General features: G+C 44.8%; 3 protein-coding genes across 3 annotated transcripts; all 3 read right to left on the reverse strand.

Annotated features, from left to right (window-relative positions):
• Nucleotides 1-26,326: 26,326 nt before the first annotated feature.
• On the reverse strand, nt 26,327-26,985 carry LOC123412040 (cortical cell-delineating protein-like). The gene has a single exon (XM_045104997.1). It carries the CDS (start codon nt 26,905-26,907, stop codon nt 26,509-26,511), a length of 399 nt encoding a protein of 132 aa, XP_044960932.1. The 5' UTR covers nt 26,908-26,985; the 3' UTR covers nt 26,327-26,508.
• Nucleotides 26,986-35,612: 8,627 nt separating this feature from the next.
• On the reverse strand, nt 35,613-36,302 carry LOC123413064 (cortical cell-delineating protein-like). The gene has a single exon (XM_045106011.1). It carries the CDS (start codon nt 36,223-36,225, stop codon nt 35,851-35,853), a length of 375 nt encoding a protein of 124 aa, XP_044961946.1. The 5' UTR covers nt 36,226-36,302; the 3' UTR covers nt 35,613-35,850.
• Nucleotides 36,303-62,396: 26,094 nt separating this feature from the next.
• Nucleotides 62,397-63,055, reverse strand: LOC123413065 (cortical cell-delineating protein-like). The gene has a single exon (XM_045106012.1). It carries the CDS (start codon nt 62,975-62,977, stop codon nt 62,579-62,581), a length of 399 nt encoding a protein of 132 aa, XP_044961947.1. The 5' UTR covers nt 62,978-63,055; the 3' UTR covers nt 62,397-62,578.
• Between the last annotated feature and the right edge of the window lie 9,034 nt (nt 63,056-72,089).

Below are 72,089 nucleotides of genomic sequence, written 5' to 3' on the forward strand. Positions count from 1 at the left end.
ACGGGCCTTTGGCCTGTACCCTTTAGTCCCGGCCTGCCTCTGGGCCGGAACTAAAGGCCCGGCCACGTCGCCCCAATTCTCATATCCTCCCTCGAGGCTTTAGTCCCGGCCCGTAAGGAGCCTTTAGTCCCGGTTCGTGTCCCAAGCCGGGAGTAAAGGGCTACGCGGTGGGCAGCCCGCATGTGCGCCACCTTTAGTCCCGGTTTGTGTCTCAAACCGGGACTAAAGTCCTCTGCCTATATATAGCACAGCCCCCCTCTCCCCTCTTCGTTGCATTTTTCTTGGATGGAGGATTGTGGGTGGGTGCTTGATCTCCACTTTTTTTTATGCACTAGAGGTGTTTGTTGAAATGTGTGTTAGAGCGATGCCGCTTCAGTTCACCGAACACAACTACGATATGAGATGCCCGAGCCACGCTTAAACCTCTTCCTCTTTATTTCTACTTATTCTAAAAGGTTAGCAACTATATTTCCTCGTTTAGACCGTGCGGTACTAATTTTTAGGATCGTGATTGTATTTGATATACTGTCGTATAACGCAGAGATGAGCCATCCATGGATGTACGGTGATCGACGCACAGCCGCTTACAGAGAAGGCGTGCATTCTTTTCGAGATGCAGCCGATGCGAACAAGCATGGTGGTGGCTATATGTTTTGTCCATGTGTTGAATGTCGAAATGAGAAGGATTACACTTCCTCAAGAGTCATTCAGAGCCACCTGCTTCGGTCCGGTTTTATGTCGGGCTATAATGTTTGGACCAAGCACGGAGAAAGAGGGGTTATGATGGAAGGCGACGATGAAGAAGAAGAGAAGGATGATGACAACTACCGATCTTTGTTCCCTGAGTATGCTGATACCGCAATGGAAGACAATGAAGAAGAAGATCAGGATGAAGAACGGGAACCAGATGAGCCCGCTGATGATCTTGGCCGGGTCATTTCTGATGCACGGCGAGGTTGCGACACAGAAAAGGAGAGGTTGCAGTTCGAGCAGATGTTACAGGACCACAACAAATTGTTGTACCCAACTTGTGAAGATGGCCAGAAGAAGCTGGGTAGCACACTGGAATTGCTGAAGTGGAAGGCAGAGACCGGTGTGACTGACTCGTCATTCGAAAAGTTGCTGGTACTGATGAAGAAGATGCTTCCAAGAAAGAACGAATTGCCCGCCAGCACGTACGAAGCAAAGAAGCTTGTCTGCCCTCTAGGATTAGACGTGCAGAAGATACATGCATGCCCTAATGACTGCATCCTCTACCGCGGTGAGAAGTACGAGAATATGGATAAATGCCCGGTATGCACTGCATTGCGGTATAAGATCAGAAAAGATGACCCTGGTGATATTGAGGACGAGCCACCCAGGAAGAGGGTTCCTGCCAAGGTGATGTGGTATGCTCCTATAATACCACGGTTGAAACGTCTGTTCAGAAATAAAGATCATGGGAAGTTGTTGCGATGGCACATGGAAGATCGTATGAAAGACGATAAGTTGAGGCACACCGCTGATGGTCGGCAGTGGAGAAAAATCGAGAGAGAGTTCCCGAGATTTGCAGCTGACGCAAGGAACTTATGGTTAGGTCTGAGTACATATGGCATGAATCCTTTTGGGGAGCAGAGTTGCAGTCACAGCACCTGGCCCATTACTCTATGTATCTACAACCTTCCTCCTTGGTTATGCATGAAGCGGAAGTTCATTATGATGCCAGTGCTTATACAAGGTCCAAAGCAACCCGGCAACGATATTGATGTGTACCTAAGGCCATTAGTTGATGAACTTTTACAGCTGTGGGCCGAACCAGGTGTACGTGTGTGGGACGAGCACAAACAAGAGGAATTTGACCTTCGAGCGTTGCTTTTCGTAACCATCAATGATTGGCCTGCTCTTAGTAACATTTCAGGACAGTCAAACAAGGGATACAATGCATGCACGCACTGTTTGGATCAGACAGAAAGTATATATCTCGACAACTGTAGGAAGAATGTGTATCCATACAATCGTTGTTTTCTTCCGCCCAAGCATCCCTTAAAGAAAAAAGGCAAGCATTTCAATGGCAAGGCAGAACCCCGGGGGAAGCCTGTCATCCGTACTGGTGCTGAAGTATTTGATATGGTCAAAGATTTAAAAGTAATCTTTGGAAAGGGTCCTGGCAGCCAACCTGTTCCTAACGGCCCTGATAAGCGCGTACCCATGTGGAAGAAGAAATCTATATTTTGGGAGCTACCCTACTGGGAAGTCCGTGAGGTCCGCTCGGCAATCGACGTGATGCACCTGACGAAGAATCTCTGCGTGAATATTCTAGGCTTCCTGGGCTTGTATGGGAAGTCAAAAGATACACCGGAAGCACGGGAGGACGAGGAACGTCATAAAGGAAGAGATGGCATGCATCCAGGACAGTTTCAAGGGCGTGCCAGCTACGCTCTTACTAAGGAAGAGAAGGAAATCTTCTTTGAAGTCCTTTTCAGTATCAAGGTCCTGACTGGCTTCTCGTCGAATATAAAGGGAATCGTAAATATGAAAGACAAAAAATTCCAAAACCTAAAGTCTCATGACTGCCACATGCTTATGACGCAATTTCTTCCGGTTGCATTGAGGGGAATTCTACCGGAAAATGTTCGCCTGGCAATTGTGAAGGTATGTGCATTCCTCAATGCAATTTCTCAGAAAGTAATCGATCGAGAAAGTCTATCAGGGTTACAGATTGATGTGGTCCATGTTGGGGAACGTCGCATGGGAAACAAAAAAATTCCTATGCGCACGAAGACCTATCATGGTGATGTCCATCTACGAGAGGAGATGAGTGATCTACGTACCCTTGTAGACCGTACAGCAGAAGCGTTAGTGAACGCGGTTGATGTAGTGGAACGTCCTCACGTCCCTCGATCCGCCCCGCGAACAATCCCGCGATCAGTCCCACGATCTAGTACCGAACGGACGGCACCTCCGCGTTCAGCACACGTACAACTCGACGATGATCTCGGCCTTCTTGATCCAGCAAGAGAGACGGAGAGGTAGAAGAGTTCTCCGGCAGCGTGACGGCGCTCCGGAGGTTGGTGATGACCTTGTCTCAGCAGGGCTCCGCCCGAGCTCCGCAGAAACGCGATCTAGAGGAAAAACCGTGGAGGTATGTGGTCGGTCTGCCGTGAAAAGTCGTCTCAAATCAGCCCTAAAACCTCCGTATATATAGGTGGGAGGGAGGGGACCTTGCCTTTGGGCTCAAGGAGCCCCAAGGGGGTCGGCCGAGCCAAGGGGGGAAGGCTCCCCCCCAAACCGAATTGGACTTGGTTTGGTGGGTGGGAGTCCTTTCCTTCCTTCCCACCTCCCTTTTTTTTCTCTTTCTCTTTGATTTTTATCTCTATGGCCCATAGGGCCCTTTTGGGCTGTCCCACCAGCCCACTAAGGGCTGGTGCGGCACCCTTATAGCCTATGGGCTTCCCCGGGGTGGGTTGCCCCCCCCCCCCCGGTGAACTCCCGGAACCCATTCGTCATTCCTGGTACATTCCCGGTAACTCCGAAAACCTTCCGGTAATCAAATGAGGTCATCCTATATATCAATCTTCGTTTCCGGACCATTCCGGAAACCCTCGTGACGTCCGTGATCTCATCCGGGACTCCGAACAACATTCGGTAACCAACCATATAACTCAAATACGTATAAAACAACGTCTAACCTTAAGTGTGCAGACCCTGCGGGTTCGAGAACTATGTAGACTTGACCCGAGAGACTCCTCGGTCAATATCCAATAGCGGGACCTGGATGCCCATATTGGATCCTACATATTCTACGAAGATCTTATCGTTTGAACCTCAGTGCCAAGGATTCATATAATCCCGTATGTCATTCCCTTTGTCCTTCGGTATGTTACTTGCCCGACATTCGATCGTCAGTATCCGCATACCTATTTCAATCTCGTTTATCGGCAAGTCTCTTTACTCGTTCCGTAATACAAGATCCCGTAACTTACACTAAGTCACATTGCTTGCAAGGCTTGTGTGTGATGTTGTATTACCGAGTGGGCTCCGAGATACCTCTCCGTTACACGGAGTGACAAATCCCAGTCTCGATCCATACTAACTCAACGAACACCTTCGGAGATACCTGTAGAGCATCTTTATAGTCAGCCAGTTACGTTGCGACGTTTGATACACACAAAGCATTCCTCCGGTGTCCGTGAGTTATATGATCTCATGGTCATAGGAACAAATACTTGACACGCAGAAAACAGTAGCAACAAAATGACACGATCAACATGCTACGTCTATTAGTTTGGGTCTAGTCCATCACATGATTCTCCTAATGATGTGATCCCGTTATCAAGTGACAACACTTGCTTATGGCCAGGAAACCTTGACCATCTTTGATCAACGAACTAGTCAACTAGAGGCTTACTAGGGACAGTGTTTTGTCTATGTATCCACACAAGTATTGTGTTTCCAATCAATACAATTATAGCATGGATAATAAACGATTATCATGAACTAAGAAATATAATAATAACTAATTTATTATTGCCTCTAGGGCATATTTCTAACAGTCCAATGTCTGGTCAGCTTTGAGTTGTTGTTCCCGCCATCCTTCTTCAATATAATGACACACCTCCTAGTTCACCTAGTCGAAGAGATTAGAATTCTCGGTCCTGTGTTTCTACACAATATGTTCCCCTTCGAGAGGTTCATGGGAGTCTTAAAGAAATATGTTCGTAACCGTGCTAGGCCAGAAGGAAGCATCTCCAAGGGCTATGGAACAGAGGAGGTCATTGAGTTTTGTGTGGACTTTCTTCCTGACCTTAAGCTGATTGGTGTTCCTGAATCTCGGTATGAGGGTAGGCTAACAGGAAAAGGCACACTAGGAAGGAAAGCAAAAGTATGTATGGACGGGCATTCTTTCTCTCAAGTACACTACACAGTTCTACACAATTCCACCGCGGTAGCTCCGTATATCGTGAGACACAAGAATATTCTACGCTCCGAAAACCCGGGGAAGGCTGACTCTTGGATTAAAGGGGAACACGAGAAGACTTTCGGCAGTTGGTTGCAGACACATCTCCTGAATGACGACACCGTTGGAGATGAGCTGTACTGTTTGGCCAGGCCACCATCTTCGACTATATGTACTTTCCAAGGGTATGAGATAAATGGGAATACATTTTACACGGTTGCCCAAGATAAAAAGAGCACCAACCAAAATAGTGGTGTCCGCTTTGATGCAACAGACGAGAATGGGCACTGTTTGGAAACATATTACGGGTACATAGAGGAGATATGGGAACTTGACTATGGACCTACTTTTATGATCCCTTTATTTCGGTGCAAATGGGTGAAGCTGACAGGAGGCGGGTTAGTTGTAGACCAAAAGTACGGCATGACAACAGTGGATCTTAACAATCTTGCGTACATGGACGAACCATTTGTCCTAGCCAATGATGTCGCTCAGGTTTTCTATGTGAAGGACATGTCTACATTAACGAGAAAAAGAAATCAGCAAAAGAGGATATCATCCGATGAGCCAAAACGCCACATGGTTCTTTCAGGGAAAAGAAACATCGTGGGAGTAGATGACAAGACAGACATGTCAGAAGATTATAATAAGTTTCATGAAATTCCGCCCTTCAAAGTGAAAACTGACCCAAGCATCCTACTGAATGATGAAGATTCTCCATGGCTACGACCCAGAAGAAAACAAAAATAATAGATAGAAATATTGGTGCAATAATGTAATAATGTATTAAACCTTTTATGTAATGCATGTATGGAACGTACTAAATTTCAAACACTTTTTATTTTCATATTATCCATGTAAGAGATGAGTTCTCGTTCGAAACCCTGATACTTCGAGAGAGATTGTCCGTTTTGTACACGAAGTGCATCCAGTTTTTGTCGTAGCCCTCTCAACTTTTTAGCACATGCTATGTGGGTGAAATGATGATAGCATGCCAACTTTCAACATTTTCAGAGTTCATTTGTAGTGCTTTTCAATTTCAGGGTCAACTAGCTCAAAACAAATAAGTAAATCCACGAAATATACCAAATGAAGTCAGAAATTGTTGAAATTTTGTGTTGTGCCTTTGAATGGTGCATTTTGAACACACAAAAAGTATGGAGTTCAAATAAGTTCACAAAAATGAAATCCCTTTGTAAGAGATGAGTTCTCGTTCGAAACCCTGATACTTCGAGAGAGATTGTTCGTTTTGTACACGAAGTGCATCCAGTTTTTGTCGTAGCCCTCTCAACTTTTTATGGAGTTCAAAAAACCATAGTATGAAATTAAATATTATGATTGGCGATTCATCTCTATTATGAAATCAAATATATCAAAAAATCATTGCAAAACATATGACCAAATTAATACAAGTTCATCATCACATTAAAGCCAAAGAACAGTAGTGATCAAATGTTATTATTGCAAAAAATAAATACATAAAGTTCTCTCATAAAACAACATACAACTATGTAAAACATTTAAATGCAACAACAAACGCGATCAAAATCGCAACTAAGATAAGAATTGACCCAACAACATAATGATACCAAGCCTGTTTATCAATGGCATATTTTCTAATATTCCTAATCTTCAAGCGCATTTCATCCATCTTCAAGCGCATTCCATCCATCTTCAACTGCATCGCATCGATCTTCATCTTGCGATCATCGATGACATCGGCGACATGCAGCTCCAGTTCCATATTCTTATCCTCAATTATTTTCAATTTTTTCTTCAAGTATTTGTTTTCTTTTTCAACCAAATTTAACTTCTCGACAAGAATTTTTATGTGGGTTGGAATTTCCGGTTCACATACCTACTAGATTAAAAAAATATATGTCATAATTGTCATAAACACTAAATAAAACAAATAGTTATAAAAGATAATATATACCACATCCGAATCATAGACAGGACCAGGGCCGACGGAGGCGGATACCAAAACCATCGCACTATATAATAACCAAAAATAATGAAAGTGAGTAATTTATACAAGTATGTATATAAATCATACAAGTAAGATTTTTTTAATTTTAAAAAGAAGATAAGAACAAGAGGCTCACTGCGGTGGTGCTCGCAGTTGGTGCACGGCCAAACCTAGACAAATATTAAGGAAAATGGAGCTTGGAGGTCGAGCTTGGAGAGGAGAAAGCTTAAGTAGAGTGGCTCGGACATTTCATCGAACACGTCATGTGCATCAACTAGAGTGGCAAGAGCATGGCATGGTCACACTTCAACAACCAAAAAACAGGGGATATGGTGGGCAGGGGCGAGGGTTTATATAGGCAAAACTTTAGTCCCGGTTCTTTCCACGCCCCGGGACTAAAGGCCCCTGCTTCCCGCCTTCTGGTCAGCCGAAAAAGGGCCTTTGGTCCCGGGTCGTGGCTCCACCCGGGACTAAAGGGGTCTTTAGTCCCGGTTCGAGCCACGCCCCGGGACTAAAGGCCCCTGCTTCCCGCCTTCTGGTCAGCCGAAAAAGGGCCTTTAGTCCCGGTTCGTGGCTCCATCGGGGACTAAAGGGTCTTTAGTCCCGGATCGAGCCACGAATCGGGACTAAAGACCCTGCCGTCCTCCTTGCCGTCGCCGTCGTCCTGCTCGCCGCCGCCGTCCTGCTCGCCGCGCGCTGCCCTCCTCACCGCGCGCCGCCCCGTCCTCCTTGCCGCGCGCCGCCGTCCTCCTCGCCGCTCGCCGCCGTCCTCCTCGCCGCGCACCGTCGACACCTCCGGCTGGTAAGCCCCACGCCCCCTCCTCCCCAACACTCCGGCCAGCACAAGCAAAGAAGAAAAAGGAGAAGAAAGGAAGAAAAAGGAGAAGAAAGGAATAAAAAAGAGAAGAAAAGAAGAAACAGGAGAAGAAAGGAAGGAAAAGGAGAAGAAAAGAAGAAAAAGGAGAAGAAAGGAAGAAAAAGGAGAAGAAAAGAAGAAAAAGGAGAAGAAAGGAAGAAAAAGGAGAAGAAAGGAAGAAAAATAGAAGAAAGGAAGAAAAAGGAGAAGAAAGGAAGAAAAAGGAGAATAAGAAGAGGAGGAGAAGAAAAGAAGAAAAAGGAGAATAAGAAGAGGAGGAGAGGAGAAGAAGAGGAAAAATAGAAGAAGAGGAGAGGAGAAGTAGTAGAAGAAGAGGAGAAGTAGAAGTAGAAGAAGAAGTAGAAGAAGAGGACAAATAGAAGAAGAGGAAAAATTAGTTTAGGGTTACAAGAAGAAGAACTATTTTTTTTGTCATTTAATTTTGCTATTGTATAGTGTATATGCTTAAGTGTTAATAGTGTTTCTTAGATTATTGCTTAATTTTGCTATTGTATATGCTTAATTGTTAATAGTTTAATTTTTCTATTGTATATGCTTAAGTGTTAATAGTTTATTTTTAGCAAGAAAATTAATAGAACTAGTTTAATTTTGCTATTGTATATGCTTAAGTGTCCGGGACTGGGCTCCGCCCGGCTGGTATTTTAGAGTTTAGGTTCTAGCCAAGACCCGGGACTAAAGGTCCTCCTATATAAAACGAGCCTTCGAAGTTTCCAACCCCTCTTATATAGTTTGTTAGTTTATTAGTTAATCAAATGTCCGTTTTTTGCAGAACTATGGATCCACATATCAGGAACCTCGAAGAGGAAGAACTTCTCGAAGATATAATCAAAGACGGCCCCGACGTTGAACCAGCTGAATCTCCGACGTCATATCTAAACGACTCCGGATATGGAATGGAGGTCGAGCGACACGAAGATGAAGCCGATGGGGCAGGAGATAGGTCCAATGATGGAGAAGGTGATAGCTCCACTGATGAAGAAGCCGGTGGATAAGCCGGTGAAGAAATAATAAAGTCCGGCGAGGTATACATATGAAGTTCGACAATCACTTGTAATATGTGAAAACTATTGGAGATAGCTCTATATTCTATACATATACATTCATTTGACGAATGTTTCTCCCTCTTAGGCCTCCACATCGAGCAAATCTACGAAACGAGGCCCGACTATAAAGTTGGATGCACGGACGCATTACACCTTTGAGGTGATAATGCCTACGGGTGAACCCAAGCTTCCTAAGAATGATGCTGACACATTCAAGAAGCAATGCGGAGTTCTCGTTAGGGATCACGTCCCGATCAGCGTTCGGGAGTGGAACAAGCGCAAAGGGGCAGCCGATAGTGACTATGTCGTCGAAAGGTACAAAGATAGTCTTTGGAATGATCTCATGTCACATTTCAACCTGCCAGAATGTGAGAATGAAAACGCCGCAGACAAACTGAGGGTCAAAGTCAAGCAGTGGACTCTAAAGAAGATGGCCGAACTGTTCCGTAGCTGGAAGAAGAAGCTATGGAAAAACTATCTGAAGACAAAGAAAGTGCCAGTATTCGAGGGGTATCTAGCCAAGCATGCGAATCACTGGAAGGAATTTCAAGAGTACAAGGAGTCAGAACATGCCCAGGCATTATCAGAAAAGAACAAGATAAATTCCGACAAGAAGAAATATCACCACAAGCTGGGGCCAGGGGGCTATGAGACTGCCATCCCAAAGTGGGAAAAGAAAGAGCAAGATCTGATAGATAAAGGCATCGTACCTGAACCACTCCGTGATGAGTGGGAATGGAGAGCAAGAAATTGGTTCCTTGCGCATGGTGGGTCGTACGACGAAAAAACAGGGGACCTCATCTGCAATGACAATCGTAGGATACCCACGGAGAATTGGAAAAGGATAGTGAAAGAAATTAAGGAGGGACAAAGAAAGTTCACTGCAGATAGAGATAAAGATTTGCTCACACTGGTCCTCGGCAATGACGAACATGGAGGACGAATGCGAGGCTTCGGTCCATCTTACCCGTGGTGGCTTGGGTTTGCCAGAGACCAAGACACTTACAGAAGCCGAGAGAGAGCAAAGAAGCGGAAGCAGGATGAGGAGAATGACAAGTTCAACCAGTTGCTTGCCAGGATTAATGAGCAACAGAAGCAGATTGATGAGCTTAGAGGAGTACCGCGCCAGGAAGATCCTGCACTTGATATTACCGGCGCCCCATCTAAGCGGAAAAGCAGCGTCGCTGAATCTGAGGCCCCGCCCGCCGATGAACGAAGAATGATAGAGGGCGGTCCCGGCTACCCCGTGGATGGAATCAAGGATTCAACATCATGTGAACTTCATCAGAAATTCAAGAACATATCCATGAAGGTGGCCGCCGGACAAGCTTTACCTTCTGGCCCTAATGCACGCTGGCATGGCCGTGAGATTCCAGCTGGCTTTGCTAAAGTCGGGGTGGATGAAATCATGACGGGGTTTAATGATATGGAGCTCGACATAGCTGGACCCGAAGATGAGAGGACACTCGGAGAAGTACTGGGTGGAGTCATCTTATGGGACAAGAACTACATCAAGCTTCCAGGCTCGGCCCCAAGGACAACACCGCCTCCGAGTCAGCGCAGGTCACCTACACATCCATTACCTCCAAGCCCTCCACATGACGTCGGCCAGCACAACACGAGTCATCTCGATCACCACCGCCGGACTTGGGTCGTTCATCTCCGCCGCTGCCCGCTCCGGATACAAACCCTGAGCCTGCCACGGATACAAAGCGGGAGCGTGCCACCAAGAACGCTCCGCCGCCGCCCGCTCCGGATACAAACCCTGAGCCTGCCACGGATACAAAGCGGGAGCGTGCCACCAAGAACGCTCCGCCGCCGCCCGCTCCGGATACAAACCCTGAGCCTGCCACGGATACAAAGCGGGAGCGTGCCACCAAGAACGCTCCGCCGCCGCCCGCTCCGGATACAAAGCCTGAGCCTGCCACGGATACAAAGCGGGAGCGTGCCACCAAGAACGCAACGCCGCCGCCCGCTCCGGATACAAAGCCTGAGCCTGCCACGGATACAAAGCGGGAGCGTGCCACCAAGAACGCTCCGCCGCCGCCCGCTCCGGATACAAAGCCTGAGCCTGCCACGGATACAAAGCGGGAGCGTGCCACCAAGAACGCAACGCCGCCGCCCGCTCCGGATACAAAGCCTGAGTCTGCCTCGGATACAAAGCGGGAGCGTGCCACCAAGAACGCTCCGCCGACGATTCCTAAGCCACACAGCACCCTAAAGCGCAAACGGTCGCCCCTCCCAAAGGTACGTCATGCTAATCTTCCTATCGGACCTTATGATCGTACCCCCGAGGAAAACGCCAGGATAGCAAAGGAACATCATGATGCGCAGATGAAAAAGAAGGAACCCGAGCCCCGCCCGGAATACACCTAGAAGCAAATAGCATTTGCAAAATACTTCACGACCCTTCCATCACAGTATGACTTATACCATAAGCCTGATGACTATACACGCACATTGCAGAAGGAAGTGAAAAAGAGAAGATCTCGATCACCGCCGCCGGACTTGGGTCGTCAGTCTCCGCCGCCGCCCGCTCCGGATACTAAGCGGGAGCGTGCCACCAAGAACGCTCCGCCGACGATTCCTAAGCCACAGAGCACCCCAAAGCGCAAACGGTCGCCCCTCCCAAAGGTACGTCTGCTAATCTTCCTATCAGACCTTATGACTTACACCATAAGCCTGATGACTATACACGCACATTGCAGAAGAAACTAAAAAAGAGCAGTTCAACTACAAGCAAGAAAAAATCAGACGTTCCTCGGCTTGGACAACATGCCAAACAGTCGATCCCACCCCTCAAGGTGTTAACCGAGAATGTTCCCCCTCTAGTGCAGGGGCTAGCTTTAGAAACAGCAAAGGAGTTGGCGGCTCAATGTGGTATCTCGGTTGAAGAATTGTTGTCTTCCCAAGACGACAAGATACCCAAGGCTGTGGTAGCCCCTAAGCCAAAGTTTGTCATGGGTGAGCCTTTGGTCAGCAAAGATAATCTCCCAACAAATATGCGTTACTTGCATACATGGTACTTAAGGGAATCAAAGAAGGGGAGAACGATGATTGTGCTGAGTGTGCCACGGGAGTACTACGGCCACCCCGAAGAAATCCATATCGACTTTGATGAACTCTTCCAGATGTACAATGCCGACGCCCTCGACAAATCGCTTATGAGTTGCTATTGTCTGTAAGTTTTTCAATTCGTTGTCTACATATAACTTGTTTAGTTATTTCAATTCATTGTCTATATATAACTTGTACTCTATTATGCAGAATGAAGATTCTGGATTGTAAAAGTAAGAGCATCATAAATATTGGGTATATTGACCCAGATAAAATACATATAGCGACGCTAACTAATTATCCCAAGGAGACGGAGGAAAACCTTCTAAGGTTTCTAACAGATCAAAATTTCTGTGACCACATACTGTTTCCATACAACTTCAGGTGAGGGTCTTTACTCTGTTGTGTCCATTCACTTATAAGTGTAATTGATAAGTTACTGACACACACACACACACACACACATATATATATACACGTGCAGCTTCCATTGGATTATGTTGGACATTCAAATTGATAAGGGAAGAATTGATGCCTTCGACCCATTATCGAGACCCTTGGAACAGTTCCAAAGCCTGCAGGACATGCTCCAAGGGTAATTTTAATCATTCTTCCGCTCTATCGGTCTCTTTCGATGATTTTCTGATACATCAATTAATGAAAAACTTAGCAAATCATTATCCTTGTCGGGCAGGGTTTGGAAGCGGTTCAAGTGCGTGACTCCCGGTAACTTTCCTGAGAAGCTGACCTTTAGAGCGGCTCAGGTAAGTAGTAGTATGATATACTTCTATTAATTTTCAATACATTTATGATGCTAGATTATTATTTTGATTATATATATTCTATTCTCGTAAAGTGCGACCAGCAGCCACGGGGAATGCATCTATGCGGATACTATGTTTGCGAGACCATTCGCACGTTTACCTCTGAGCTCAAGGATCACAGATTCGACGTAAGCAATGAACATTCACACCTCTATTTTTACCCATCATTCTTTGTTATCATGATTGATATTCATATTCATCTCCTCTTCTTATATAGCACACGGCCATGAGGACGAAGGTCCTACCAGAGCAACGCGCGATTGCTGTTGCAGAGGAGCTTGCGGGATTTCTGAGTACGGAAGCTATAGATGACAAAGGACGATTTAGTGTAGCTAGGGGCCATTACTGATGTTCGTCCATGTAATCGAATAGACGGGCTCTAGTCCCGATAATTCAGATCTGCATATAATTGTATATATATGCTCGCTTGTAAGATAAGTTAATCTTATATATATACGCATATTTATTTCTATTTAAATTATATGAAAACTAATTCCCGAAAACCAAACGAGGCATCACGTTAATCTCCCGAACACCTAAACCCTAAAACCCAAAAATAATTTCATTCAAAAAAAAACCCAAAAACCAGCAAAATCTGAAAATCTTTAGTTCCGGCCCGTGTGACAAACCGGGACTAAAGGTCCTGTCCGTGGGGCGCTACGAGGCGCCCACGTGGAGCACCTTTAGTCCAGGCTTGTAACAGGGCCGGCTCTAAAGGTTAGGCCTTTAGTCCCGCCCCTTTAGTCCCGGTTGGTGAACCGGGACTAAAGCCCCTTACGGGCCGGGGCTATAGGCCCTGTCCCCACTAGTGATACGTTCAGCTTGTTGTATAATAACTAGCAAAAATACCTGTGCGTTGTAATGGGTTAAACAAATCCTCACATATAGCTAAAGACACATATATCTTCCCACTTGTCCTGTTCATCGATGGGGTCATGTTTTCGCCTAATCATGGTAAACATGATTAGTTCCATGACCATGAGGTTGGCCGTTGCACTATAGCTGCCGCATTCGCGTGTCCCTTTTTTCTTTGATTTGTAATTCCACGGATGACATATATCTCTTCATTTTTTGACATGGCAACTTCATTTATACAAACAGAGATAGTTCCTTACATAAAATGTTTCTGAATACCTCATGAACTTCATCAAACCAACATGACCGAAGATCTTGTTTCCGATGATTTTGCTAGAACATGAGCTGCCATATTACATGACTGACTAACATGAGTAAACAAACAATATTCGAACTTTGGAGCCCTATTCTTAATATCAAAAACTATGACGCCTGTTTGAGATCTGTCCATCGTAGCACTTGTCACTTTGCTGATCAAAGTGGCGCAATCAGATGCAACGATAATTCTTTGGAAGCCCACTTCTTCAGCAAATTGTAGGGCACACCGCATAGCAATGGCCTCCGTGAGTTCAAGGTTAACCACTTGGTCCACATACCTTGTTTTGGTTGCTAGTAGTAGTCCTAGCCTCCTAGGTGACTTCTTATTACTATGCCCACTCCCATTCGCGATGATTGTGAGAAGACTGCAGCATCAACATTTATCAACACCGACCGTTTGTGACTGATGTTTGGATCTCACGCCTAGTGGTCTAGTTCGGTTTGAAACTGTCCATTAAGATGAAACCAATATAGGATTTAATCTTCCCAGCCACACGATGCGGATGATGCAAATTCTCACCATTTCTTATATTATTTCTGTTATCCGAGTTATTCCATATAGCCACAGTAAAGTACAATGCGTGAAGATCTGGTGCAACATTTATCCATTCTAGCAATCATTGATGAATATTGATACCTGTTGGAAATATGCCCTAGAGGCAATAATAAAATGGTTATTATCATATTTCCTTGTTCATGATAATCGTCTATTGTTCATGCTATAATTGTATTAACAGGAAACAGTAATACATGTGTGCATAAATAGATCACAATGTGTCCCTAGCAAGCCTCTAGTTGGCTAGCTCTTTAGTCAATAGATGATCATGGTTTCCTGATCATGGGCATTAGATGTCATTGATAACGGGATCACATCATTGGAAGAATGATGTGATGGACAAGACCCAATCCTAAGCATAGCACTAGCTCGTATTGTTCGTATGCTAAAGCTTTTCTGATGTCAAGTGTCTTTTCCTTCGACCGTGAGATTGTGCAACTCCCGGATACCGTAGGAGTGCTTTGGGTGTATCAAACGTCACAACGTAACTGGGTGACTATAAAGGTGCACTACGGGTACCTCCGAAAGTGTCTGTTGGGTTGGTACGAATCGAGATCGGGATTTGTCACTCCGTGTGATGAAGAGGTATCTCTGGGCACACTCGGTAGAACATCATCATGAGCTCAATGTGACTAAGGAGTTAGTCACACGATGACGTGCTACGGAACGAGTAAAGAGACTTACCGGTAACGAGATTGAACAAGGTATAGGTATACCGACGATCGAATCTCGGGAAAGTTCTATACCGACACACAAAGGGAATCGTATACAGGATTGATTGAATCCTTGACATCGTGGTTCATCCGATGAGATCATCATGGAGCAAGTGGGAGCCACCATGGGTATCCAGACCCCGCTGATGGTTATTGGCCAGAGAGGTGTCTCGGTCATGTCTGCCTGTCTCCCGAACCCGTAGGGTCTACACACTTAAGGTTCTATGACGCTAGGGTTATAGGGAATTATTATACAAGGTTACCGAAAGTTGTTCGGAGTCCCGGATGAGATCCCGGACGTCACGATGAGGTCCGGAATGGTCCGGAGATAAATATTGATATATAGGACGGATGGTTTCGGATACCGGAAGTGTTTCGGGCATCACCGGTAACGTACCGGGACCACCGGGACCAACGGAGGTGGCCCCGGGGGACCACCGAAGGGGGGCGACGACCCCGGGAGGTAAGGTGGGCCAAGTGGGGGTGGGAACCAGCCCCTAGGTGGGCTGGTGCGCCTCCCCACTCAGCCCATTGCGCAAGGGAGAGAAAAGGGGGGGCAAACCCTAAGCCAGGTGGGCCAAAGGCCCACCAGTTGGTGCGCCACCCCCTCCTCCCCCTTCTTGCCGCCGCACCTCCCATCTGGGGGGGCTGCCGGGTGGCACCCGCTCTCCCCTCCCCCTATATATAGTGGGCACTTTTGGCCATTGGAGACCAGACTTTTCCCTCTCCCTCGGCGCAGCCCTCCTCTTCTTTCTCCTCCTCTTTGCCGGTGCTTGGCGAAACCGTGCCGGAAGACCTCGTCTCTCCATCGACACCACACCGTCGTGCTGCTGGAGTTCTTCCCCAACCTCTCCCTCCTCCTTGCTAGATCAAGGTGCGGGAGACGTCACCGGGCTGCACGTGTGTTGAACGCGGAGGTGCCGTAGTTCGGCACTAGATCGGAATCGCTGCGAGTACGACTCCATCAACCGTGTTCTAGCAACGCTTCCGCTTAGCGATCTTCAAAGGTATGAAGATGCTCTTACCCCTCTCTCATTGATAGTCTCTCCATAGGAAGATCTGAATATGCGTAGGAAAATTTTGAATTTATGCTACGTTCCCCAACAGTGGCATCCGAGCCAGGTTTTCTATGCGTAGATTCTATGCACGAGTAGAACACAAAAGTTGTGGGCGATGATTTGTCAATTTGCTTGCCACTACTAGTCTTATTCTTTTCCGGCGGTATTGTGGGATGAAGCGGCCCGGACCGACTTTACACGTACGCTTACGTGAGACTGGTTCCACCGACAGACATGCACACCGTGCATAAAGGTGGCTAGCGGGTGTCTGTCTCTCCTACTCTAGTCGGATTGGATTTGATGAAAAGGGTCCTTATGAAGGGTAAATAGCTTTGGCATATCATCGTTGTGTCTGTCACGTAGGTAAGAAGGCGTTCTTGCTAGAAACCCAAATCAGCCACGTAAAACTTGCAACAACAATTAGAGGACGTCTAACTTGTTTTTGCACGGTTTGACATGTGATGTGTTATGGCCAAAGTTGTGATGTTGCATGTATGATGTATGAGATGATCATGTTATTGTAATAGGTTTCACGACTTGCATGTCGATGAGTATGACAACCGGCAGGAGCCATAGGAGTTGTCTTAATTTATTGTGTGAGATGCAACGCCATGTGCTTACTACTTTTACTTCATTGCTAACGGTTAGCTATAGTAGTAGTGATAGTAGTAGTTGGCATGACGACTTCACGGAGACACGATGATGGAGATCATGATGATGGAGATCATGGTGTCACGCCGGTGACGATGATGATCATGCGATGCCTGAAGATGGAGATCGAAAGAGCAAAGATGATAATGGTCATATCATGTCACTATATGATTGCATTGTGATGTTTATCATGTTTTACATATTATTGCTTAGAACGACGGTAGCATAATAAGATGATTCCTCTTAAAATTTCGACAACGTATTCCCCTAAGTGTGCACCATTGCGAAGGTTCATTGTCTCGAAGCACCACGTGATGATTGGGTGTGATAGATTCTAACGTTCGCATACAACGGTTGTAAGCCAGATTTACACACGCAAAACACCTAGGTTGACTCGACGAGCTTAGCATCTACAGACATGACCTCGAATACAAGAGACCGAAAGGTCGAACATGAGTCGTATGGTTGAATACGATCAGCATGGAGTTGCTCACCATGGTGGCTAGTCCGTCTCACGTGATGATCGGACACGGGTTAGTCAACATGGATCATGTATCACTTAGATGACTAGAGGGATGTCGATTTAAGTGGGAGTTCATACTTAATTTGATTAAATGAACTTAGGTGTCATGAACTTAGTCTAAAAGTTGTCTTTATAAATATTGTAGATGTCCAACGTCAACCTCAATTTCAACGCATTCCTAGAGAAAAACAAGCTGAAAGATGATGGTAGCAACTATGCGGACTGGGTTCGCAACTTGAAGCTCATCCTTGAAGCAGCTAAAAAGGCTTATGTCCTTGATGCGCCGCTAGGTGACCCTCCCGCTCCCGTAGCAGCACAGGACATTCTGAACATCTGGCAAACGCGGAGTGATGACAACTCTCTGGTTAGGTGTGGCATGTTATACAGTTTAGAAACGGGGCCCCAAAGGCGTTTTGAGCAACACGGGGCATATGAGATGTTCCAGGAGCTGAAGCTAGTTTTTCAAGCCCATGCCCGTGTCAAGAGATATGAAGTCTCCGACAAGTTCTTTAGCTGTAAGATGGAGGAGAACAGTTCTGTCAGTGAGCACATACTCAACATGTTTGGGTTACACGGTCGTCTGACTTCACTTGGAGTCGAACTTCCGGATGATGCTATAATTGACAGAATCCTCCAGTCTCTCCCACCAAGCTACAAAGGCTTTGTGCTTAACTACAACATGCAAGGGATGGAGAAGACCATTCCAGAGTTGTACTCGATGCTCAAGTCTGCAGAAGTAGAAATCAAGAAAGAGCATCAAGTGTTGATGGTCAACAAGACCACTAGTTTCAAGAAAGGCAAGGGTAAGAAGAACTTCAAGAAAGACGGCAAAGTTGTTGCCGCGCCCGGTAAGCCAGATGTCGGGAAGAAGAAAAAGAACGGACCCAAGCCTGAGACTGAGTGCTTCTATTGCAAGGGAAAGGGTCACTGGAAGCGGAACTGCCCCAAATACTTAGCGGACAAGAAGGCCGACAACGTTAAAGGTATATGTGATATACATGTTATTGATGTGTACCTTACCGGCGCTCGTAGTAGCTCCTGGGTATTTGATACCGGTGCTGTTGCTCACATTTGCAACTCAAAGCAGGAACTGCGGAATAAGCGGAGACTGGCCAGGGACGAGGTGACGATGCGCGTCGGGAATGGTTCAAAGGTCGATGTGATCGCCGTCGGCACGCTGCCTCTACATCTAACATCGGGATTAGTTTTAAACCTTAATCATTGTTATTTAGTACCAGCTTTAAGCATGAACATTGTATCAGGGTCTTGCTTAATGCGAGACGGCTACTCATTTAGGTCAGAGAATAATGGTTGTTCTATTTATATGAGTGATATGTTTTATGGTCATGCTCCGCTGGTGAATGGTTTATTCCTGATGAATCTCGATCGTGATGTTACACATATTCATAGTGTGAGTACCAAAAGATGTAAAGTTGATAATGATAGTCCCACATACTTGTGGCACTGCCGCCTTGGTCATATCGGCGTTAGGCGCATGAAGAAGCTCCATACTGATGGACTATTAGAGTCTCTTGACTTTGAATCATTTGACACATGCGAACCGTGCCTCATGGGCAAGATGACTAAGACTCCATTCTCACGAATAATGGAGAGAGCAACCGACTTATTGGAAATAATACATACTGATGTGTGTGGTCCAATGAACGTTGAAGCTCGCGGTGGTTATCGTTATGTTCTCACTCTCACCGATGATTTGAGTAGGTATGGGTATATCTACTTGATGAAGCACAAATCTGAGACGTTTGAAAAGTTCAAGGAATTTCAGAGTGAGGTTGAGAATCAACGTGACAGAAAAATTAAATGTCTACGATCTGATCGTGGAGGAGAATATTTGAGTCACGAGTTTGGCACACACCTAAGGAAGTGTGGAATCGTTTCACAACTGACGCCTCCTGGCACACCGCAACGCAACGGAGTGTCTGAACGTCGTAATCGCACTTTATTAGATATGGTACGATCTATGATGTCTCTTACCGACTTACCGCTATCATTTTGGGGATACGCATTAGAAACTGCAGCATTCACCTTAAATAGGGCACCGTCTAAATCCGTTGAGACAACACCGTATGAACTATGGTTTGGCAAAAACCTAAGTTGTCGTTTCTTAAAGTTTGGGGCTGCGATGCTTATGTGAAGAAACTTCAACCAGAAAAGCTCGAATCCAAAGCGGAGAAATGCGTATTCATAGGATACCCTAAGGAAACTATTGGGTATACCTTCTATCTTAGATCCGAAGGTAAAACCTTTGTTGCCAAGAACGGATCCTTTCTAGAGAAAGAGTTTCACTCAAAAGAAGTAAGTGGGAGGAAGGTAGAACTTGATGAGGTAATTACACCCCCTCTCGAACAGGATAGTAGCGCAGCGCGGGAAGTTGTTCCTGTGGCGCCTACACCGACTGAAGAGGAAGTTAATGATGATGATCATGAAGCTCCGGATCAAGTTATTACTGAACCGCGAAGGTCCACAAGGGCACGCTCCGCAACAGAGTGGTACGGCAACCCCGTGATGGAAATCATGTTGTTAGACAACAGTGAACCTTCGGACTATGAAGAAGCGATGGCGGGCCCGAATTCCAACAAATGGCTTGAGGCTATGAAATCCGAGATAACATCCATGTATGAGAACAAAGTATGGACTTTGGTGGACTTGCGCGATGACCGGCGAGCCATAGAAAATAAATAGATTTTCAAGAAGAAGACTGATGCAAACGGTAATTAATGTAACCGTTTACAAAGCTCGACTTGTCGCAATGTGTTTTCGACAAATTAAAGGAGTTGACTACGAAGAGACTTTCTCTCCCGCAGCGAAGCTGAAATTAGTCCGAATCATGTTAGCAATTGCCGCCTTTTATGATTATGAAATTTGGCAAATGGACGTCAAAACAGCGTTCCTTAATGGGAACCTTAAGGAAGAGTTGTATATGATGCAACCAGAAGGTTTTGTCGACCCTAAGGGTGCTAACAAAGTATGCAAGCTCCAGCGCTCCATCTATGGGCTGGTGCAAGCATCTCGGAGTTGGAACATTCGCTTTAATGAGGTGATTAAAGCGTTTGGGTTCATACAGGTTTACGGAGAAGCCTGTCTGTACAAGAAAGTGAGTGGGAGCTCTGTAGCTTTCCTCATACTATATGTGGATGACATATTATTGATGGGGAATAATATAGAGATGTTGGAGATCATAAAGGCCTATTTGAACAAGAGTTTTTCAATGAAGGACCTTGGAGAAGCTACATACATATTAGGCATCAAGATCTATAGAGATAGATCAAGACGCCTCATAGGTCTTTCGCAAAGTACATACCTTGACAAGATATTGAAGAAGTTCAATATGGAAAACTCAAAGAAAGGGTTCTTGCCAGTTTTGCAAGGTATGAGATTGAGTAAGACTCAGTCGCCGACCACGGCAGCAGATAGAGAGAAGATGAGTTCTGTCCCCTACGCTTCAGCCGTGGGCTCTCTAATGTATGCCATGCTGTGTACCCGACCTGATATAAACCTTGCCATAAGTTTGGTAGGGAGGTACCAAAGTGATCCACGTATGGAGCACTGGACAGCGGTCAAGAATATCCTTAAGTACCTGAAAAGGACTAAGGAAATGTTTCTCGTTTATGGAGGTGACGAAGAGCTCGTCGTAAAGGGTTACGTCGACGCTAGCTTCGACACAGATTCGGATGATTCTAAGTCACAGACCGGATACGTATATGTGTTGAATGGTTGGGCAGTGAGCTGGTGCAGCAGCAAGCAAGCAGTCGTGGCAGCATCTACATGTGAAGCGGAGTACATAGCTGCTTCAGAAGCAGCTCATGAAGGAATTTGGATGAAGGAGCTCATCACCGACCTTGGAGTGGTTCCAAGCGCGTCGGGTCCAATGACACTCTTCTGTGATAACACTGGGGCCATTGCCATAGCCAAGGAGCCCAGGTTTCACCAGAAGATGAAGCACATCAAACGCCGCTACAACTCCATCCAGGACCATGTCCAGAGTGGAGTGATAGATATTTGTAAAGTACACACAGATCTGAATATTGCAGACCCGTTGACTAAACCTATTCCACGAGCAAAACATGATCAACACCATAATGCTATGGGTGTTCGATACATCACAATGTAACTAGATTATTGACTCTAGTGCAAGTGGGAGACTGTTGGAAATATGCCCTAGAGGCAATAATAAAATGGTTATTATCATATTTCCTTGTTCATGATAATCATCTATTGTCATGCTATAATTGTATTAACAGGAAACAGTAATACATGTGTGAATAAATAGATCACAATGTGTCCCTAGCAAGCCTCTAGTTGGCTAGCTCGTTAGTCAATAGATGATCATGGTTTCCTGATCATGGGCATTAGATGTCATTGATAACGGGATCACATCATTGGGAGAATGATGTGATGGACAAGACCCAATCCTAAGCATAGCACTAGATCGTATTGTTCGTATGCTAAAGCTTTTCTAATGTCAAGTGTCTTTTCCTTCGACCGTGAGATTGTGCAACTCCCGGATACCGTAGGAGTGCTTTGGGTGTATCAAACGTCACAAAGTAACTGGGTGACTATAAAGGTGCACTACGGGTACCTCCGAAAGTGTCTGTTGGGTTGGTACGAATCGAGGTCGGGATTTGTCACTCCGTGTGACGAAGAGGTATCTCTGGGCCCACTCGGTAGAACATCATCATGAGCTCAATGTGACTAAGGAGTTAGTCACACGATGACGTGCTATGGAACGAGTAAAGAGACTTACCGGTAACGAATTGAACAAGGTATAGGTATACCGACGATCGAATCTCGGGCAAGTTCTATACCGACACACAAAGGGAATCGTATACAGGATTGATTGAATCCTTGACATCGTGGTTCATCCGATGAGATCATTATGGAGCAAGTGGGAGCCACCATGGGTATCCAGACCCCGCTGATGGTTATTGGCCAGAGAGGTGCCTCGGTCATGTCTGCCTGTCTCCCGAACCCGTAGGGTCTACACACTTAAGGTTCTATGACGCTAGGGTTATAGGGAATTATTATACGAGGTTACCGAAAGTTGTTTGGAGTCCCGGATGAGATCCCGGACGTCACGAGGAGCTCCAGAATGGTCCAAAGATAAAGATTGATATATAGGACGGATGGTTTCGGATACCGGAAGTGTTTCGGGCATCACCGGTAACGTATCGGGACCACCGGGACCACGGAGGTGGCCCGGGGGACCACCGAAGGGGGGCGACGACCCCGGGAGGTAAGGTGGGCCAAGTGGGGGTGGGAACCAGCCCCTAGGTGGGCTGGTGCGCCTCCCCACTCAGCCCATTGCGCAAGGGAGAGAAAAGGGGGGGCAAACCCTAAGCGAGGTGGGCCTAAGGCCCACCAGTTGGTGCGCCACCCCCTCCTCCCCCTTCTGGCCGCCGCACCTCCCATCTGGGGGGGCTGCCGCACCCCCTAGGGTGGGAACCCTAGGGGTGGCACCCCCTCTACCCTCCCCCTATATATAGTGGGCACTTTTGGCCATTGGAGACCAGACTTTTCCCTCTCCCTCGGCGCAGCCCTGCTCTTCTTTCTCCTCCTCTCTGCCGGTGCTTGGCGAAGCCCTGCCGGGAGACCTCGTCTCTCCATCGACACCACGCCGTCGTGCTGCTGGAGTTCTTCCCCAACCTCTCCCTCCTCCTTGCTGGATCAAGGTGCGGGAGACGTCACCGGGTTGCACATGTGTTGAACGCGGAGGTGCCGTAGTTCGGCACTAGATCGGAATCGCTGCGGGTACGACTCCATCAACCGCGTTCTAGCAACGCTTCCGCTTAGCGATCTTTAAAGGTATGAAGATGCTCTTACCCCTCTCTCGTTGCTGGTCTCTCCATAGGAAGATCTGAATATGCGTAGGAAAATTTTGAATTTATGCTACGTTCCCCAACAATACCTTCCTTCTAATACCTTGAAGCATAATGAATTGGGGTTCACTAAGAGCCTACAGCACTGCTTTGCAAGCATGGCTTGATTAAAAATCACCAAGTCCCTGAATCCCATTCCTCCAAGATACTTGGGCGAGGATAGCCAATTAGAGGACCTCCAATGAATTTTTTCCTCCCACCTTCCATTCCCCACCATACTGGAGATAGGTCTATGCATGTTCTCACATATTGATATTGGAATTTGGAAGCAGCACATTACATATGTCCGGATGGCTTGAGCCACCGACTTTAGAAGTACTTCTCTACCTTCTCTGGATAACAGTCTTATCATTCCACCCATTTAATATCCTCCATAGCCTCCGAGTGAGGAAATTAAAATTGCTTGTTGTAGAGCATCCCACCCAAGAAGGCATGCCAAGGTAAGTGGCTTGTAGAGACTCATCTCGGACTCCTACCATGTTCTTTACTCGTTCCTTCACCCGATTGTCACATTGATGTGCAAAGAAGATATATGACCTGTGCAAGTTGATTTTCTGACCAGAGCCTTTGTAGTAGGTCTCAAGAGCAATTTTAAGTATGTTTGTGCTTCTATTGTCGCCCGCCACAAAAAATATGCTATCATCATCAAATAAGAGGTGGTAAATAGGATGGCCTGCTTTTCTGTTCTTGATTTCTCTAATGTCCCTTATTGCTTCTTTTAACTGTAGAAGACAAGATAAACCTTCAGGACATAATAAAAATAAGTATGGGCTGATGGGATCACCCTGACATATGCCTCTAGTAGGTACGAAAGGGCCAGTTAAGTTCCCATTTACTTTGACTGCATATTGTATAGAGGTCGCACACCTCATCACCGATTCTAACTAGTTTCTATTAAAGCCAAATTTAACAAGAACCCCTTTCAAATAAGGCCATTCAACTCTATCATACACTAGTAGAAAAGAGGGCTTTGGTCCACTTGATAAAATCCCATTAGTCTTGGGCCGACCCATGTGGGAGGCGGGACACCAATATTTTTTTATATATTTTTCCTTTTTTCTTTTCTGTATTTGTATTTTCTATTTTAAAATAATTCAGGATTACAAAATATTTCCATTTTCAGGAAATAGAGAAATAAAAATATATTTGAGAAATCATAAATATTCGTGAATTCATGAAATGTGCATGTTTTTGAAAAACATTTGGGAAGTCATAATTTTTTCAAATTTAAAATAATTCATGATTTTCAAACGAATCTTTGCATATTCAAAGATCTTTCATGATTTTGAAAAAAAGTCCGGGAAAGAAATAAAGTGTGTGGGTTCAAAAACAATTATTAAAGATGGAAGAAGTTCATGAATTAAAACAATATTCACGATTCTGTAAAAAATGTCCATAAAAAATGTATTTCAGTTTAAATTGTCCCTGAATTTCGAAGTTCATCAATTGAAAAAAGGTTTGTTGAATGAAAGTATGTTCATGGTTTTCAAAAACAAATTTATTAAAAAAATTATGATCTTCAAAAAGTTTTTCCAAAATATAAAAATATTTATCAATTCAAAACAATTGGTTTAACTTTAAAAAAATGTTCATGATTTCAAATAATGTCCGAGAATATGCAAAAAATACGAATATAAAAAATGTTCACGTTTCAAAACATGTCCATAAATTGAAAAAATGTTTATGATTTCCAAATGTGTTCACAATTTTCATATTTTTTCAATATTTGTTTTTTTTTAAAAGACAGGAAAATTGAAATTGGAAATAATGAAAAATATAATAAAAGGCAAAGAAAAAAAAATGAGAAATGAAAAATTAAAATGAAAATGACATAATAAAAGAAAATCAAAAATAGAAAAGAAAGTGGAAAAGGAGAAAAACGAAAATGAGAAAGATGTAGAAAAATAAAAAGAAGCAACAAAGAAGAAGAAAATAAAAACTGACTCAACGAAGGTTCTAGAACTTCCGCCAACTGAAAAGAAAAAAACTAGACTAGGATGGTCCAAACGCGGGACAATCTCGGGAGGGGGCTATGCACCAGCTTGCTATAGAGCGACCTACATGCCAAATTGGAACAACAGAGCAAGACATAGTCATGCCACATATGCTTGGTTGTCTCATGACAATCGACAGGTAGCCCTTTGACTATGTACCAAGCCACACATGTAGGTTGTATCACCAAAGGCCTAATTATTCAGCCCGGCGTCATCGCGCACTTGAGTATTTCTTTCCTGTGTGGGCTAGATGGGCTTGATTTATGGATGACACCGTGAAGACCTCTTATGGCAAGGCCAAGTGCACCGTACTCATCCAGGCCTCGTATGAATAACCTCTTTTCCCTCTTAATTCTCTTGTTTTAATACTTCTCCTAGTTTCTAATTTCTTCTTGTTTCGAAATTTCAGACAAGCATGGCAGGTTTGGGCTCGATCTGAAGATTTTCTTCCTCGGACCGTAACAGAATTTGGTTTGTTCAAGAAGCTCAAGTAAGTCTTCTTTTTACCAGCAAAAGAAAGAAGCTCATGTAAGTATTTTTCTTAGGATCTTTTAACCCAAGAAAGGATATGTGTCCTTGTTGCTCAATCGTTTTTCCGATCTCCGACTAAGACATCCTGACAAGAACGGCGCCCAAATATTTCGCATGACCATGGTTCCTATATACAAGCTATACATTATGTTTCAAAAGTATGACATATATAAATATGCCAAGTTCTGTTGCTTTCATGCTTAGCACCTTTGGTTAACACCCCCAGGATAGCAGGTATACATTTTTAACCAGGGTAGTTATAATTAATTCTTTTTGCTTCCGAGCACCCATTGTATATAGAGAGATTTACACTAGGATGTCAATACCATCATATATTTTGTTGTTGTTGACACTGCCTTATCAAACTAAATAAACAAAAATGATTCTTAGATCCTGCCTTGTTCCTAAGTTACATAAGATTTTTTGTGCCGAGGAGGGCTAGGGTATATTTACTAAGCTACATACACTAGGATGATCTTTTCTCTTGACGAGGAGGGCTAGGGTTCCAGCCGAGAGGGAAGAGAGAAAACCCCAACTTGAACAAATTTTATATTCCAAGGTGCGTGTACAAGTATGTATATCCTTTTACAAATATGCAAATCGTGCATTTAGATACCATAACGGGATACAATGACCCTGATGATCAATCACGAGCTTATCAAGCATGCATGCACGAGCGAGGGAGCCCATGCAATGGATGGATGCATCAGATGGGGCAGGTGAAGTTGGTTGGGCACTTCTTGCCGCACTGGTTGAGGAGGAGGGTCAGGTCGATGGGGACGTTGAGCTTAATGCCGAGGATGTTGGCCCTGATGGCGGTGCAGAGGCACACGGCGGCGTCGAGGTCGGCGAGCCCGCCCAGGAGTGGGCAGCACTGCTCGTTCGCCGGCACGCCGATCTTGAGCTTCAGCAGGTTCAGCACGTTGGCGCACACGCCCAGCTTCAACGTGTTGATCGAGCAGCTGCCCCCGCCGGTCGACGGCACGGACGGTGGAAGGATCGGCGGGGTGGGGACGACCGGTGGGCAGTAGGGACCGCAGCCCTGCACGGCGGCAAGGAGGACAAGGTTCAGGGCGAGGAAGAGGGCGAGCTTGGAGGGCGCCATTGCTACTGATCGTTTGTGCTGGTATGTGGCTAATTAAGCTTGTAGGGTATGCTAGCTTGGGATGGTTTTCTTGGGTTGTTTGGGGGTGGTACTTATAGACCGGGTGTGGTGTGCAAGTGCCTTCATGTCATCATCAATCGAGGTAATTAGTTTCAATCTTGCCGTGGTAATTTCCAAAACTCATGTGCAACCATTATTGTACTCGCATGTTACGGGTGTGACATCCATCATTGGAGCTTAATCTGTTCGCTAATGAACAAAAACTTGAGAGCTGTGCCATGAGAGTTTCCTTTTGTTTCCAAGAAGAGTACTCCTATATGCATGTTGTCTGCTGTGTGTACATAAATATTTGATGACTTACAAGTGTGGCCATAATAATCTGGAGCACAGGATCGGACAAAGGAATAGATATATCTGGCATGGCAGCTCTAGGAGCTGGCTTACCCTGATCATCACGTTCACGGAGACACAAATAGGAGTCGTACGATTTTGATTCCATGTGTCCATGATACCTTTTGTACTCTGGTAAAGACATAATTTCAATGAAAAAAACTATCACTTGATGCATAGCACGAACATCACAAGGACAAACCTAAAGATAAACCACACCGTCCACCGAGCTACAATGCAAAAGAGCTTATCCTGAACCGACACAAAGCACCGCGTCTTGACTGACGCCGAACAACACCGAAAACCAAATAACTTCCGCAGAGTGTCTCTTGTCGACGCACCAGCCACCCTTAGCGCGTGAGAGAAAGATGCAGATCAATGACAGGACTCGATCCACACCGAAAAGTCACCGTCTTGAACAACCGGTGACAGACATATATAGTGCCACTTAGGATCAAAACAAGGACCGCGGCGGACTCCGAAGTAGAGCAACGAGGAGTCAGCCTTGTCTTCAAACACAATGCTCCTAACAGCTCCTGGAGGACGAAGGAGGTGGCAAACACGCTCGACGATGCCTCCAAGGAAGGAAATGACATCCACGGGTGTCACCAACACCGGCTCAACCAAAGCCGTGCAAGATTTTCATCCGCGCGTAGCCCACCACCTCGCCTCCATGGACTTGGTAGCACTATCCAAGAAACTTCATACCGCCGCCACCGCAACACTTGCCGATATAGCTGCAAAGCTAAGGACCAAGGACCGACCACCAGACAGGGAAACCGCAGCCACACCATCCACTCCCAGCCTGCACAAGGAACCGCACCCGACCAGCACCTCCAGCCAGGTCCAGGACCGCCCACAATGGCCGTCACCCACTCCAAGGGACGGTCTTGCCGCGATCAGACCCGCCTCTCCACGCAACCCAGGCCAGCACCGCCGCTTGCCACGCTGCACAGAAGTGACCGACCGCTCGCTGCTCGCAAGACTCGATTATGACCAAGCCATCGCAGCGTCGCCACCAACCTGCCTGTGGGAACCCGCCGGTACCACCAGTCGGCCCCGTCGCCACCGAAACGCGCCACGATCTCCGTTGCCAGACCCTGCTGGCCCACTGCATCACCAACCACCATGCCATGTGTCGGCCACAGGTTTATTATACTAGCTCATTGGCACGGATGGACACGTGTTTTTTTTGCGTCAGTCATAATGTGTTTTGTGCGAGGCCGAACGAAGGGACGATCCTGCCATCCAACGGCTTAGAAAATTGGCTGACACTGATTCTTTTTTCATATATCTGACGTATAGGCGGTCCTAATTTCAATACTGCTTGAACGCCATGGTGCAAGATAGAGCCTAGAAGATTTAGTTGAAAAAAATATTGAGTAAAACAAAATAGTTACACATTATACAGATATTACTTTCGGCTAGTATATATATGTTGTTGCGTGTTAAATTGTATTTTATCAACTTCAAATAAAATTTAAAAATATATATGTGTTTATTGTCACACCCAAATGCCACCTGCATTTTTTTAATGGGAAAGCTTAAGCGTGTTGACATGTGCAAAAAAACAAGTCAAAAGACAAATGATACAGTTAATTTAATTTTTCACGCTGACAAATAAATTCAGAATTCTCGTAATTCAATTTTAGGTTACTATTCACCAAAGAGTATATCTATACCTAGTGATAAAGCAAGGTGTGTTTCTTTAATTCTTTCATATGTTCATCCATATTATATTTTCAGATTTTTTCCTATCCGATGTTGTACTATTTTTTGGTCCGTCCCAAAAACTATCCGAAAAATGTTCGACCAAATAAAATGTCTTCCAGGGTCCCACTTGGGCCATTTGGGTCATTTACGCAGTGCCCACCTAGGCCTGCTCCCGGTGCGTCTCACAACTGGCTGGGCCTTAGCCTAATTTATACGGCCCACCTGGGTCTAAATAAAGAACGGTGATAATAGAGGACTTCCAATCCAAAATGTCCTACTTTGCAATTGATTCGACGCAATGATCAACCGAGACAACTAACTATTATAATTACATACATGTTGTATGATATTTCAACGATTTTAAATGAGTAAGTAAACATAATTGGGCCTTGTCTCTCAAGATGTATTCGAACCAGAGGACACTAGGCTTGGTTCCAGCCCGAAACGACTGAAAGACGAAAAATTAATCCATCCGAGATTTATTCGAAAAGAAAGGAAGATATTATATTTATTACTGACCGAGTTTTCTGGAGAACAAACTAATCTTCATTAACTGAAAAGTTAGACTAACCATATAGCGCCACTTTTTACATCGGACCATCTATCACCTCTCTCGAGGTTACCCTGGTTTCGGAATTTAGGGCTTCTCGTTGCCGTATCATGTGCATGAGGCCTCCATTAGCTCATTCTAAGAAAGGCATGGCTTCTAAGATCTTTGTCGACTTGATTGAATGTTGCCTCGCCGCTGGCTTCGAGGCAACATCACATCTGCACACCCTCATTGTTCTTGACGTCCGCCACCCTCGCGGTTCATGGCTTTTATCCGGATGTCCTTGCATGTACAATCGCATGCTGATGCTTCATCTAGAGCCTATCTAGGTAGCCATAGGACCCGACGCTTCCAGCACTCCTCTTCCAGCGAGCGCCTCCATCTCGCCTGCTGGTGCTGCAACCAATGGTCGTCGTTTCCTCCCTCCATGAGCCTACATACTGCCGATCCCTGCATGAGCACACTGTCGAGTACTACTAGGGCCTGGAGATCCAAAGACACTGTGTTGCTGATCCCTACATGAGCATACGATCGAGTACTACTTGCGCGAGGAGATCCAAAGACATGGCCCTCCATGGCTTCAACATGGTAGAATCCACACGCTGGACAAAAGTAGTTTTTGGTGTCGAAATTTGAAACAAATGGCTGCAACGCTTCAACGAATATTTGGACGTGGATTTTTTGAGCTCGGGCTTCCAGACACCTCTTGTCCTTACAGTTCAATGTTGCTTTGAGATCCGTACTATACAATTAACTTACCACATGAATTTTTTCTCTTTTGTTTTCTTCAAAACAAGACAATATATGAACTTCAAACTTTGCAGGAAAACAAAACATTCTTACTACAATATGGGAAAAACAATTAGATTTGTGTCTGACATAAATATACAATATGAGATTTGTTTGATTTTTTTTTAGTATTTTCGATTCATCAAAACATCTGAATGTTTTTTTCCACATTCCAGTTAGAATGTGTTGTGCTGCAAAGTTCGAAGTTCATTTGTTGTGCTATATGGGAAAAACAAAAAAAAAGTACTTGCACGAATCGCGATGTGGAATTGGATGGCTAGATAGGGGGATGCCTAGAAGCCTAAGCTCCACAATATATTTTCGTGGTAATTTGATGGCACCAACGCTCCAACGCAAATTTTATACATCAAGGTTAGCTTCTACAATCTATGCTGTTATAGTAGATGTTTCAGAGAAGCAGTTCCCTATAAATTATTGGTGGTTAAATTTTTTTAGACATCAAGAAGCATTCATAATTTTGGCAGCAACAATTATAAGGTGCGCCATACAAGCATTACTAGTATAATATCCATGCATTGCCACGGGCTATGAATATATTTTTATCAATTGCAAACATAGTCACAATACATGTAAAAATTTACATGCATAGAAATTATAGCATGTAACGATGAGAAGTAATTAAAATCCACTTCAGTAATCCAATTAATTATCTTTTACAAATAAAGATCTACTTGATGTGTTTAACATAGTTTTGTACAATGTGAGGAATGTTGTCTTCAACTTCATTGCATGGCACAATGTGAGCCGCATCCTTATTTTGATGAGTTTTAAATTGTGTATATATATATTTCTAGAAATGACTTGTTATGCTATGTGACATTGATGTCAACGTATAGAAGCTCCTCCTTTTTACTTTTTTCTGACAGGAAACAAAGCAGCCACTCCTCTCACTCACGCACCGCACAGCTGCCTTCTACTCTTCCCGCACAACCAACCAGACACCAATTGTCACCGCATCTCATCTCCCCGCCAGAGAGTATCCACCACCATCTCCCCCAGACACCTCCCCTCCATGCCATGGCGAAGCCCGCCCACTCCTCTCCCCATCATCTGCCCTCTCATACATGGCTCCACCGCCTGGACGCTGAGCTAGCCCACCGGTCTAGCATCGTGGATAGTTGGGTCCTCCCTGGAGGTGCAAAAGGGATCGCAACCGTCTGTTAGTGCTAGCCATGTAGCTGACCCATTCGTATGTGAGTTGCACAACCTCATGTGGCACTGCGAGGAGGGATACACCTTCATCATCGAGGTTGCTCACCCCAGGCCGATTTCCGGTGCCATGGAGTGCACGTGTCATGCTAGGGCAGCCGCCAAGGAGATGCGACCTTCTAATCATTTTCCTTGCCCAAACCATTCAAATCCGATGTAGCTGCCAGCATGTCTATCGTTCCTATCAATTAGCTTTATGGATTACATGAGAAGACATTTACGTGTGCGCGCGTCGCAACACGTGATAGGCTTGCAAGCGCAATCCTAATCCCCCTAATTTTAGTTGTGAGGCTGAATATCTAATCTCATTAATCCATCTCCCTTGATTTTCAGAGCGTGGATGTCTATGCATCTCTCCAATCTCTTGTCCCAGATTTTTAGGGAAAGTTTAATAGCAACCTGATGAGAGACGACCTCTAGTTCATGCACATGCCATTTCCTCATACTATCTGAAGGGAGTATCAAAATCATAATTGCGTAGCTTTTAGTTTTTTGCTAAAAGTTTAGGCGCATCATTTTTTTGCGCCGGGCATGAAGGAAAACCATTTATCTAGACATTTGAAAGATGCAGCAGTGAGACTCTCATAACAACAATTTCCGATTGAACATACAACCCTTGAACAGGGTGGAGCCCCGCCATAGGTCCACTATATTGGTTACAAATTTACAATTCTCTAACAACTTTGTGCCATTTTTGGACTATTTGTTAAAACTAAGATGATATTTAAGTTAAATTATATTAACTGACACCCCACTACTATGATCGTAGGCTAGTCATTTCCATGGGACATGCAAACTAGTTATACTATATTGGTTACAAATTTACAATTCTCTAACAACTTTGTGCCATTTTTGGACTATTTGTTAAAACTAAGATGATATTTAAGTTAAATTATATTAACTGACACCCCACTGCTATGATCGTAGGCTAGTCATTTCCATGGGACATGCAAGTTGATCGTCCTGTCATGCAATTAGTCTATGAAGTCTACGCGGTGCTAGTATTCTGATATACATTGCGGGTCTGGTTATTCTATTTTCTTGTAGTGTAGTATGACCAGTCAAGTGTTCACATGTATATTTAATTTTCCATGTTGGCAGGGTTGCGTGTTAGAAAAAGGCATATCTATATATGCACGTCATTACGGCAGGGTTGCCTAGCTAGCTGTACGTGTGATGGATGTACTAGGATATACTAATGTGGATTCATCCAGAACTTGCTATCTCAAGCTGTCTGAATTTCACATATTGTTGGTGTTTCACTAATCACATAAAGATACTACTTGTAAATTAGTACTTCCTCGGTTCCTGAATATAAGTTTTTTTTCAAATATTCTACTATGAACTACATATCAATAAAAATAAATGAATCTACAATTCAAATTATGTCTATATACATCCGTATATAGTTCGTAGTAAAATATCTAGAAACACTTATATTTAGAAATGGAGGGAGTATAATACATTTATTCTAGATCACTAGTCTATGTCTATACCTATTAATAAAAGGATAAATGTCTCTACCCGTCCGTCGTACCTTTTGGAAACAAATAAACCCAATTGTTTCTTTCACGGTCCTGATTTTAAGTGAATCTTAAAAATATTTTGTATTTTACTAAAAACTTCCTAACCTTTCGGTTAAACGACCTACTGTCCTGTTTTAAGTGAGTCCAGAAAATCTTCTATGTTTTCTAGAAACCCCTTGATATTTCGTTCCATAAACCTAAAGTCAATAGTCCGATTAAAGAACTATGTAGACATGTCCCGAGGTACTCCTCGGTCAATATCCAATAGCGGTACCTGGATGCCCATATTGGATCCTACATATTCTCCGAAGATCTTATCGGTTGAACCTCAGTGTCAAGGATTCATATAATCCCGTATGTCATTCCCTTTGTCCTTCGGTATGTTACTTGCCCGAGATTCGATCGTCGGTAGCCGCATACCTATTTCAATCTCGTTACCGGCAAGTCTCTTTACTCGTTCCGTAATACAAGATCCCGTGACTTACACTTAGTCACATTACTTGCAAGGCTTGTGTGTGATGTTGTATTACCAAGTGGGCCTCGAGATACCTCTCCGTCACAAGGAGTGAAAAATCCCAGTCTTGATCCATACTAACTCAACGGACACCTTCGGAGATACGTGTAGAACACCTTTATAGTCACCCAGTTACGTTGTGACGTTTGATGCGCACAAGGTATTCCTTCGGTGCTAGTGAGTTATATGATCTCATGGTCATAGAAACAAGTACTTGACACGCAGAAAACAATAGCAATAAAATGACACGATCAATATGCTACGTATATAATTTGGGTCTTGTCCATCACATGATTCTCCTAATGATGTGATCCCGTTATCGAGTGACAACACTTGCCTATGGTCAGGAAACCTTGACCATCTTTGATCAACGAACTAGTCAACTAGAGGCTCACTAGGAACAGTGTGTTGTCTATGTATCCTCACATGTATTTGAGTTTCCAATCAATACAATTCTAGCATGGATAATAAACGATTATTATGAACAAGGAAATATAATAAACTAATTTATTATTGTCTCCAGGGTATATTTCCAACAATATATACCAACTCACTACGAGGTCAACATATTCGCTACTTGACTAGGTATTTAGATATATACGTACATCAAAGTAAGTGAAGTAGTATATTTACACACCAGTTTTAATCTGATCCACATAATCATGCATACTTAGGGTCATACATGACAATGTTGTAGAAAAACATACATGATTACATCAGTAACAATTTCTCCTACAATTTGTTCAATGGGATCATGCCATCCTTATGAAGTAAGGTCATTTCATCACCATACTTCTTTGAACCGGAAACAAGGAGCCTAAACCTATCAAATATGCATCTCGGACTGAGAGAAAATCCAGCCATAAAAACATAACCAACTGGGTTGAGCAGGAGAGGATGGAGCCATGCATGGGAGGGGAGAAGATTGTCGTATTAGCTCCGATTTTGCCAGTAGCCATGCCTTGAAGTTTTGCCTGCCGCTCGTCCCCTACCTCGTCCTTCCCCTCCTAACAAATGAGGCCCTGACCGGTCAGGAGAAGGCAGGCGATGTGGTTCGACGTGCAGAAAAACCATGAGAAAAGCCCCACTGATGTGACATGCCAGTTGGACTTTACAATTGAGACCCATCGGTCAAAACGCTCACAAAATTTTAAGCAAGGTAAATTATGGCAACATTTTTGCTAAATGGATTAAAACAGATGAAATCGCGTTAAATCGGGTAACTAGTGTCAAAAATATTAATAGAAGGTAAAAACCGGAATTCACTCTTTTTATTATTATGTGTGTCCTTCTATGAACATGTGAGTCAGTTAGATGCCACAACAAGATACAACAATGTATGATTTGTACATATTCACTATAGAATACATTATGCTAACTTAAGTAGCGAATTGAGCATAGGTAAAATAGTTAGCTTACTTGTGGTGGAATCAGACCACCAGTTAGACTTGGCACCAATGCTCAAAATTTTCTATATTTATTCAACTCTCTCCTTAATAAGTTTGAACTGCTTACCACAAATGTCACATGGCGATGTTCGTTCAGTTAAAGAAGATGTTTCCATCTATCATTAAACGTTTCTGATGACTTCATCAATCTCAAATGTTGTGCTAACTCAATATCTCGGAGGCCCTAGTAGATATAGGATGCGTGTGTATGTTCATATAGGTGAGTACATGTACATGTACGTGAGCGCATCTGCCATTGTATATATAAAAAAAACTATGCGTGCATGCACTTATGACATCTACGAGTGTACGTCTTGCGGGATAATCAGTAGTACGATGCATGCATCCTTTAATTTTTTATGGATCAGCTAGAACGTCAAGATGTAAAAGGTGACATTGAAGAAGAAGAAAATCTTCAGCAAGATTTTTAGTTTTATCAAGGATCATCTAATGCATGGGGAAAGATGTGGATCTGATCATGATTGATGCAATCATGCATGTACATATGAATATACAACTCAAGAGCTGGCATATCACGAGTCGACTTAACCCAACTTGAACAACCTTTCTATTCCAGGTACGTGTACAAGTATGTATATCCTTTTACAATATGCAAATCATGCATTTAGATACCATAACGTGATACAATGACATTGATCAATCACAAGCTTATAAAGCATGCATGCATGAGCGAGGGAGCCCATGCAAACGCCTGACATATGAACTGTAACAGTGCGCGCGTATGACATGCAATAGCTACGAGTAAATCGATGGATAGATGGATCACATGGGGCAGGTGAAGTTGGCGGGGCACTTCTTGCCGCACTGGTTGAGTAGGAGGGTGAGGTCGATGGGGACATTGAGCTTGATGCCGAGGATGTTGGCCCTGATGGCGGTGCAGAGGCACACGGCGGCGTCGAGGTCGGCGAGCCCGCCCAGGAGTGGGCAGCACTGCTCGTTCGCCGGCACGCCAATCTTAAGCTTCAGCAGGTTCAGCACGTTGGCGCAGACGCCCAGCTTCAGCGTGTTGATCGAGCAGCTGCCCCCGCCGATCGGCGGGGTGGGGACGACCGGTGGGCAGTAGGGATCGCAGCCCTGCACGGCGGCAAGGAGGACCAGATTCAGAGCGAGGAAGAAGGCGAGCTTGGAAGGCGCCATTGCTACTGATGGATCGTGCTGGTATGTGGCTAATTAAGCTTGTAGGCTATGGTAGCTTGGGATGGTTTTCTTGGGTTGTTTGGGGGTGGTACTTATAGACCGGGTGTGGTGTGCAAGTGCCTCGTTCATGTCATTATCAATCGAGGTAATTAGTTTCATTCTTGCCGTGGTAGTTTCCTAAACTCATGTGCAACCATTATTGTACTGGCATGTTACGTGTGTGACATTCATCATTGGAGCTTAATCTGCTCTTCACTAATGAACAAAATCCTGGGAGCTGTGCCATGAGAGTTTCCTTTAGTTTCCAAGAAGATACTCCTATATGCATGTTGTCTGCTGCGTGCATATAAATATTTGATTGGTTTACAAGTGTGGCCATAATAATCTGGAGCATAGCATCGGACAAAGGAATATATCTGGCATGGAAGCTCTAGGGGCTGGCATACCCTGATCATCACGGTCACGGGAGACACATATAAGAGCTGTATGGTTTTGATTTCATGTGTATATTATATCTTTCGTACTCTGGTGTATTATACTGGCTCGTTGGCAGGGCTGGACACATACACTAGTAGAAAACGGGCCTTTGGCCTGGACCCTTTAGTCCCGGCCTGCCTCTGGGCCGGGACTAAAGGCCCGGCCACGTCGCCCCAATTCTCATATCCTACCTCGAGGCTTTAGTCCCGGCCCGTAAGGAGCCTTTAGTCCCGGTTCGTGTCCCAAGCCGGGAGTAAAGGGCTACGCGGTGGGCAGCCCGCATGTGCGCCACCTTTAGTCCCGGTTTGTGTCTCAAACCGGGACTAAAGTCCTCTGCCTATATATAGCACAGCCCCCCTCTCCCCTCTTCGTTGCATTTTTCTTGGATGGAGGATCGTGGGTGGGTGCTTGCTCTCCACTTTTTTTGATGCACTATAGGTGTTTGTTGAAATGTGTGTTAGAGCGATGCCGCTTCAGTTCACCGAACACAACTACGATATGAGATGCCCGAGCCACGCTTAAACCTCTTCCTCTTTATTTCTACTTATTCTAAAAGGTTAGCAACTGTATTTCCTCGTTTAGACCGTGCGGTACTAATTTTTAGGATCGTGATTGTATTTGATATACTGTCGTATAACGCAGAGATGAGCCATCCATGGATGTACGGTGATCGACGCACAACCGCTTACAGAGAAGGCGTGCATTCTTTTCGAGATGCAGCCGATGCGAACAAGCATGGTGGTGGCTATATGTTTTGTCCATGTGTTGAATGTCGAAATGAGAAGGATTACACTTCCTCAAGAGTCATTCAGAGCCACCTGCTTCGGTCCGGCTTTATGTCGGGCTATAATGTTTGGACCAAGCACAGAGAAAGAGGGGTTATGATGGAAGGCGACGATGAAGAAGAAGAGAATGATGATGACAACTACCGATCTATGTTCCCTGAGTATGCTGATACCGCAATGGAAGACAATGAAGAAGAAGATCAGGATGAAGAACGGGAACCAGATGAGCCCGCTGATGATCTTGGCTGGGTCATTTCTGATGCACGGCGAGGTTGCGACATAGAAAAGGAGAGGTTGCAGTTCGAGCAGATGTTACAGGACCACAACAAATTGTTGTACCCAACTTGTGAAGATGGCCAGAAGAAGCTGGGTAGCACACTGGAATTGCTGAACTGGAAGGCAGAGACCGGTGTGACTGACTTGTCATTCGAAAAGTTGATGATACTGATGAAGAAGATGCTTCCAAGAAAGACTGAATTGCCCGCCAGCACGTACGAAGCAAAGAAGCTTGTCTGCCCTCTAGGATTAGACGTGCAGAAGATACATGCATGCCCTAATGACTGCATCCTCTACCGCGGTGAGAAGTACGAGAATATGGATAAATGCCCGGTATGCACTGCATTGCGGTATAAGATCAGAAAAGATGACCCTGGTGATATTGAGGGCGAGCCACCCAGGAAGAGGGTTCCTGCCAAGGTGATGTGGTATGCTCCTATAATACCACGGTTGAAACGTCTGTTCAGAAATAAAGATCATGCGAAGTTGTTGCGATGGCACATGGAAGATCGTATGAAAGACGATAAGTTGAGGCACACCGCTGATGGTCGGCAGTGGAGAAAAATCGAGAGAGAGTTCCCGAGATTTGCAGCTGACGCAAGGAACTTATGGTTAGGTCTGAGTACAGATGGCATGAATCCTTTCGGGGAGCAGAGTTGCAGTCACAGCACCTGGCCCATTACTCTATGTATCTACAACCTTCCTCCTTGGTTGTGCATGAAGCGGAAGTTCATTATGATGCCAGTGCTTATACAAGGTCCAAAGCAACCCGGCAACGATATTGATGTGTACCTAAGGCCATTAGTTGATGAACTTTTACAGCTGTGGGACGAACCAGGTGTACGTGTGTGGGACGAGCACAAACAAGAGGAATTTGACCTTCGAGCGTTGCTTTTCGTAACCATCAATGATTGGCCTGCTCTTAGTAACATTTCAGGACAGTCAAACAAGGGATACAATGCATGCACGCACTGTTTGGATCAGACAGAAAGTATATATCTCGACAACTGTAGGAAGAATGTGTATCCGTACAATCGTTGTTTTCTTCCGCCCAAGCATCCCTTAAAGAAAAAAGGCAAGCATTTCAATGGAAAGGCAGAACCCCGGGGGAAGCCTGTCATCCGTACTGGTGCTGAAGTATTTGATATGGTCAAAGATTTAAAAGTAATCTTTGGAAAGGGTCCTGGCAGCCAACCTATTCCTAACAGCCCTGATAAGCGCGTACCCATGTGGAAGAAGAAATATATATTTTGGGAGCTACCCTACTGGGAAGTCCATGAGGTCCGCTCGGCAATCGACATGATGCAGCTGACGAAGAATCTCTGCGTGAATATTCTAGGCTTCCTGGGCTTGTATGGGAAGTCAAAAGATACACCGAAAGCACGGGAGGACCAGGAACGTCATAAAGGAAGAGATGACATGCATCCAGGGCAGTTTCAAGGGCGTGCCAGCTACGCTCTTACTAAGGAAGAGAAGGAAATCTTCTTTGAAGTCCTTTTTAGTATCAAGGTCCTGACTGGCTTCTCGTCGAATATAAAGGGAATCGTAAATATGAAAGACAAAAAATTCCAAAACCTAAAGTCTCATGACTGCCACATGCTTATGACGCAATTGCTTCCGGTTGCATTGAGGGGAATTCTACCGGAAAATGTTCGCCTGGCAATTGTGAAGGTATGTTCATTCCTCAATGCAATTTCTCAGAAGGTAATCGATCGAGAAAGTCTATCAGGGTTACAGATTGATGTGGTCCAATGTCTGGTCAGCTTTGAGTTGTTGTTCCCGCCATCCTTCTTCAATATAATGACACACCTCCTAGTTCACCTAGTCGAAGAGATTAGAATTCTCGGTCCTGTGTTTCTACACAATATGTTCCCCTTCGAGAGGTTCATGTGAGACACAAGAATATTCTACGCTCCGAAAACCCGGGGAAGGCTGCCTCTTGGATTAAAGGGGAACACGAGAAGACTTTCGGCAGTTGGTTGCAGACACATCTCCTGAATGATGACACCGTGGGAGATGAGCTGTACTGTTTGGCCAGGCCACCATCTTCGACAATATGTACTTTCCAAGGGTATGAGATAAATGGAAATACATTTTACACGGTTGCCCAAGATAAAAAGAGCACCAACCAAAATAGTGGTGTCCGCTTTAATGCAACAGACGAGAATGGGCACTGTTTGGAAACATATTACGGGTACATAGAGGAGATATGAGAACTTGACTATGGACCTACTTTTATGATCCCTTTATTTCGGTGCAAATGGGTGAAGCTGACAGGAGGCGGGTTAGTTGTAGACCAAAAGTACGGCATGACAACAGTGGATCTTAACAATCTTGCGTACATGGGCGAACCATTTGTCCTAGCCAATGATGTCGCTCAGGTTTTCTATGTGAAGGACATGTCTACATTAACGAGAAAAAGAAATCAGCAAAAGAAGATATCATCCGATGAGCCAAAACGCCACATGGTTCTTTCACGGAAAAGAAACATCGTGGGAGTAGATGACAAGACAGACATGTGAGAAGATTATAATAAGTTTCATGAAATTCCGCCCTTCAAAGTGAAAACTGACCCAAGCATCCTACTGAATGATGAAGATTCTCCATGGCTACGACCCAGAAGAAAACAGAAATAATAGATAGGAATACTGGTGCAATAATGTAATAATTTATTAAACCTTTTATGTAATGCATGTATGGTTTCAAACACTTTTCATTTTCATATTATCCATGTAAGAGATGTGTTCTCGTTCGAAACCCTGATACTTCGAGGGAGATTGTCCGTTTTGTACACAAAGTGCATCCAGTTTTTGTCGTAGCCCTCTCAACTTTTTAGCACATGCTATGTGGGTGAAATGATGATAGCATGCCAACTTTGAACATTTTCAGAGTTCATTTGTAGTGCTTTTCAATTTCAGGGTCAACTAGCTCAAAACAAATAAGTAAATCCACGAAATATACCAAATGAAGTCAGAAATTGTTGAAATTTTGTGTTGTGCCTTTGAATGGTGAATTTTGAACACACAAAAAGTATGGAGTTCAAATAAGTTCACAAAAATGAAATCCCTTTGTAAGAGATGAGTTCTCGATCGAAACCCTGATACTTCGAGAGAGATTGTCCGTTTTGTACACGAAGTGCATCCAGTTTTTGTCGTAGCCCTCTCAACTTTTTATGGAGTTCAAAAAACCATATTATGAAATTAAATATTATCATTGGTGATTCATCTCTATTATGAAATCAAATATATCAAAAAACCATTGCAAAACATATGACCAAATTAATACAAGTTCATCATCACATTAAAGCCAAAGAACAGTAGTGATCAAATGTTATTATTGCAAAAAATAAATACATAGAGTTCTCTCATAAAACAACATACAACTATGTAAAACATTTAAATGCAACAACAAACGCGATCAAAATCGCAACTAAGGTAACAATTGACCCAACAACATAATGATACCAAGCCTGTTTATCAATGGCATATTTTCTAATATTCCTAATCTTCAAGCGCATTTCATCCATCTTCAAGCGCATTGCATCCATCTTCAACCGCATCGCATCCATCTTCATCTTGCGATCATCGATAACATCAGCGACATGCAACTCCAGTTCCATATTCTTATCCTCAATTATTTTCAATTTTTTCTTCAAGTATTTGTTTTCTTTTTCAACCAAATTTAACTTCTCGACAAGAATTTTTATGTGGGTTGGAATTTCCGGTTCACATACCTCCTAGATTAAAAAAATATATGTCATAATTGTCATAAACACTAAATAAAAGAAATAGTTATAAAAGATAATATATACCACATCCGAATCATAGACAGGACGAGGGCCGACGGAGGCGGATACCAAAACCATCGCACTATATAATAACAAAAAATAATGAAAGTGAGTAATTTGTACAAGTATGTATATAAATCATACAAGTAAGATTTTTTTTAATTTTAAAAAGAAGATAAGAACAAGAGGCTCACCACGGTGGTGCTCGCAGTTGGTGCACGGCCAAACCTAGACAAATATTAAGGAAAATGGAGCTTGGAGGTCGAGCTTGGAGAGGAGAAAGCTTAAGTAGAGTGGCTCGGGCATTTCATCGAACACGTCATGTGCATGAACTAGAGTGGCAAGAGCATGGCATGGTCACACTTCAACAACCAAAACACAGGGGATATGGTGGGCAGGGGCGAGGGTTTATATAGGAAAAACTTTAGTCCCGGTTCTTTCCACGCCCAGGGACTAAAGGCCCCTGCTTCCCGCCTTCTGGTCAGCCGAAAAAGGGCCTTTAGTCCCGGGTCGTGGCTACACCCGGGACTAAAGGGGTCTTTAGTCCCGGTTCGAGCCACGCCACGGGACTAAAGGCCCCTGCTTCCCGCCTTCTGGTCAGCCAAAAAAGGGCCTTTAGTCCCGGTTCGTGGCTCCATCCGGGACTAAAGGGTCTTTAGTCCCGGATCGAGCCACGAATCGGGACTAAAGATCCACCTGTATAAGCGGGAGTTAGAAAATTTCGAACCCAAATCATCCATTTCTCTTCTTCTTCCTCTCGTTCTCCTGCCCGGCACGGCAAGCGATGAACTCAACGACGCCGTCAGGCTGCCCGCCATCCTGCTCGCCACCGCCTGCCGTCCTCCTCACCGTCGCCGTCGTCCTGCTCGCCGCCGCCGTCCTGCTCGCCGCGCGCCGCCCCGTCCTCCTCGCCGCTCGCCGCCGTCCTCCTCGCCGCGCGTCGTCGACACCTCCGGCCGGTAAGCCCCACGCCCCCTCCTCCCCAACACTCCGGCCATTACAAGCAAAGAAGAAAAAGGAGAAGAAAGGAAGAAAAATGAGAAGAAAGTAAGAAAAAAGAGAAGAAAAGAAGAAAAAGGAGAAGAAAGGAAGGAAAAGGAGAAGAAAAGAAGGAAAAGGAGAAGAAAGGAAGAAAAAGGAGAAGAAAGGAAGAAAAATAGAAGAAAGGAAGAAAAAGGATAAGAAAGGAAGAAAAAGGAGAATAAGAAGAGGAGGAGAAGAAAAGAAGAAAAAGGAGAATAAGAAGAGGAGGAGAGGAGAAGAAGAGGAAAAATAGAAGAAGAGGAGAGGAGAAGTAGTAGAAGAAGAGGAGAAGTAGAAGTAGAAGAAGAAGTAGAAGAAGAGGACAAATAGAAGAAGAGGAAAAATTAGTTTAGGGTTACAAGAAGAAGAACTATTTTTTTTGTCATTTAATGTTGCTATTGTATAGTGTATATGCTTAAGTGTTAATAGTGTTTCTTAGATTATTGCTTAATTTTGCTATTGTATATGCTTAAGTGTTAATAGTTTAATTTTTCTATTGTATATGCTTAAGTGTTAATAGTTTATTTTTAGCAAGAAAATTAATAGAACTAGTTTAATTTTGCTATTGTATATGCTTATGTGTCCGGGACTGGGCTCCGCCCGGCTGGTATTTTAGAGTTTAGGTTCTAGCCAAGACCCGGGACTAAAGGTCCTCCTATATAAAACGAGCCTTCGAAGTTTCCAACCCCTCTTATATAGTTTGTTAGTTTATTAGTTAATCAAATGTCCGTTTTTTGCAGAACTATGGATCCACATATCAGGAACCTCGAAGAGGAAGAACTTCTCGAAGATATAATCAAAGACGGCCCCGACGTTGAACCAGCTGAATCTCCGACGTCATATCTAAACGACTCCGGATATGGAATGGAGGTCGAGCGACACGAAGATGAAGCCGATGGGGCAGGAGATAGGTCCAATGATGGAGAAGGTGATAGCTCCACTGATGAAGAAGCCGGTGGATAAGCCGGTGAAGAAATAATAAAGTCCGGCGAGGTATACATATGAAGTTCGACAATCACTTGTAATATGTGAAAAATATTGGAGATAGCTCTATATTCTATACATATACATTCATTTGACGAATGTTTCTCCCTCTTAGGCCTCCACATCGAGCAAATCTACGAAACGAGGCCCGACTAGAAAGTTGGATGCACGGACGCATTACACCTTTGAGCTGATAATGCCTACGGGTGAACCCAAGCTTCCTAAGAATGCTGCTAACACATTCAAGAAGCAATGCGGAGTTCTCGTTAGGGATCACGTCCCGATCAGCGTTCGGGAGTGGAACAAGTGCAAAGGGTCAGCCGATAGTGACTATGTCGCCGAAAGGTACAAAGATAATCTTTGGAATGATCTCATGTCACATTTCAACCTGCCAGAATGTGAGAATGAAGACGCCGCAGACAAACTGAGGGCCAAAGTCAAGCAGTGGACTCTAAAGAAGATGGCCGAACTGTTCCGTAGCTAGAAGAAGAAGCTATGGAAAAACTATCTGAAGACAAAGAAAGTGCTAGTATTCGAGGGGTATCTAGCCAAGCATGCGAATCACTGGAAGGAATTTCAAGAGTACAAGGAGTCAGAAAATGCCCAAGCATTATCAGAAAAGAACAAGATAAATGCCGACAAGAAGAAATATCACCACAAGCTGGGGCCAGGGGGCTATGAGACTGCCATCCCAAAGTGGGAAAAGAAAGAGCAAGATCTGATAGATAAAGGCATCGTACCTGGACCACTCCGTGATGAGTGGGAATGGAGAGCAAGAAATTGGTTCCTTGCGCATGGTGGGTCGTGCGACGAAAAAACAGGGGACCTCATCTGCAATGACAATCGTAGGATACCCAGGGAGAATTGGAAAAGGATAGTGAAAGAAATTAAGGAGGGACAAAGAAAGTTCACTGCAGATAGAGATAAAGATTTGCTCACACTGGTCCTCGGCAATGACGAACATGGAGGACGAATGCGAGGCTTCGGTCCATCTTACCCGTGGTGGCTTGGGTTTGCCAGAGACCAAGACACTTACAGAAGCCGAGAGAGAGCAAAGAAGTGGAAGCAGGATGAGGAGAATGAGAAGTTCAACCAATTGCTTGCCAGGATTAACGAGCAACAGAAGCAGATTGATGAGCTTAGAGGAGTACCGCGCCAGGAAGATCCTGCACTTGATATTACCGGCGCCCCATCTAAGCGGAAAAGCAGCGTGGCTGAATCTGAGGCCCCGCACGCCGATGAACGAAGAATGATAGAGGGCGGTCCCGGCTACCCCGTGGATGGAATCAAGGATTCAACATCATGTGAACTTCATCACAAATTCAAGAACATATCCATGAAGGTGGCCGTCAGACAAGCTTTACCTTCTGGCCCTAATGCACGCTCGCATCGCCGTGAGATTCCAGCTGGCTTTGCTAAAGTCGGGGTGGATGAAATCATGACGGGGTTTAATGATATGGAGCTCGACATAGCTGGACCCGAAGATGAGAGGACACTCGGGGAAGTACTGGGTGGAGTCATCTTATGGGACAAGAACTACATCAAGCTTCCAGGCTCGGCCCCAAGGACAACACCGCCTCCGAGTCGTCGCATTTCACCTACACATCCATTACCTCCAAGCCCTCCACATGACGTCGGCCAGCAAAACACGAGTCCATCTCGATCACCGCCGCCGGACTTGGGTCGTCCGTCTCCACCGCTGCCCGCTCCGGATACAAACCCTGAGTCTGCCACGGATACAAAGCGGGAGCGTGCCACCAAGAACGCTCCGCCGGTGCCCGCTCCAGATACAAACCCTGAGCCTGCCACGGATACAAAGCGGGAGCGTGCCACCAAGAACGCTCCGCCGCCGCCCGCTCCGGATACAAACCCTGAGCCTGCCACGGATACAAAGCGGGAGCGTGCCACCAAGAACGCTCCGCCGCTGCCCGCTCCGGATACAAACCCTGAGCCTGCCACGGATACAAAGCGGGAGCGTACCACCAAGAACGCTCCGCCGCCGCCCGCTCCGGATACAAACCCTGAGCCTGCCACGGATACAAAGCGGGAGCATGCCACCAAGAACGCTCCGCCGCCGCCCGCTCCGGATACAAAGCCTGAGCCTGCCACGGATACAAAGCGGGAGTGTGCCACCAAGAACGCAACACCGCCGCCTGCTCCGGATACAAAGCCTGAGTCTGCCACGGATACAAAGCGGGAGCGTGCCACCAAGAACGCTCCGCCGCCGCCCGCTCCGGATACAAAGCCTGAGCCTGCCACGGATACAAAGCGGGAGCGTGCCACCAAGAACGCAACGACGCCGCCCGCTCCGGATACAAAGCCTGAGCCTGCCACGGATGCAAAGCGGGAGCGTGCCGCCAAGAACGCTCCGCCGACGATTCCTAAGCCACAGAGCACCCTAAAGCGCAAACGGTCGCCCCTCCCAAAGGTACATCATGCTAATCTTCCTATCGGACCTTATGATCGTACCCCTGAGAAAAACGCCAGGATAGCAAAGGAACATCATGATGCGCAGATGAAAAAGAAGGAACCAGAGCCCCGCCCGGAATACACCTAGAAGCAAATAGCATTTGCAAAATACTTCACGACCCTTCCATCACAGTATGACTTATACCATAAGCCTGATGACTATACACGCACATTGCAGAAGGAAGTGAAAAAGAGAAGATCTCGATCACCGCCGCCGGACTTGGGTCGTCAGTCTCCGCCGCCGCCCGCTCCGGATACTAACTGGGAGCGTGCCACCAAGAATGCTCCGCCGACGATTCCTAAGCCACAGAGCACCCCAAAGCGCAAACGGTCGCCCCTCCCAAAGGTACGTCTGCTAATCTTCCTATCAGACCTTATGACTTACACCATAAGCCTGATGACTATACACGCACATTGCAGAAGGAACTGAAAAAGAGCAGTTCAACTACAAGCAAGAAAAAATCAGACGTTCCTCAGCTTGGACAACATGCCAAACAGTCGATCCCACCCCTCAAGGTGTTAACCGAGAATGTTCCCCCTCCGGTGGAGGGGCTAGCTTTAGAAACAGCAAAGGAGTTGGCGGCTCAATGTGGTATCTCGGTTGAAGAATTGTTGTCTTCCCAAGACGACAAGATACCCAAGGCTGTGGTAGCCCCTAAGCCAAAGTTTGTCATGGGTGAGCCTTTGGTCAGCAAAGATAATCTCCCAACAAATATGCGTTACTTGCATACATGGTACTTAAGTGAATCAAAGAAGGGGAGAACGATGATCGTGCTGAGTGTGCCACGGGAGTACTACGGCCACCCCGAAGAAATCCATATCGACTTTGATGAACTCTTCCAGATGTACAATGCCGACGCCCTCGACAAATCGCTTATGAGTTGCTATTATCTGTAAGTTTTTCAATTCGTTGTCTACATATAACTTGTTTAGTTATTTCAATTCATTGTCTATATATAACTTGTACTCTATTATGCAGAATGAAGATTTTGGATTGTTAAAGTAAGAGCATCATAAATATTGGGTTTATTGACCCAGATAAAATACATATAGTGACGCTAACTAATTATCCCAAGGAGACGGAGGAAAACCTTCTAAGGTTTCTAACAGATCAAAATTTATGTGACCACATACTGTTTCCATACAACTTCAGGTGAGGGTCTTTACTCTGTTGTGTCCATTCACTTATAAATGTAATTGATAAGTTACTGACACACACACACACACACACACACACACATATATATATATATATATATATATATATATATATATATATATATATATATATATATACATGTGCAGCTTCCATTGGATTCTGTTGGACATTCAAATTGATAAGGGAAGAATTGATGCCTTCGACCCATTATCGAGACCCTTGGAACAGTTCCAAAGCCTGCAGGACATGCTCCAAGGGTAATTTTAATCATTCTTGCGCTCTATCGGTCTCTTTCGATGATTTTCTGATATATCAATTACTGAAAAACTTAGCAAATCATTATCCTTGTCGGGCAGGGTTTGGAAGCGGTTCAAGTGCGTGACTCCCGGTAACTTTCCTGAGAAGGTGACCTTTAGAGCGGCTCAGGTAAGTAGTAGTATGATATACTTCTATTAATTTTCAATACATTTATGATGCTAGATTATTATTTTGATTATATATATTCTATTCTCTTAAAGTGCGACCAGCAGCCACGGGGAACGCATCTATGCGGATACTATGTTTGCGAGACCATTCGCACGTTTATCTCTGAGCTCAAGGATCACAGATTCGACGTAAGCAATGAACATTCACACCTCTATTTTTACCCATCATTCTTTGTTATCATGATTGATATTCATATTCATCTCCTCTTCTTATATAGCACACGGCCATGAGGACGAAGGTCCTACCAGAGCAACGCGCGATTGCTGTTGGAGAGGAGCTTGCGGGATTTCTGAGGACGGAAGCTATAGATGACAAAGGACGATTTAGTGTAGCTAGGGGCCATTACTGATGTTCATCCATGTAATCGAATAGACGGGCTCTAGTCCCGATATTTCAGATCTGCATATAATTGTATATATATATGCTCGCTTGTAAGATAAGTTAATCTTATATATATACGCATATTTATTTCTATTTAAATTATATGAAAACTAATTCCCGAAAACCAAACGAGGCATCACGTTAATCTCCCGAACACCTAAACCCTAAAACCCTAAAACCCAAAAATAATTTCATTCAAAAAAAAACCCAAAAACCAGCAAAATCTGAAAATCTTTAGTTCCGGCCCGTGTGACGAACCGGGACTAAAGGTCCTGTCTATGGGGCGCTACGAGGCGCCCACGTGGAGCACCTTTAGTCCCGGCTTGTAACAGGGCCGGGTCTAAAGGTTAGGCCTTTAGTCCCGCCCCTTTAGTCCCGGTTGGTGAACCGGGACTAAAGCCCCTTACGGGCCGGGGCTATAGGCCCTGTCCCCACTAGTGATACGTTCAGCTTGTTGTATAATAACTAGCAAAAAGACCTGTGCGTTGTAATGGGTTAAACAAATCCTCACATATAGCTAAAGACACATATATCTTGCCACTTGTCCTGTTCATCGATGGGGTCATGTTTTCGCCTAATCATGGTAAACATGATTAGTTCCATGACCATGAGGTTGGCCGTTGCACTATAGCTGCCGCATTCGCGTGTCCCTTTTTTCTTTGATTTGTAATTCCACGGATGACATATATCTCTTCATTTTTTGACATGGCAACTTCATTTATACAAACAGAGATAGTTCCTTACATAAAATGTTTCTGAATACCTCATGAACTTCATCAAACCAACATGACCGAAGATCTTGTTTCCGATGATTTTGCTAGAACATGAGCTGCCATATTACATGACCGACTAACATGAGTAAACAAACAATATTCGAACTTTGGAGCCCTATTCTTAATATCAAAAACTATGGCGCCTGTTTGAGATCTGTCCATCGTAGCACTTGTCACTTTGCTGATCAAAGTGGCGCAATCAGATGCAACGATAATTCTTTGGAAGCCCACTTCTTCAGCAAATTGTAGGGCACACCGCATAGCAATGGCCTCCGCGAGTTCAAGGTTAACCACTTGGTCCACATACCTTGTTTTGGTTGCTAGTAGTAGTCCTAGCCTCCTAGGTGACTTCTTATTACTATGCCCACTCCCATTCGCGATGATTGTGAGAAGACTGCAGCATCAACATTTATCAACACCGACCGTTTGTGACTGATGTTTGGATCTCACGCCTAGTGGTCTAGTTCGGCTTGAAATTGTCCATTAAGATGAAACCAATATAGGATTTAATCTTCCCAGCCACACGATGCGGATGATGCAAATTCTCACCATTTCATATATTATTTCTGTTATCCGAGTTATTCCATATAGCCACAGTAAAGTACAATGCGTGAAGATCTGGTGCAACATTTATCCATTCTAGCAATCATTGATGAATATTGATACCTGTTGGAAATATGCCCTAGAGGCAATAATAAAATGGTTATTATCATATTTCTTTGTTCATGATAATCGTCTATTGTTCATGCTATAATTGTATTAACAGGAAACAGGAATACATGTGTGAATAAATAGATCACAATGTGTCCCTAGCAAGCCTCTAGTTGGCTAGCTCGTTAGTCAATAGATGATCATGGTTTCCTGATCATGGGCATTAGATGTCATTGATAACGGGATCACATCATTGAGAGAATGATGTGATGGACAAGACCCAATCCTAAGCATAGCACTAGATCGTATTGTTCGTATGCTAAAGCTTTTCTAATGTCAAGTGTCTTTTCCTTCGACCGTGAGATTGTGCAACTCCCGGATACCGTAGGAGTGCTTTGGGTGTATCAAACGTCACAACCTAACTGGGTGACTATAAAGGTTCACTACGGGTACCTCCGAAAGTGTCTGTTGGGTTGGTACGAATCGAGATCGGGATTTGTCACTCCGTGTGACGAAGAGGTATCTCTGGGCCCACTCGGTAGAACATCATCATGAGCTCAATGTGACTAAGGAGTTAGTCACACAATGACGTGCTACGGAACGAGTAAAGAGACTTAACGGTAACGAGATTGAACAAGGTATAGGTATACCGACGATCGAATCTCGGGCAAGTTCTATACCGACAAACAAAGGGAATCGTATACAGGATTGATTGAATCCTTGACATCGTGGTTCATCCGATGAGATCATCATGGAGCAAGTGGGAGCCACCATGGGTATCCAGACCCCGCGGATGGTTATTGGCCAGAGAGGTGTCTCGGTCATGTCTGCCTGTCTCCCGAACCCGTAGGGTCTACACACTTAAGGTTCTATGACGCTAGGGTTATAGGGAATTATTATACGAGGTTACCGAAAGTTGTTCGGAGTCCCGGATGAGATCCCGGACATCACGAGGAGCTCCGGAATGGTCCGGAGATAAAGATTGATATATAGGACGGATGGTTTCGGATACCGGAAGTGTTTCGGGCATCACCGGTAACGTACCGGGACCACCGGAGGTGGCCCCGGGGGACAACCGAAGGGGGGCGAGGACCCCGGGAGGTAAGCTCGGCCAAGTGGGGGTGGGAACCAGCCCCTAGGTGGGCTGGTGCGCCTCCCCACTCAGCCCATTGCGCAAGGGAGAGAAAAGGGGGGGGCAAACCCTAAGCCAGGTGGGCCTAAGGCCCACCAGTTGGTGCGCCACCCCCTCCTCCCCCTTCTGGCCGCCGCACCTCCCATCTGGGGGGGCTGCCGCACCCCCTAGGGTGGGAACCCTAGGGGTGGCACCCCCTCTCCCCTCCCCCTACATATAGTGGGCACGTTTGGCCATTGGAGACCAGACTTTTCCCTCTCCCTCGGCGCAGCCCTCCTCTTCTTTCTCCTCCTCTCTGCCGGTGCTTGGCGAAGCCCTGCCGGGAGACCTCGTCTCTCCATCGACACCACGCCGTCGTGCTGCTCGAGTTCTTCCCCAACCTCTCCCTCCTCCTTGCTGGATCAAGGTGCGGGAGACGTCACCGGGCTGCACGTGTGTTGAACGCGGAGGTGCCGTAGTTCGGCACTAGATCGGAATCGCTGCGAGTATGACTCCATCAACCGCGTTCTAGCAACGCTTCCGCTTAGCGATCTTCAAAGGTATGAAGATGCTCTTACCCCTCTCTCGTTGCTGGTCTCTCCATAGGAAGATCTGAATATGCGTAGGAAAATTTTGAATTTATGCTACGTTCCCAACGATATCTAAGGCAATGATCAAACATATAGGTATCATGTCCGAGACAAGTAGACCAATACTTTCTTCATCTATTACTATTACTCCACACATCGACCGCTATCCAGCATGCATCTAGTGTATTAAGTTCATAACAAACAGAGTAACGCCTTAAGGAAGATGACATGATGTAGAGGGATAAATTCATGCAATATGATATAAACCCCATATTTTTACCCTTGATGTCAACAACAAGATGCGTGCCTCGCTACCCCTTCTATCACTAGGTGATGACATCGCACGATATGAACCCAAAACCAAGCACTTCTCCCATTGCAAGAATTATAGATCAAGTTGGCCAAACGAAACCCATAACTGGAAAAGATACAAGGATACGAAATCATGCATATAAGAAATCAGAGGAGACTCAAATAATATTCATAGATAATCTGATCATAAATCCACATTTCATCGAATCTCGACAAACACCGCAAAAGAAAGTTACATCGGATAGATCTCCATGAAGATCATGGAGAACTTTGTATTGAAGATCCTAAAAAGAGAAGAAGCCATCTAGCTACTAGCTATGGACCCGAAGGTCCATGGTGAACTACTCATGCATCATCGGAGAGGTAATGGTGTTGATGAAGAAGCCCTCCGTGTCAGAATCCCCCTCCGACAGTGTTGGAATTATGCCCTAGAGGCAATAATAAATGTATAGTTATTATTATAATTCCTGTATCAAGATAATAGTTTATTATCCATGCTATAATTGTATTGAATGAAGACTCATTTACATGTGTGGATACATAGACAAAACACCGTCCCTAGCATGCCTCTAGTTGGCTAGCCAGTTGATCGATGATAGTCAGTGTCTTCTGATTATGAACAAGGTGTTGTTGCTTGATAACTGGATCACGTCATTGGGAGAATCACGTGATGGACTAGACCCAAACTAATAGACGTAGCATGTTGATCGTGTCATTTTGTTGCTACTGTTTTCTGTGTGTCAAGTATTTATTCCTATGACCATGAGATCATATAACTCACTGACACCGGAGGAATGCTTTGTGTGTATCAAACGTCGCAACGTAACTGGGTGACTATAAAGATGCTCTACAGGTATCACCGAAGGTGTTAGTTGAGTTAGTATGGATCAAGACTGGGATCTGTCACTCCGTATGACGGAGAGGTATCTCAGGGCCCACTTGGTAATACAACATCACACACAAGCCTTGCAAGCAATGTAACTTAGTGTAAGTTGCGGGATCTTGTATTACGGAACGAGTAAAGAGACTTGCCGGTAAACGAGATTGAAATAGGTATGCGGATACTGACGATCGAATCTCGGGCAAGTAACATACCGAAGGACAAAGGGAATGACATACGGGATTATACGAATCCTTGGCACTTAGGTTCAAACGATAAGATCTTCGTAGAATATGTAGGATCCAATATGGGCATCCAGGTCCCGCTATTGGATATTGACCGAGGAGTCTCTCGGGTCATGTCTACATAGTTCTCGAACCCGTAGGGTCTGCACACTTAAGGTTCGGCGTTGTTTTATGCGTATTTGAGTTATATGGTTGGTTACCGAATGTTGTTCGGAGTCCCGGATGAGATCACGGACGTCACGAGGGTTTCCGGAATGGTCCGGAAACGAAGATTGATATATAGGATGACCTCATTTGATTACCGGAAGGTTTTCGGAGTTACCGGGAATGTACCGGGAATGACGAATGGTTTCCGGGAGTTCACCGGGGGGGGGGGGACAACCCACCCCGGGGAAGCCCATAGGCTTTGGGGAGACACACCAGCCCTTAGTGGGCTGGTTTTACATCTTATTGCTTAGAACGACGGTAGCATAATAAGATGATCCCTCTTAAAATTTCGAGAACGTATTCCCCTAAGTGTGCACCATTGCGAAGGTTCGTTGTCTCGAAGCACCACGTTATGATTGGGTGTGATAGATTCTAACGTTCTCATACAACGGGTGTAAGCGAGATTTACACACGCGAAACACCTAGGTTGACTCGACGAGCTTAGCATCTACAGACATGACCTCGAATACAAGAGACCGAAAGGTCGAACATGAGTCGTATGGTTGAATACGATCAGCATGGAGTTGCTCACCATGGTGACTAGTCCGTCTCACGTGATGATCGGACACGGGTTAGTCAACATGGATCATGTATCACTTAGATGACTAGAGGGATGTCGATTTAAGTGGGAGTTCATACTTAATTTGATTAAATGAACTTAATTGTCATGAACTTAATCTAAAAGTTGTCTTTATAAATATTGTAGATGTCCAACGTCAACCTCAATTTCAACGCATTCCTAGAGAAAAACAAGCTGAAAGATGATGGTAGCAACTATGCGGACTGGGTTCGCAACTTGAAGCTCATCCTTGAAGCAGCTAAAAAGGCTTATGTCCTTGATGCGCCGCTAGGTGACCCTCCCGCTCCCGCAGCAGCCTAGGACATTCTGAACATCTGGCAAACACGGAGTGATGACTACTCTCTGGTTAGGTGTGGCATGTTATACAGTTTAGAAATGGGGCTCCAAAGGCGTTTTGAGCAACACGGGGCATATGAGATGTTCCAGGAGCTGAAGCTAGTTTTTCAAGCCCATGCCCGTGTCAAGAGATATGAAGTCTCCGACAAGTTCTTTAGCTGTAAGATGGAGGAGAACCGTTCTGTCAGTGAGCACATACTCAAAATGTTTGGGTTACACGGTCGTCTGACTTCACTTGGAGTTGAACTTCCGGATGATGCTATAATTGACAGAATCCTCCAGTCTCTCCCACCAAGCTACAAAGGCTTTGTGCTTAACTACAACATGCAAGGGATGGAGAAGACCATTCCCGAGTTGTACTCGATGCTCAAGTCTGCAAAAGTAGAAATCAAGAAAGAGCATCAAGTGTTGATGGTCAACAAGACCACTAGTTTCAAGAAAGGCAAGGGTAAGAAGAACTTCAAGAAAGACGGCAAAGCTGTTGCCGCGCCCGGTAAGCCAGATGTCGGGAAGAAGAAAAAGAACGGACCCAAGCCTGAGACTGAGTGCTTCTATTGCAAGGGAAAGGGTCACTGGAAGCGGAACTGCCCCAAATACTTAGCGGACAAGAAGGCCGGCAACGTTAAAGGTATATGTGATATACATGTTATTGATGTGTACCTTACCGGCGCTCGTAGTAGCTCCTGGGTATTTGATACCGGTGCTGTTGCTCACATTTGCAACTCAAAGCAGGAACTGCGGAATAAGCGGAGACTGGCCAGGGACGAGGTGACGATGCGCGTCGGGAATGGTTCAAAGGTCGATGTGATCGCCGTCGGCACGCTGCCTCTACATCTACCATCGGGATTAGTTTTAAACCTTAATAATTGTTATTTAGTACCAACTTTAAGCATGAACATTGTATCAGGGTCTTGCTTAATGCGAGACGGCTACTCATTTAAGTCAGAGAATAATGGTTGTTCTATTTATATGAGTGATATGTTTTATGGTCATGCTCCGCTGGTGAATGGCTTATTCCTGATGAATCTCGATCGTGATGTTACACATATTCATAGTGTGAGTACCAAAAGATGTAAAGTTGATAATGATAGTCCCACATACTTGTGGCACTGCCGCCTTGGTCATATCGGCGTTAAGCGCATGAAGAAGCTCCATACCGATGGACTATTAGAGTCTCTTGACTTTGAATCATTTGACACATGCGAACCGTGCCTCATGGGCAAGATGACTAAGACTCCATTCTCAGGAATAATGGAGAGAGCAACCGACTTATTGGAAATAATACATACTGATGTGTGTGGTCCAATGAACGTTGAAGCTCGCGGTGGTTATCGTTATGTTCTCACTCTCACCGATGATTTGAGTAGGTATGGGTATATCTACTTGATGAAGCACAAATCTGAGACGTTTGAAAAGTTCAAGGAATTTCAGAGTGAGGTTGAGAATCAACGTGACAGAAAAATTAAATGTCTACGATCTGATCGTGGAGGAAATATTTGAGTCACGAGTTTGGCACACACCTAAGGAAGTGTGGAATCGTTTCACAACTGACGCCGCCTGGCACACCGCAACGCAACGGAGTGTCTGAACGTTGTAATCACACTTTATTAGATATGGTACGATCTATGATGTCTCTTACCGACTTACCGCTATCATTTTGGGGATACGCATTATAAACTGCAGCATTCACCTTAAATAGGGCACCGTCTAAATCCGTTGAGACAACACCGTATGAACTATGGTTTGGCAAGAAACCTAAGTTGTCGTTTCTTAAAGTTTGGGGCTGCGATGCTTATGTGAAGAAACTTCAACCAGAAAAGCTCGAACCCAAAGCGGAGAAATGCGTATTCATAGGATACCCTAAGGAAACTATTGGGTATACCTTCTATCTTAGATCCGAAGGTAAAACCTTTGTTGCCAAGAACGGATCCTTTCTAGAGAAAGAGTTTCTCTCGAAAGAAGTAAGTGGGAGGAAGGTAGAACTTGATGAGGTAATTACACCCCCTCTCGAACAGGATAGTAGCGCAGCGCGGGAAGTTGTTCCTGTGGCGCCTACACCGACTGAAGAGGAAGTTAATGATGATGATCATGAAGCTTCGGATCAAGTTACTACTGAACCGCGAAGGTCCACAAGGGCACGCTCCGCACCAGAGTGGTACGGCAACCCCGTGATGGAAATCATGTTGTTAGACAACGGTGAACCTTCGAACTATGAAGAAGCGATGGCGGGCCCGGATTCCAACAAATGGCTTGAGGCTATGAAATCCGAGATAGGATCCATGTATGAGAACAAAGTATGGACTTTGGTGGACTTGCCCGATGACCGGCGAGCCATAGAAAATAAATGGATCTTCAAGAAGAAGACTGATGCAAACGGTAATTAATGTAACCGTTTACAAAGCTCGACTTGTCGCAATGGGTTTTCGACAAATTCAAGGAGTTGACTACGAAGAGACTTTCTCTCCCGTAGCGAAGCTCAAATTAGTCCGAATCATGTTAGCAATTGCCGCCTTTTATGATTATGAAATTTGGCAAATGGACGTCAAAACAACGTTCCTTAACGGGAACCTTAAGGAAGAGTTGTATATGATGCAACCAGAAGGTTTTGTCGACCCTAAGGGTGCTAACAAAGTGTGCAAGCTCCAGCGCTCCATCTATGGGCTGGTGCAAGCATCTCGGAGTTGGAACATTCGCTTTAATGAGGTGATTAAAGCGTTTGGGTTCATACAGGTTTACGGAGAAGCCTGTCTGTACAAGAAAGTGAGTGGGAGCTCTGTAGCTTTCCTCATACTATATGTGGATGACATATTATTGATGGGGAATAATATAGAGATGTTGGAGAGCATAAAGGCCTATTTGAACAAGATTTTTTCAATGAAGGACCTTGGAGAAGCTACATACATATTAGGCATCAAGATCTATAGAGATAGATCAAGACGCCTCATAGGTCTTTCGCAAAGTACATACCTTGACAAGATATTGAAGAAGTTCAATATGGAAAACTCAAAGAAAGGGTTCTTGCCAGTTTTGCAAGGTATGAGATTGAGTAAGACTCAGTCGCCGACCACGGCAACAGATAGAGAGAAGATGAGTTCTGTCCCCTACGCTTCACCCGTGGGCTCTCTAATGTATGCCATGCTGTGTACCAGACCTGATATAAACCTTGCCATAAGTTTGGTAGGGAGGTACCAAAGTGATCCAGGTATGGAGCACTGGACAGCGGTCAAGAATATCCTTAAGTACCTGAAAAGGACTAAGGAAATGTTTCTCATTTATGGAGGTGACGAAGAACTCGTCGTAAAGGGTTACGTCGACGCTAGCTTCAACACAGATCTGGATGACTCTAAGTCACAGACCGGATACGTATATGTGTTGAATGGTGGGGCAGTGAGCTGGTGCAGCAGCAAGCAAAAAGTCGTGGCAGCAGCTACATGTGAAGCGGAGTACATAGCTGCTTCAGAAGCAGCTCATGAAGGAATTTGGATGAAGGAGCTCATCACCGACCTTGGAGTGGTTCCAAGCGCGTCGGGTCCAATGACACTCTTCTGTGATAACACTGGGGCCATTGCCATAGCCAAGGAGCCCAGGTTTCACCAGAAGACGAAGCACATCAAACGCCGCTACAACTCCATCCAGGATCATGTCCAGAGTGGAGTGATAGATATTTGTAAAGTACACACGGATCTGAATATTGCAGACCCGTTGACTAAACCTCTTCCACGAGCAAAACATGATCAACACCATAATGCTATGGGTGTTCGATACATCACAATGTAACTAGATTATTGACTCTAGTGCAAGTGGGAGACTGTTGGAAATATGCCCTAGAGGCAATAATAAAATGGTTGTTATCATATTTCCTTGTTCATGATAATCGTCTATTGTTCATGCTATAATTGTATTAACAGGAAACAGTAATACATGTGTGAATAAATAGATCACAATGTGTCCCTAGCAAGCCTCTAGTTGGCTAGCTCGTTAGTCAATAGATGATCATGGTTTCCTGATCATGGGCATTAGATGTCATTGATAACGGGATCACATCATTGGGAGAATGATGTGATGGACAAGACCCAATCCTAAGCATAGCACTAGATCGTATTGTTCATATGCTAAAGCTTTTCTAATGTCAAGTGTCTTTTCCTTTGACCGTGAGATTGTGCAACTCCCGGATACCGTAGGAGTGCTTTGGGTGTATCAAACGTCACAACGTAACTGGGTGACTATAAAGGTGCACTACGGGTACCTCCGAAAGTGTCTGTTGGGTTGGTACGAATCGAGATCGGGATTTCTCACTCCGTGTGACGAAGAGGTATCTCTGGGCCCACTCGGTAGAACATCATCATGAGCTCAATGTGACTAAGGAGTTAGTCACACGATGACGTGCTACTGAACGAGTAAAGAGACTTACCGGTAACGAGATTGAACAAGGTATAGGTATACCGACGATCGAATCTCGGGCAAGTTCTATACCGACAGACAAAGGGAATCGTATGCAGGATTGATTGAATCCTTGACATCGTGGTTCATCCGATGAGATCATCATGGAGCAAGTGGGAGCCACCATGGGTATCCAGACCCCGCTGATGGTTATTGGCCAGAGAGGTGTCTCGGTCATGTCTGCCTGTCTCCCGAACCCGTAGGGTCTACACACTTAAGGTTCGATGACGTTAGGGTTATAGGGAATTATTATACGAGGTTACCGAAAGTTGTTCGGAGTCCCGGATGAGATCCCGGAAGTCACGAGGAGCTCCGGAATGGTCCGGAGATAAAGATTGATATATAGGACGGATGGTTTCGGATAACGGAAGTGTTTCGGGCATCACCGGTAACGTACCGGGACCACTGGGACCACCGGGACCACCGGAGGTGGCCCCGGGGGACCACCGAAGGGGGGCGACGACCCTGGGAGGTAAGGTGGGCCAAGTGGGGGTGGGAACTAGCCCCTAGGTGGGCTGGTGCGCCTCCCCACTCAGCTCATTGCGCAAGGGAGAGAAAAGGGGGGGCAAACCCTAAGCCAGGTGGGCCTAAGGCCCACCAGTTGGTGCGCCACCCCCTCCTCCCCCTTCTGACCGCCGCACCTCCCATCTGGAGGGGCTGCCGCACCCCCTAGGGTGGGAACCCTAGGGGTGGCACCCCCTCTCCCCTCCCCTTATATATAGTGGGCACTTTTGGCCATTGGAGACCAGACTTTTCCCTCTCCCTCGGCGCAGCTCTGCTCTTCTTTCTCCTCCTCTCTGCCGGTGCTTGGCGAAGCCCTGCCGGGAGACCTCGTCTCTCCATCGACACCACGCCGTCGTGCTGCTGGAGTTCTTCCCCAACCTCTCCCTCCTCCTTGTTGGATCAAGGTGCGGGAGACGTCACCGGGCTGGACGTGTGTTGAACGCGGAGGTGCCGTAGTTCGGCACTAGATCGGAATCGCTGCGAGTACGACTCCATCAACCGCGTTCTAGCAACGCTTCCGCTTAGCGATCTTTAAAGGTATGAAGATGCTCTTACCCCTCTCTCGTTGCTGGTCTCTCCATAGGAAGATCTGAATATGCGTAGGAAAATTTTGAATTTATGCTACGTTCCCCAACAATACCTTCCTTCTAATACCTTGAAGCATAATGAATTGGGGTTCACTAAGAGCCTACAGCACTGCTTTGCAAGCATGGCTTGATTAAAAATCACCAAGTCCCTGAATCCCATTCCTCCAAGATACTTGGGCGAGGATAGCCAATTAGAGGACCTCCAGTGAATTTTTTCCTCCCATCTTCCATTCCCCACCATACTGGAGATAGGTCTATGCATGTTCTCACATATTGATATTGGAATTTGGAAGCAGCACATTACATATGTCCGGATGGCTTGAGCCACCGACTTTAGAAGTACTTCTCTACCTTCTCTGGATAACAGTCTTATCATTCCACCCATTTAATATCCTCCATAGCCTCCGAGTGAGGAAATTAAAATTGCTTGTTGTAGAGCATCCCACCCAAGAAGGCATGCCAAGGTAAGTGGCTTGTAGAGACTCATCTCGGACTCCTACCATGTTCTTTACTCGTTCCTTCACCCGATTGTCACATTGATGTCCAAAGAAGATATATGACTTGTGCAAGTTGATTTTCTGACCAGAGCCTTTGTAGTAGGTCTCAAGAGCAATTTTAAGTATGTTTGTGCTTCTATTGTCGCTCGTCACAAAAAATATGCTATCATCATCAAATAAGAGGTGGTAAATAGGATGGCCTGCTTTTCTGTTCTTGATTTCTCTAATGTCCCTTATTGCTTCTTTTAACTGTAGAAGACAAGATAAACCTTCAGGACATAATAAAAATAAGTATGGGCTGATGGGATCACCCTGACGTATGCCTCTAGTAGGTATGAAAGGGCCAGTTAAGTTCCCATTTACTTTGACTGCATATTGTATAGAGGTCGCACACCTGATCACCGATTCTAACTAGTTTCAATTAAAGCCAAATTTAACAAGAACCCCTTTCAAATAAGGCCATTCAACTCTATCATACACTAGTAGAAAAGAGGGCTTTGGTCCACTTGATTAAATCCCATTAGTCTTGGGCCGACCCATGTGGGAGGCGGGACACCAATGTTTTTTTTATATATTTTTCCTTTTTTCTTTTCTGTATTTGTATTTTCTATTTTAAAATAATTCAGGATTACAAAATGTTTCCATTTTCAAGAAATAGAGAAATAAAAATATATTTGAGAAATCATAAATATTCGTGAATTCATGAAATGTGCATGTTTTTGAAAAACATTTGGGAAGTCATAAATTTTTCAAATTTAAAATAATTCATGATTTTCAAACAAATCTTTGAATATTCAAGGATCTTTCATGATTTTAAAAAAAGTCCGGGAAAGAAATAAAGTGTGTGGGTTCAAAAACAATTATTAAAGATGGAAGAAGTTCATGAATTAAAACAATATTCACGATTCTGTAAAAAATGTCCATAAAAAATGTATTTCAGTTTAAATTGTCCCTGAATTTCGAAGTTCATCAATTGAAAAGAGGTTTGTTGAATGAAAGTATGTTCATGGTTTTCAAAAACAAATTTATTAAAAAAATTATGATCTTCAAAAAGTTTTTCCAAAATATAAAAATATTTATCAATTCAAAACAATTGGTTTAACTTCAAAAAAAATGTTCATCATTTCAAATAAAATGTTCATCATTTCAAATAATGTCCGAGAATATGTTCATCATTTCAAATAATGTCCGAGAATATGCAAAAAATACGAATATAAAAAATGTTCACGTTTCAAAACATGTCCATAAATTGAAAAAATGTTTATGATTTCCAAATGTGTTCACAATTTTGATATTTTTTCAATATTTGTTTTTTTGAAAAGACAGGAAAATTGAAATTGGAAATAATGAAAAATATAATAAAAGGCAAACAAGAAAAAAAATGAGAAATGAAAAATTAAAATGAAAATGACATAATAAAAGAAAATCAAAAATAGAAAAGAAAGTGGAAAAGGAGAAAAACGAAAATGAGAAAGATGTAGAAAAATAAAAAGAAGCAACAAAGAAGAAGAAAATAAAAACTGACTCAACGATGGTTCTAGAACTTCCGCCAACTGAAAGGAAAAAAACTAGACTAGGATGGTCCAAACGCGGGACAATCTCGGGAGGGGGCTATGCACCAGCTTGCTATAGAGCGACCTACATGCCAAATTGGAACAACAGAGCAAGACATAGTCATGCCACATATGCTTGGTTGTCTCATGACAATCGACAGGTAGCCCTTTGACTATGTACCAAGCCATACATGTAGGTTGTATCACCAAAGGCCTAATTATTCAGCCCGGCGTCATCGCGCACTTGAGTATTTCTTTCCTGTGTGGGCTAGATGGGCTTGATTTATGGATGACACCGTAAAGACCTCTTATGGCAAGGCCGAGTGCACCGTACTCATCCAGGCCTCGTATGAATAACCTCTTTTCCCTCTTAATTCTCTTGCTTTAATACTTCTCCTAGTTTCTAATTTCTTCTTGTTTCGAAATTTCAGACAAGCATGGCAGGTTTGGGCTCGATCTGAAGATTTTCTTCCTCGGACCGTAACAGAATTTGGTTTGTTCAAGAAGCTCAAGTAAGTCTTCTTTTTACCAGCAAAAGAAAGAATCTCATGTAAGTATTTTTCTTAGGATCTTTTAACCCAAGAAAGGATATGTGTCCTTGTTGCTCAATCGTTTTTCCGATCTCCGACTAAGACATCCTGACAAGAACGGCGCCCAAATATTTCACATGACCATGGTTCCTATATACAAGCTATACATTATGTTTCAAAAGTATGACATATATAAATATGCCAAGTTCTGTTGCTTTCATGCTTAGCACCTTTGGTTAACACCCCCAGGATAGCAGGTATACATTTTTAACCAGGGTAGTTATAATTAATCTTTTTTGCTTCCGAGCACCCATTGTATATAGAGAGATTTACACTAGGATGTCAATACCATCTGTATATTTTGTTGTTGTTGACACTGCCTTATCAAACTAAATAAACAAAAATGATTCTTAGATCCTGCCTTGTTCCTAAGTTACATAAGATTTTTTGTGCCGAGGAGGGCTAGGGTATATTTACTAAGCTACATACACTAGGATGATCTTTTCTCTTGACGAGGAGGGCTAGGGTTCCAGCCGAGAGGGAAGAGAGAAAACCCCAACTTGAACAAATTTTATATTCCAAGGTGCGTGTACAAGTATGTATATCCTTTTACAAATATGCAAATCGTGCATTTAGATACCATAACGGGATACAATGACCCTGATGATCAATCACGAGCTTATCAAGCATGCATGCACGAGCGAGGGAGCCCATGCAATGGATGGATGCATCAGATGGGGCAGGTGAAGTTGGTTGGGCACTTCTTGCCGCACTGGTTGAGGAGGAGGGTCAGGTCGATGGGGACGTTGAGCTTAATGCCGAGGATGTTGGCCCTGATGGCGGTGCAGAGGCACACGGCGGCGTCGAGGTCGGCGAGCCCGCCCAGGAGTGGGCAGCACTGCTCGTTCGCCGGCACGCCGATCTTGAGCTTCAGCAGGTTCAGCACGTTGGCGCACACGCCCAGCTTCAACGTGTTGATCGAGCAGCTGCCCCCGCCGGTCGACGGCACGGACGGTGGAAGGATCGGCGGGGTGGGGACGACCGGTGGGCAGTAGGGACCGCAGCCCTGCACGGCGGCAAGGAGGACAAGGTTCAGGGCGAGGAAGAGGGCGAGCTTGGAGGGCGCCATTGCTACTGATCGTTTGTGCTGGTATGTGGCTAATTAAGCTTGTAGGGTATGCTAGCTTGGGATGGTTTTCTTGGGTTGTTTGGGGGTGGTACTTATAGACCGGGTGTGGTGTGCAAGTGCCTTCATGTCATCATCAATCGAGGTAATTAGTTTCAATCTTGCCGTGGTAATTTCCAAAACTCATGTGCAACCATTATTGTACTCGCATGTTACGGGTGTGACATCCATCATTGGAGCTTAATCTGTTCGCTAATGAACAAAAACTTGAGAGCTGTGCCATGAGAGTTTCCTTTTGTTTCCAAGAAGAGTACTCCTATATGCATGTTGTCTGCTGTGTGTACATAAATATTTGATGGCTTACAAGTGTGGCCATAATAATCTGGAGCACAGGATCGGACAAAGGAATAGATATATCTGGCATGGCAGCTCTAGGAGCTGGCTTACCCTGATCATCACGTTCACGGAGACACAAATAGGAGTCGTACGATTTTGATTCCATGTGTCCATGATACCTTTTGTACTCTGGTAAAGACATAATTTCAATGAAAAAGCCTATCACTTGATGCATAGCACGAACATCACAAGAACAAACCTAAAGATAAACCACACCGTCCACCGAGCTACAATGCAAAAGAGCTTATCCTGAACCGACACAAAGCACCGCGTCTTGACTGACGCCGAACAACACCGAAGACCAAATAACTTCCGCAGAGTGTCTCTTGTCGACGCACCAGCCACCCTTAGCGCGTGAGAGAAAGATGCAGATCAATGACAGGACTCGATCCACACCGAAAAGTCACCGTCTTGAACAACCGGTGACAGACATATATAGTGCCACTTAGGATCAAAACAAGGACCGCGGCGGACTCCGAAGTAGAGCAACGAGGAGTCAGCCTTGTCTTCAAACACAATGCTCCTAACAGCTCCTGGAGGACGAAGGAGGTGGCAAACACGCTCGACGATGCCTCCAAGGAAGGAAATGAAATCCACGGGTGTCACCAACACCGGCTCGACCTAAGCCGTGCAAGATTTTCATCCGCGCGTAGCCGACCACCTCGCCTCCATGGACTTGGTAGCACTATCCAAGAAGCTTCATACCGCCGCCACCGCAACACTTGCCGATATAGCTGCAAAGCTAAGGACCAAGGACCGACCACCAGACAGGGAAACCGCAGCCACACCATCCACTCCCAGCCTGCACAAGGAACCGCACCCGACCAGCACCTCCAGCCAGGTCCAGGACCGCCCACAATGGCCGTCACCCACTCCAAGGGACGGTCTTGCCGCGATCAGACCCGCCTCTCCACGCAACCCAGGCCAGCACCGCCGCTTGCCACGCTGCACAGAAGTGACTGACCGCTCGCTGCTCGCAAGACTCGATTATGACCAAGCCATCGCAGCGTCGCCACCAACCTGCCTGTGGGAACCCGCCGGTGCCACCAGTCGGCCCCGTCGCCACCGGAACGCGCCACGATCTCCGCTGCCAGACCCTGCTGGCCCACTGCATCACCAACCACCATGCCATGTGTCGGCCACAGGTTTATTATACTGGCTCATTGGCACGGATGGACACGTGTTTTTTTTTGCGTCAGTCATAATGTGTTTTGTGCTAGGCCGAACGAAGGGACAATCCTGCCATCCAACGGCTTAGAAAATTGGCTGACACAGATTCTTTTTTCATATATCTGACATATAGGCGGTCCTAATTTCAATACTGCTTGAACGCCATGGTGCAAGATAGAGCCTAGATGATTTAGTTGAAAAAATATTGAGTAAAACAAAATAGTTACACATTATACAGATATTACTGTCGGCTAGTATATATATGTTGTTGCGTGTTAAATTGTAATTTATCAACTTCAAATATGTTCATCCATATTATATTTTCAGATATTTTCCTATCCGATGTTGTACTATTTTTTGGTCCGTTCCAAAAACTATCCCAAAAATGTTCGACCAAATAAAATCGCTTCCAGGGTCCCACTTGGGCCATTTACGCAGTGCCCACCTAGGCCTGCTCTAGGTGCGTCTCACAACTGGCTGGGCCTTAGCCTGATTTATCCGGCCCACCTGGGTCTAAATAAAGAACGGTGATAATAGAGGACTTCCAATCCAAAATGTCCTCCTTTGCAATTGATTCGACGCAATGATCAACCGAGACAACTAACTATTGTAATTACATACATGTTGTATGATATTTCAACGATTTTAAATGAGTAAGAGAACATAATTGGGCCTTGTCTCTCAAGATTTATTCGAACCAGAGGACACTATAGGCTTGGTTCCAGCCCGAAACGATTGAAAGACGAAAAATTAATCCATCCGAGATTTATTCGAAAAGAAAGGAAGATATTATATTTATTACTGACCGAGTTTTTTGGAGAACAAACTAATCTTCATTAGCTGAAGAGTTAGACTAACCATATAGCGCCACTTTTTACATCGGACCATCTATCACCTCTCTCGAGGTTACCCTGGTTTCGGAATTTAGGGCTTCTCGTTGCCGTATCATGTGCATGAGGCCTCCATTAGCTCATTCTAAGAAAGGCATGGCTTCTAAGATCTTTGTCGACTTGATTGAATGTTGCCTCGCCGCTGGCTTCGAGGCAACATCACATCTGCACACCCTCATTGTTCTTGACGTCCGCCACCCTCGCGGTTCATGGCTTTTATCCGGATGTCCTTGCATGTACAATCGCATGCTGATGCTTCATCTAGAGCCTATCTGGGTAGCCATAGGACCCGACGCTTCCAGCACTCCTCTTCCAGCGAGCGCCTCCATCTCGTCTGCTGGTGCTGCAACCGATGGTCGTCGTTGTCCTCCCTCCATGAGCCTACATACTGTCGATCACTGCATGAGCACACTGTCGAGTACTACTAGGGCCTAGAGATCCAAAGACATTGTGTTGCTGATACCTACATGAGCATACGATCGAGTACTACTTGCGCGAGGAGATCCAAAGACATGGCCCTCCATGGCTTCAACATGGTAGAATCCACACGCTGGATAAATGTAGTTTTTGGTGTCAAAATTTGAAACAAATGGCTGCAACGCTTCAACGAATATTTGGACGTGGATTTTTTGAGCTCGGGATTCCAGACACCTCTTATCCTTACACTTCAATGTTGCTTTGAGATCCGTACTATACAATTAACTTACCACATGAAATTTTTCTCTTTTGTTTTCTTCAAAACAAGACAATATATGAACTTCAAACTTTGCAGGAAAACAAAACATTCTTACTACAATATGGGAGAAACTATTAGATTTGTGTCTGACATAAATATACAATATGAGATTTGTTTGATTTTTTTAGTATTTTCGATTCATCAAAACATCAATTAGATTTCCAGTTAGAATGTGTTGTGCTGCAAAGTTCGAAGTTCATTTGTTGTGCTATAAGGGAAAAACAAAAAAAAAGTACTTGCACGAATCACGATGTGGAATTGGATGGCTAGATAGGGGGATGCCTAGAAGCCTAATCTCCACAATATATTTTCGTGGTAATTTGATGGCACCAACGCTCCAACGAAAATTTTATATATCAAGGTTAGCTTCTACATCGATGTTCTTATAGTAGATGTTTCAGAGAAGCAGTTCTCTATAAATTATTGGTGGTTAAATTTTTTTAGACATCAAGAAGCATCCATAGTTTTGGCAGAAACAATTATAAGGTGCTCCATACAAGCATAACTAGTATAATATCCATGCATTGCCACGGGCTATGAATATATTTTTATCAGTTGCAAACATAGTCACAATACATGTAAAAATTTACATGCATAGAAATTATAGCATGTAACAATGAGAAGTAATTAAAATCCACTTCAGTAATCCAATTAAGTATCTTTTACAAATAAAGATCTACTTGATGTGTTTAACATAGTTTTGTACAATGTGAGGAATGTTGTCTTCAACTTCATTGCATGGCACAATGTGAGTCGCATCCTTATTTTGATGAGTTTTAAATTGTATATATATATATATATATATATATATATATATATATATATATATATATATATATATATATATATATATATATATATATATATATATATATATATATATATATATATATATATATATATATATATATAGAAATGACTTGTTATGCTATGTGACATAGATGTCAACGTATAGAAGCTCCTCCTATTTACTTTTTTTTGACAGGAAAAAAACCAGCCACTCCTCTCACTCACGCACCGCACAGCTGCCTTCTACTCTTCCCGCACAACCAACCAGTCACCAATTGTCACCGCATCTCATCTCCCCGCCAGAGAGTATCTACCGCCATCTCTCCCAGACACCTCCCCTCCATGCCATGGCGAAGCCCGCCCACTCCTCTCCCCATCATCTGCCCTCTCATCCATGGCTCCGCCGCCTCGACGCTGAGCTAGCCCACCGGTCTAGCATCGTGGATAGTTGGGTCCTCCCTGGAGGTGCAAAAGGGATCGCAACCGTCTGTTAGTGCTAGCCATGTAGCTGACCCATTCGTATTTGAGTTGCACAACCTCATGTGGCACTGCGAGGAGGGATACACCTTCATCATCGAGGTTGCTCACCCCAGGCCGATTTCCGGTGCCATGGAGTGCACGTTGTCATGCTAAGGCAGACGCCAAGGAGATGCGACCTTCTAATCATTTTCCTTGCCCAAACCATTCAAATCCGATGTAGCTGCCAGCATGTCTATCATTCCTATCGATTAGCTTTATGGATTACATGAGAAGACGTTTACGTGTGCGCGCATCGCAACACGTGATAGGCTTGCACGCGCAATCCTAATCCCCCTAATTTTAGTTGTGAGGCTGAATATCTAATCTCATTAATCCATCTCCCTTCATTTTCAGAGCGCGGATGTCATCTCTCTAATCTCTTGTCCCAGATTTTTAGGGAAAGTTTAATAGCAACCTGATGAGAGACGACCTCTAGTTCATGCACATGCCATTTCCTCATCTATCTGAAGGGAGTATCAAAATTATGATTGTGTAGCTTTTAGTTTTTTATTAAAAGTTAAGGCGCATCATTTTTTTTGCGCCGGGCATGAAGGGAAACCATTTATCTAGACATTTGAAAGATGCTGCAGTGAGACTCTCATAACAACCGCTTCCGATTGAAAGATGCAAACTAGTTATACTATATTGGTTACAATTCTCTAACAACTTTGTGCCATTTTTGGACTATTTGTTAAAACTAAGATGATATTTAAGTTAAATTATATTAACTGACACCCCACTGCTATGATCGTAGGCTAGTCATTTCCATGGGACATGCAAGTTGATCGTCCTCACTAGTGGGGACAGGGCCTATAGCCCCGGCCCGTAAGGGGCTTTAGTCCCGGTTCACCAACAGGGACTAAAGAGGCGGGACTAAAGGCCTAACCTTTAGACCCGGCCCTGTTACAAGCCGGGACTAAAGATGCTCCACGTGGGCGCCTCGTAGCGCCCCACGGGCAGGACCTTTAGTCCCGGTTCGTTACACGGGCCGGGACTAAAGATTTTCAGATTTTGCTGGTTTTTGGGTTTTTTTTGAATGAAATTATTTTAGGGTTTTAGGGTTTTAGGGTTTAGGTGTTCGGGATATTAACGTGATGCCTCGTTTGGTTTTCGGAAATTAGTTTTCATATAATTTAAATAGAAATAATTATGCGTATATATATAAGATTAACTTATCTTACAAGTGAGCATATATATACAATTATATGCAGATCTGAATTATCGGGACTAGAGCCCGTCTATTCGATTACATGGACGAACATAAATAATGGCCCCTAGCTACACTAAATCGTCCTTTGTCATCTATAGCTTCCGTCCTCAGAAATCCCGCAAGCTCCTCTGCAACAGCAATCGCGCGTTGCTCTGGTAGGACCTTCGTCCTCATGGCCGTGTGCTATATAAGAAGAGGAGATGAATATGAATATCAATCATGATAACAAAGAATGACGGGTAAAAATAGAGGTGTGAATGTTCATTGCTTACGTCGAATCTGTGATCCTTGAGCTCAGAGGTAAATGTGCGAATGGTCTCGCAAACATAGTATCCGCATAGATGCGTTCCCCGTGGCTGCTGGTCGCACTTTACGAGAATAGAATATATATAATCAAAATAATAATCTAGCATCATAAATGTATTGAAAATTAATAGAAGTATATCATACTACTACTTACCTGAGCCGCTCTAAAGGTCAGCTTCTCAGGAAAGTTACCGGGAGTCACACATTTGAACCGCTTCCAAACCCTGCCCGACAAGGATAATGATTTGCTAAGTTTTTCATTAATTGATATATCAGAAAATCATCGAAAGAGACCGATAGAGCGCAAGAATGATTAAAATTACCCTTGGAGCATGTCCTGCAGGCTTTGGAACTGTTCCAAGGGTCTCGATAATGGGTCGAAGGCATCAATTCTTCCCTTATCAATTTGAATGTCCAACAGAATCCAATGGAAGCTGCACATGTGTGTGTGTGTGTATGTGTGTGTGTGTCAGTAACTTATCAATTACACTTATAAGTGAATGGACACAACAGAGTAAAGACCCTCACTTGAAGTTGTATGGAAACAGTATGTGGTCACATAAGTTTTGATCTGTTAGACACCTTAGAAGGTTTTCCTCCGTCTCCTTGGGATAATTAGTTGGCGTCGCTATATGTATTTTATCTGGGTCAATAAAACCAATATTTATGATGCTCTTACTTTTACAATCCAGAATCTTCATTCTGCATAACAGAGTACAAGTTATATATAGACAATGAATTGAAATAACTATACAAATTATATGTAGACAACGAATTGAAAAATTTACAGACAATAGCAACTCATAAGCGATTTGTCAAGGGCGTCGCCATTGTAAATCTGGAAGAGTTTATCAAAGTCGATATGGATTTCTTCGGGGCGGCCGTAGTACTCCCGTGGCACACTCAGCACGATCATCGTTCTCCCCTTCTTTGATTCACTTAAGTACCATGTATGCAAGTAACGCATATTTTTTGGGAGATCATCTTTGCTGACCAAAGGCTCACTCATGACAAACTTTGGCTTAGGGGCTACCACAGCCTTGGGTATCTTGTCGTCTTGGGAAGACAGCAATTCTTCAACCGAGATACCACATTGAGCCGCCAACTCCTTTGCTCTTTCTAAAGCTAGCCCCTGCACCGGAGGGGGAACATTCTCGGTTATCACCTTGAGGGGTGGGATCGACTGTTTGGCCTGTTGTCCAAGCTGAGGAACGTCTGATTTTTTCTTGCTTGTAGTTGAACTGCTCTTTTTCACTTCCTTCTGCAATGTGCGTGTATAGTCATCAGGCTTATGGTGTAAGTCATAAGGTCTGATAGGAAGATTAGCAGACGTACCTTTGGGAGGGGCGACCGTTTGCGCTTTGGGGTGCTCTGTGGCTTAGGAATCGTCGGCGGAGCGTTCTTGGTGGCACGCTCCTGCTTAGTATCCGGAGCGGGCGGCGGCGGAGACAGACGACCCAAGTCCGGCGGCGGTGATCGAGATCTTCTCTTTTTCACTTCCTTCTGCAATGTGCGTGTATAGTCATCAGGCTTATGGTATAAGTCATACTATGATGGAAGGGTCGTGAAGTATTTTGCAAATGCTATTTGCTTCTAGGTGTATTCCGGGCAGGGCTCGGGTGCCTTCTTTTTCATCTGCGCATCATGATGTTCCTTTGCTATCCTGGCATTTTCCTCGGGGGTACGATCATAAGGTCCGATAGGAAGATTAGCATGACGTACCTTTGGGAGGGGCGACCGTTTGCGCTTTGGGGTGCTCTGTGACTTAGGAATCTTCGGCGGAGCGTTCTTGGTGGCACGCTCCCGCTTTGTATCCATGGCAGGCTCTGGCTTTGTATCCGGAGAGGGCGGCGGCGTTGCGTTCTTGGTGGCACGCTCCCGCTTTGTATCCGTGGCAGCCTCAGGCTTTGTATCCGGAGCGGGCGGCGGCGGAGCGTGCACGCTCCCGCTTTGTATCCGTGACAGGCTCGGGGTTTGTATCCGGAGTGGGCGGCGGCGGAGCGTTCTTGGTGGCACGCTCCCGCTTTGTATCCGTGGCAGGCTCAGGGTTTGTATCCGGAGCGGGTGGCGGCGGAGCGTTCTTGGTGGCACGCTCCCGCTTTGTATCCGTGGCAGGCTCAGGGTTTGTATCCGGAGCGGGCAGCGGCGGAGACGGACGACCCAAGTCCGGCGGCGGTGATCGAGATGGACTCGTGTGGTAGCTGGCCGACGTCATGTGGAGGGCTTGGAGGTAATGGAGGTGTAGGTGACCTGCGACGACTCGGAGGCGGTGTTGTCCTTGGGGCCGAGCCTGGAAGCTTGATGTAGTTCTTGTCCCATAGGATGACTCCACCCAGTACTTCTCCGAGTGTCCTCTCATCTTCGGATCCAGCTATGTCGAGCTCCATATCATTAAACCTCGTCATGATTTCATCCACCCCGACTTTAGCAAAGCCAGCTGGAATCTCACGGCCATGCCAGCGTGCATTAGGGCCAGAAGGTAAAGCTTGTCCGACGGCCACCTTCATGGATATGTTCTTGAATTTCTGATGAAGTTCACATGATGTTGAATCCTTGATTCCATCCACGGGGTAGCCGGGACCGCCCTCCATCATTCTTCGTTCATCGGCGGGCGGGGCCTCAGATTCAGCCACGCTGCTTTTCCGCTTAGATGGGGCGCCGGTAATATCAAGTGCAGGATCTTCCTGGCGCGGTACTCCTCTAAGCTCATCAATTTGCTTCTGTTGCTCGTTAATCCTGGCAAGCAACTGGTTGAACTTGTCATTCTCCTCATCCTGTTGCCGCTTCTTTGCTCTCTCTCGGCTTCTGTAAGTGTCTTGGTCTCTGGCAAACCCAAGCCACCACGGGTAACATGGACCGAAGCCTCGCGTTCGTCCTCCATGTTCGTCATTGCTGAGGACCAGTGTGAGCAAATCTTTATCTCTATCTGCAGTGAACTTTCTTTGTCCCTCCTTAATTTCTTTCACTATCCTTTTCCAATTCTCCCTGGGTATCCTAAGTTGTCATTGCAGATGAGGTCCCCTGTTTTTTCGTCGTACGACCCACGATGCGCAAGGAACCAATTTCTTGCTCTCAATTCCCACTCATCACGGAGTGGTT

This window comes from Hordeum vulgare, chromosome 7H (genome assembly GCF_904849725.1).
Source record: "Hordeum vulgare subsp. vulgare chromosome 7H, MorexV3_pseudomolecules_assembly, whole genome shotgun sequence".
NCBI lineage: Eukaryota > Viridiplantae > Streptophyta > Magnoliopsida > Poales > Poaceae > Hordeum > Hordeum vulgare.

Coding starts and splice junctions, on each gene's coding strand:
- LOC123412040 (XM_045104997.1), bottom strand. CDS start 26,907: ATGGCGCCCTCCAAGCTCGCCCTCTTCCTCGCCCTGAACCTTGTCCTC.
- LOC123413065 (XM_045106012.1), bottom strand. CDS start 62,977: ATGGCGCCCTCCAAGCTCGCCCTCTTCCTCGCCCTGAACCTTGTCCTC.
- LOC123413064 (XM_045106011.1), bottom strand. CDS start 36,225: ATGGCGCCTTCCAAGCTCGCCTTCTTCCTCGCTCTGAATCTGGTCCTC.